This window comes from Ceratotherium simum, chromosome X (assembly GCF_057802395.1).
Source record: "Ceratotherium simum simum isolate JZ-2026a chromosome X, ASM5780239v1, whole genome shotgun sequence".
In the NCBI taxonomy this organism is placed as follows: Eukaryota; Metazoa; Chordata; class Mammalia; order Perissodactyla; family Rhinocerotidae; genus Ceratotherium; species Ceratotherium simum.
Window position 1 is genome coordinate 127,412,269 of NC_141940.1, and position 72,089 is coordinate 127,484,357.

General features: G+C 44.1%; 1 protein-coding gene across 1 annotated transcript; it reads left to right on the forward strand.

Annotated features, from left to right (window-relative positions):
- The first annotated feature begins 26,994 nt into the window (after positions 1-26,994).
- Positions 26,995-54,673, forward strand: LOC101401448 (matrix-remodeling-associated protein 5). The gene is made up of 7 exons (XM_004440753.3): positions 26,995-27,185; positions 29,397-29,612; positions 36,074-36,203; positions 36,424-36,814; positions 39,400-44,340; positions 47,118-48,018; positions 51,653-54,673. The coding sequence occupies exons 1-7, from the start codon at positions 27,139-27,141 to the stop codon at positions 53,559-53,561; spliced, it is 8,535 nt and encodes a 2,844-aa protein (XP_004440810.2). The 5' UTR covers positions 26,995-27,138; the 3' UTR covers positions 53,562-54,673.
- Positions 54,674-72,089: the final 17,416 nt, after the last annotated feature.

A 72,089-nucleotide genomic window follows, 5' to 3' on the forward strand; every position in this document is an offset into this window, starting at 1 on the left:
CAGATGGTTCGGGCCATCCACCCTGTGGTCAGTGTGTGGTCAGCAGACAGTCCTCTTGGGAGGAAAAGACACAGACAGCGTGGTCTCGGAGGGGAGGGTGAAGAGTTGGCACCCATCATCTGCCAAGGAAATCCCAGAGAAGGAGGTGAGACGCTCTTGTTTCATGAAAGACCTCAGGGAGGATGAGATTTTTGCATCGTGATCTCTTGGTGTCTCAGAGGCCTCAGGAAATGTTGCGGGCGAGAATCTGGCTGCGGCTGGAGGGAGCAAGTTTCTGGAGAGGAAACTGGCCTCCCACGCGGTGGATAAAGCACGGAAGGGAGAGATTCAGAAGCTCCGGGGATGGGCAGAGGAAACTTGAGAACTCTGGCAGCAGGAACAGAAAAGCTGTAGTCAAAGTCACTGTGTGGTTCCTCCCTGCCTTTCTCTCTCTTCCCACTCATGCTTCCTCTGCCCTGAAGCCTCTTCTTTCCCTCTCTTCCCTTCCTCTCCCTGCTTTCCACCTCCCCTGCTCTCTCCTCCCACACTCTGTGCACATCTTCCTTCTCTCTCCTTCCATTCCCCACTCACACAGAATGACTTTGCATTCAGCCAACTGACAACTCATTCTGGTTTATCCCTTTATCTCTTCCAGGGCACATTTCCTTTAAATACAAACCTGCAAACTGAGGATTCTTTCCTGGTGAAATTTCAACATGTGACAGTTGATCGGAGAGAGTGTGGTGAGCTGGAGAAACTTTCTGGGTGACATAACTGAGCCAGGAAGGCAGTCCCCAAATTCCCCCAGACCTAGGGCTGGCTCCCTGTGATGCTGATGCATATCGGACAGATTTTTACGTTAAGTGCATACATACGCTTCTGCAGGTCAATAAAGGGTTATGAAGATTAAATGATGAATCCATACAAAGCAAAACCATTGCTCAGGGAGCTTAACTGTGTGAGTAACTGATCTTAGTGCTTTAAGATGTGGCTCTGCACTCCAACTTTTATGTTTTTATTAGTTTCCAAGGGCTGCCATAACACAGCAACTCCAATTTCATCTTCTACTAACCACAGACTGGGGGCCTAAAACAACAGACATGTATTTTCTCACAGTTCTGGAGGCTGGAAGTCCAAGATCCAGGTGTGGGGAGGGCTGGTTCCTCCTGAGGCCTCTCTCCTTGGCGTGTAGACGCCATCTTCTCACTGTGTCCTCACATGGTCGTGCCTCTGTGCCTGTCTGTGTCCTCATCTCCTCTTCTTACAAGGACCTCAGTCCTATTGGATTAAGGCTCACTCAAATCACCTCGTTTTACCTTAATCACCTCTTTAAAGACCCATCTCCAAAGGATAGGTAAATAGGAGCCAGTCAAGGACAAAACCTTTGTTTGGAAGGTGTGGGGTTTGGACAACCCATTCCCAATGAGTTACCCTTTTACGGCACAGCTTCCCACAAGAGATCCCACAAGAGATGCAGGTCTGGTTGGAAGGTGGAATGCAACCTGGAACCATTCACCAGCTAGGTCAGGACTTTGCTGCCTTGCCCCTTCATGTCCTTCACCCCAACTCTGGAAGGGGTGATAACGAGCAGCCAGCAGCTGAAGAATGAAGAGAGCATCAACCCTGCGACATGGTTTCCCCAAGTCAGCAAAGCATCAATCACAGACCATGGTGGCCAGAGGGGAATTCTGAAGTGTTGTTAATAGTGCACGTAGGACACTTTTACTTTTTCCAAATTGAGACTGTATTTTGTGACGTGAGATGATTGTTGGACCATCTGTTACTTAAGAAAGAAAAAATCCAGGCGACCCACTGAGTTTTTAAATAGCAACAGGGAAAGTTTTCTTTACTTAAATAAATTGAAAAGAACTAGCAGAAGACAAAAATGGAGTTGCCTTTTACCCCATTGTTATAGGCTGAATTGTGTCCTCCAAATTCTCATGTTGAAGTCCTAACCCCCAGGACCTCAGAATGTGACTGTACTTGGAGATGGATCTTTAAAGAGGTGATGAAGGTTAAATGAAGTCATGAGGGTGGGTTCTGATCCAATAGGACTGGTGTCCTTATGAGAAGAGGAGATGAGGACACAGACACGCACAGAGGGAAGACCATGCGAGGACACAGGGAGAAGACGGCCTCTACACGCCAAGGAGAGAGGCCTCAGGAGGAACCAGCCCTGCCCACACCTGGATCTCAGACTTCCAGCCTCCAGGACTGTGAGACCATAAATGTCTGTTGTTTAAGCCGCACCATCTGTGGCCCTTTACTATGGCAGCCACAGGACACTAATGCACCCATGCAATGGTCATACCTGTACACATCATCTCCATATTTGAGCAGGAGGTTGTACCTCTTCCCAGGTCTTTACAATGTTGATGAAAACCATGACAGCTCACATCAACGTATTTGTTTCATATTTTTTTCCACTTTCAGCTTAGATTCATTATCTTTAAATCATGTAAAAGTTAACTTTAAAACAAAGATGGCTTATAGAGTTTTGAAAGTTGGGCACAGAGAGTTCATGGCAACGAACTCAGACTTCTAGAAATTAATGTACTTTGTGCATCTCCCTTCCCATTAGCAACAAAGGCTGCCATTCATAAGTAATCTGTAAGAAATAGTCATTGAACCAATTCTTAGTAATATCAACTGTCCGGTCACAGAAAGGATTCAAGAGTAAATTAGAAAAATTGAACAGGAAATGTGACTCTCTTGGTTAGGGCTATAGAAACTCATAAGTCCTGAGCCCTTTTGAAATACAAGAAAACTCAACATGAAAATGGTGGTATTTTTAGAGCAACCAATAAAGTGCAAATTCAATTGAGTTCAAGCCATGCCTAAGTTTACATTTCTGTCAAATACATCCAACCACCCATATATGAGGAAGTGCTTATTAGGGTGAATAGGACAAAACCCACACAAAAAACTCAAAGCTTGAGGAGGTATGCCGTTTTAGATTGCAAATGAAATTTCACGGCAATGGAATAACGTTCCCTGCCTCAAAAGAAGCCCTTCTAAGTCAGCTCACTGTGTGGACTGGAGGTGAGATGCGGTGAGCGTGATCTGGAGCCTTACGTTTGCAATTGGCATCCCTTCAAAGACTCCACACTTGGGTCTAATCAGCAATTATCTCCACGTCTAGACAGTGAGGTAGGCCTGGCCAGCGATCAGGCTTGCTCATGCAGATAGAGTGGGCTGGCGTAGTCCACCAGAGGTCTTTGACGACAAAACCAAGAGACAGCTCTGGTGTACAACCAGGGACATGACTTCCGTTCCATGAACTGGCTCTCTGAATTCCAACAGATGCATTGGACACATTTGACGATGAAACTGCTACACATCTTTTACCTAAAATGCTGCTGGCTGATATCATTTCTGGCAAGAGCAATGGATTATAACAAATCATGATTTCCTAGTCTTCACGTTGCTGGTAATTTTCTTTTTTGCATGTGAAATTCTCCAATTCCCTGGGGGACACGTTCACAGCCCAGTGGCCCTACCTCCTTCTACACATGGATCTTAAATTATCTCATGGCTTCAGCATCTTGTCAGGAGATAGTGTGTCTGGAATACTAAGAAGTAAAATGAAGAGCTAATTGTCCAATTGGTGAGAAATGATGAGAAACAGGGCAATGAACCCATTTCTCCATTGTACAGAAACGAAAGTATATAAAGTCATCACGATAATATCAATGAATGCTCCCTGTGTGCTAGAGCCTCTGCTAATTGCTTCACAGACTTTATCTTTCTGAAACCAGTGAGTCGGGACTATTATGATTATCCATCTGGGAGCTGGAGTCTGAACTCAGGATTTGGCTTGGTCTCTGAGACTTAACCACCGGTCTACACAACAGAGCATTTCAGGGCTCAGCATAATCATTATATGTGGGCTTTTATTTTTTCTTCTTTTCACATCAGGATCTTGGAGTTCTTTCAAGATATAAATAAATGGCGCTTTTTTGTATGAAACAGAAACTTTTTGCTAGAAATTTTTTTTTGTTTTTTTTCTATTTAATCTCTCTCCAAGTAGGAGAATCTAACTGAAGAAAAACGGTGATTCCATTCAAGTAGGGAGAGCTTATTATGGGTGAATATGCACTAAAAACTGTTGTGACTTTGTTCCATCACAAACCAGGAGTGGGGCTGGAAGAGGAACCGACTCTTAGACCCCCTCAATTTTGAATCGATGATATCTCTCGTGGTACTTTCATTGGTGGTTTCTAGAAGGTGCCGGGATAGTCCTTAGTGTAAATTTCCTCAACAAGAGAATCTGTGCAAATCTGCTTCTCATGTTCTCCTGAAGCCCTAGTAGCTGTGAAAAAGAAATTGTTTGTTTCTAGAACTACAGAGCTCTGGACGGCCCTGTATGTTCCCTGTGCTGCTCAGTTGCAAAGAGACGACGCAGGCTGAAGCTCTATGCCCTCTTCTCTTTATCCCTGGCTGTCTTACCTTTCTTGAGTGGTGAGAAATTGTCCATCTCTCTGAGCTGCCCTCACGAGGAAGAAGTGTTCAGACTGATTTCCCGGCTTGCTGATGATAGGATTTCAGACAGCATTGGCTCCCATGGCTCTTCAGGAACTTTGTTTTGGAAAAAACACAAAACATATTTGGCACTGATAATAGTGTCTTTCAGATGAAGTTGAGTGGGCGTGTCAAGGAACGCATATGGCGGGGGAAGGAATGGATGGCGTCGTCCCAATGAACATCATGACTCTGTAGGGGTGTCTCTTGTGTAGACTGGAGGCCAGTGCAGCCTGATCGAATGCTTCTGTTGTCACCTTCTGTCTGTCTGTCTTCTCTCCTCCCCCACAATCCTTATTACCACCTGCCTCACCATCATATTGCCTCCTCCTCCTTTCTTCAAGGATGAAGAATGCCCTCTTCCCACTTGGCACCAAAGGAGGAATGGAAAGACTACATTTGTGATGGAATTTCCTCCACTCGAATTTGTAGCCCTTCAGTCATTAGTTTCTGATGTTTTTTTTTTTTTTAAATCGATCAAAGATCTTCAGATCAAGGATGCTGGGATGGTGAAGAATCAGGTATGAAAACCTCGGAGTCAGGGAAGCAGGCTGCGGTTTCCATCATTCCACTCTGCTGTTATGCGAACTTGGCCAAGCCCGAAGAGCACTAGATCTTCTTCTCCATTCTCCTCTTCTGGAAAACGCAGGCGTCTGCGTAAATCTGGATTTTTCGAACCCAACTGCATATTAACATTACCTGGAGAGTTTAAGAACCAATCCAGTGCTGGATTCTGCTCCTGGAGATTCTGACTTAATGAGTCTGCTACTCCGAGTGTGGTCCACAGATCCGCATCATCGGCATTACCTGGGAGCTGTTGCAAATGCAGAATTTTGCCTCCCCACCCCCTCCAAATCTGCTGAGCCAAAATCTGCATCACAACAAGATCGTCCCTGGGTGATTCATATGAACATTAAAGCTTTAGAAGTACTGGTCTAGGAGGATTGCTCAGATCCTTGTATTATGGGCTTTTCTTCTTACAAAGCACTGCAGATGATACCATATACACCGAAATTAGAAAGTACCAATTTTATATTAAGAAGCTCTGAGCAAGCAGTCCATCTATGAAACGCATTCACAGAACGCTGTTCGCGTGCCTAGATATTACGTCTACACTTTTAATTTCTGTTTTAGATCTCTTTAATAGATGCTTGCTCTCATCACCCTTTAATTTAATGCTGGATAAAGGACGAGGCAGAAAGGAACCTTAAATCTCTTTCAAAGTAAACAGTATTGAGAAAGAGTTCTTCTATGGTTCATCATTTTTTTTTTTTCTTTTTGCTGACCGAAAGCTAAACCCCAAAACAGCATCTACTGCAATTCCAGGGCACCATGTGGAATCTTAGAAACAAATTATATGTTAACAATTTGCAACCGCAAATTCCCACATGATCAGTAATTGAGAGAGTACGCACAGCTTACAAAGAATAAAGGAAAAAAAAAAGGAGACATTCTTTCGCCTAAGGCTTTATTTTTTAATTTGGAAATTGGCTTCCTTTTTGCATTTGTCTTCCAAGATGTGGAGCAATTTAGGGTATGGCCACTTGTCATCTGCTTCATTCAATTAAAAACGTTTTTGATCCTAATATATTTTTCACCACGACTTTTTCCTTCTTTTAATCTACCTGCTTAGTGACAGTTAAAATATACATTTGCTCTAAGTGGCTGCAATTTTCAAGGTCTTTGTCAAAATTATATAAGTAGTTGCAATTGCTTGGCTCTATTGAGTTAAAAAATAAATTCTTTAGGCACTGACATGCTACAGATCACGGATCAGCCTCCTTTCCATTAATCTGTCTTCTGCTTGTGATGAATATTCAGCATTTGCATTATCCAGTTAAAATGTGTTATGTTTTGCATTTATGGTGTATCCTATTATAGTAAAATCATTGCAGATTATTTTTTTCCAGGCTGTGTTCTCTGTAAAAACAGTTTAAATAAAAATTTCTAAAAATGACATTTTTTTCCCTTTTGGATCTAGTTGAATTAAAGATCCAAAAGATTCCTTGGGTCTTTAAGCGTCAAGTAAAGACATTCAAGTCTTTTGAACTGATGCCACTTTTATTTTCCAAATGCTAGTCATGTAATAGTTCGCAAATGCAAAGAACATACTTTAAAAACATCCAGAAGCACGAGGCTGAAAATGATCAAACGAGGATAGGATGAATACTTTAGTATCACATATGGAGATGCATTTTTAAAATACATTCAGTCTGTATTGCTACTTTCAAAGAAAAGTCGCTATTTCCTCTGGGTTCAATGCTTTGTCTTTGCCTGTTAGCATCCTGACCTGGAGAAGGAAGAAGAAAGAGCAGATGAACAAGACTAGGCAACCAGGTGTGACTTTGCGTGGTTATTAGAGCAATGCCCAAACTGGTGGGATTTGAGGTAAACAGGGAAGTTCTTGCATCACAAGAAATCAATATAATAGTAATAATAATTCTATTGAGGCTAAAGAGTCAGATACTCGGTCTAATATCAACTCACTTATCTTTTACTTCTCAAAATGCAATGGCCAATGGTAGAGTTGTCACATGCAACAAACAGGGTGTCCAGCGAAAGGTGAGTTTCTGATTAACAACCGATAATTTTTTAGTCTAAGTATGACCCACAAAATATGTTGGATATTGTTATACTTAAAAAAATATTGTTCATCAGAAAATCAAATTGAACTGAAGTCTTGTTCATGGGGGCAATGCTACCATGAATATAGGGAACTCTGCATCTTCAATACCTCAGAAAGCAGGGGAGTCCAGGATTGTGCCCCCCTGGGAGGAGGCCGGGGCAGCCATCTGGAGGCATAGAGCTCCAGGAACGAGGCACTCCTGTTGGGATCAATTGTCGTGAAGAAGGAACAAGGCATTCTGGGAAACTCTGCCCAGTCCATCACTTGGCCCTGAGCCAACCTTGCTGCTGGTACCATCTCAATAGATCAGAGTACCTTCTCCCCTCACTAAAGAAACAGTGGCTGTAGAATGAGCAGATGCTAACGTCTGTTTGTTTCATGGCACCTAAGAACAAACACATATTGGTGAGTTTATTTCTGGATGTCAAAACCCTTCCTCGCCCTAACCACTCGGCACTCACGATGTCATTCAAGGCAGGTTATCTTTTCCTTCTGTCATCTGGTCTTGCCTCACCAACCCATGTTCTTCACACTCTTGGCTATTTAGTAAAATAAAGCGAAGAGAAAAGATGGCTTCTATTCTTGTGAACACTCTGGGCTTGGTTTGGCTTCTCTATACCTACGCCATCTCTTCCCTCCTCCTTTCTCTCACAGATCTATGACAATACCAACGTCATGTAGGTCCTAGCTGGTTTTAAGTGGAGATTTGGATAAATCAATGCATGAGGATTTAGTATGAAATGGGGTCACCCCTGCCCCGTTGTAGAGAATCCCTGTTTCTCATGGAGCCCAGCATTCCGACCGGGAGAAACTTCTCTCTCTCTCATGCATTGTGTGCAGTATTTGGTCAGCACGTGGCATTGTATTTTATTATTATTAATTGATAAATTATAAATTGATAAATATTTGTTTGTTAATTGATAAATAATAAATTAATTTATTATTAATGGATATCTATCTATCTGTTATCCATCTGTTTATCATCTATCTATCCATCTGTCTATCATCTATATCTATCTATCTATCTATCTATCTATCTATCTATGACCTATGTATCTATCTATCATGTATTATCTATCTATCTACCTATCTATCTATCTATCTATGTATCTTTCTATCTGTCTATCTATCTATCTATCTGTCTATCATCTATTATCTGTCTATCTATCAGCCATCCATCCATCTATGTACTTATCTATCAATCTATCATCTATCTATCATTTACCCATCAATCTGTCTATCTACCTATCTATCAATCTACCTACATATCTATCCACATAGACTGTCATGGGAATATCCACCCTACTAGATTCCAAGCTCCTTGAGACAATATTCATCTTCCTATTTATAGGGCACACATATTACTCTCCCCCAACAAAAACACCCACACAGTCCAAAACTGTCCACATATTCTGACTACTTTATTATCCAATTTTACTTTTCACATAAGCTGGTTCAAACCCTCTGTCTAGTTCAGGCAGGTGGGCCCAATATTCCTACTTCCTGTCATGTCTAAACTCAGTGCTAAGATTTCAGTTTTAGTCTAGCATTCTTGACTACAGGAATCATCACATTTATTTTTCTTCTTACTTTTTTCAACTTAAGAAATGCTCACCCCGGGATATCTTGGCCTAAGCTCCTCTGAAGCAGGATTTGTGAGCAGAAACTTTATTTGCCGAGTGGTTCCAGGTCAAAGTGGGGAAGGATTGCGAGGTGGAACCGGGAAGAAAGTAAAAGGCAAATGAGATCGTGTTGTGAAATTGGTCTTTGGTGCAGAAGACGGGACCTTCAGAAGGGTGGCCTTGAGAGATGTGCTTCAGAACTGTCCACCCAAGGGGAGGAAGCGTTAGTCGTTTCTCTAGCGGCTTGTAAATCCCACGAGGCATCATGTCCCCTGCACTTCTAGGTCTTGCTTGCCTACCCACAAAAAGAGAGGAATCCACAGAGAAGCACTGTGGCTGGAAGATAAGGTATGGCCCACACACCTGAGACTGGACTGTCAGGGGACACCCTGGGGAAAGTGGCTGAAGTTTCTGGGAACTGGCCATTGCAGCAGTAACTGGGATAAGAGATGAACCTGGGAGGATTTGATTGAAGCCCAGAAGGTGTCCTATAACAGAAGGGGCTTGTCAAGCAAATAAAGTGGAAGTCGGAATATAAAAACATTTTCATCTTCAGATATTAACTTTATGTCTCAATTTGGCTGGGCCACAGTACCCAGATATTTGATCAAACACTAGTCAAAATGTCATTGTGAAAGTAATTTTTGGATGAGATTAACATTTATATCAGTACGCTTTGAGTAAAGCAGATCATCCTCCATAACGTGGGTGGGACTTGTCCAATCAGTTGAAGGCCTTAAGAGAAAAAAGACAGAAGACTCCAAAGGAAGACGAAATTTTGCAGCAGAGGACCTTTGACCTTGAGCCTCACTATCACCTCTTTCCTGGGTCTCCAGCGTGCTGGTCTACCCTACAAGTTTTGGGCTTGCCAAGCCTCCACAATCGTGTGAACAAATTTCTTAAAAAATAAATCCCTCTCTGTCACTCTGTCTCTCTCTCTCTCATATATATATATACACACACACACACACACATATATACACACAAACACGCTCACACGCACACATCCTGTTGATTCTGTTTCTCTGGAGAACCCTAATATATTAGGCAATGAATATAATGCACATTAGTCGAGTAAATTCAGTCTTCGTTGCACTGAAACTCTTACAAATCTGGGGAAATGACACATTTCACAATTGTTGAACATACTAAATATGAAGTGGACATTAGCATCTGTTTTATAACCTCCTACAAACAGAGAGTAGGAATGGAAAAACTCAAGCCAGTTGTTGAGCTCTGAGAATCTGCCTTGTGCAAGCCTATGGGAAACTTCACACCCTCAGAGCTCAATAAAATCAGGACCATTAACCAAATGGCATGTGCCATCAGAACTGCTCCAAGTGGAGGGTAATTTGTAGTTGTAGTGATCTCTTTGTTGTTAGTCAACATATAAATCTTGCCTTGTCCTTTGAAGAGCAGGAGAGGGATGATGCAAGAGAAAAGAGAATTACACAAGATAATAAAATGCAACTGCAAATAGGATGTTATGGAATACAGATTACGAATGAAGAATAGAAAACCAGGGTGATGGAATAGATCAAAAATGAACCCACGAGGATGAACATAGATGGTAATGTACGTGTGCTTTCTGACAGTCTAAATAGAGAAGGAACATAGTCAGACACCAATTTCAATGCTTAAGAAAAGGAAATGTGACTATGTTTAAGAGGAAGCAAATCTTTTCCTCCTACTGGATTCCAGAACGGACCACTTTCTTGGGATGTTATATATGGCAGAGAGATGCATAAAGTGAACACGGCCCTTTCACAGATTCCAGTGGCTGATCCAGTCACCAATTTCACACAGGTATTTATCAGCACATCCTTCAATGTGCCTTCATGTGCAGCTGCTGGCAGCTCATGAAACCACAACGACGGAGGCATGGCAGTAATCAAATTATCTCCCAACTTTGGAAAGTGCTGATGCTGCAGCTACGTCGGAGGATAGGATCTGGAGCATGCAGAATCAGGGACAGATTATACAGAGACTGTCTTCCAAAAATAACACTTCTACTGGATGATAAAAGAGCTTCAAGGCAGAGAGCACAATGCTAGAAGCTCTGGGGAGAACTGGATGAAAGTGAATTATGTACTTTAGAAGCTGATCTGCTGCTCCTGGTGTTGAAAGTCTCATGAAATCTGGGGTACCCAGACAGGATTCTTGCCTGAATGAGAGACTAGGATAAAGATCAGAGATCCCCATAGGCAAATAAAGAGGGAAGCCAGCCACCACATTGGAGCTTCCCAATGGAGAACTCCACATGCAAGAAATGGAGGGATGCCTTTAGACAATAGCCAGTGAGGAACTGAATCCCGCCAACAGCTGTGTGAGTAAGGATGCTCCCCCAAGCCTCGAGATGAATGCAACCCCCACCAACACCTTGATTGCAACCTCCTGAGACCCTTAGCTGTAAGACCTGACTAAGCTGTGTCAACTTGTTCTCAGATCCCTATCCCACAGAAACTATGAGACGTGTGTTGCTTTAAGCCACTCAGTTTTGGGGTAATTTGTTACACAGCATTAGCTAACAAGGTTATGAATCGCCAACAAGGGTAATACATCCAACATTTCTAAAGTGTATTTGATCGTAGAATCCATGTTGAATGGACCATGTTGTGAGGATAGGGTGCTGTGGGGTAGTGGGACCCATGGGGAAATGCTGCCCCAGAATGCAGATAAGGTCATTGCATTGTGGGAAAAAAAAAGCACATAAGTAATGAGAACCCTAGAGCACCATTAATTATAAAAAAGGTAATAATGATTATTGCTGTTATTATTATTGTTTTAAATGCTACAGAAGATCTACTCTTTGGCAATCTATCAAACAACAGTTGTCCACCACGTCAAACCCTCTTAAATCCTCTTATGCCTCCAGCCACTGCTGTTTTACCAGCTTCCCAAGAATCCAGCCTGGCTGCAGTCACTCAGCTGTCATGGAAATCTTTCCAGCTCTCTGGAATGCACATTTAGAAGGGAGGGGGAGCCATCCTGGACCAATGGGAGTTGCAGAGAGATGGATAAATAACCTCCTCTTTCATCTTCTGGGAACAGAATCTTGAGATTATTTAAAATCCTCGTAAACTCTGCAAGGCCAGATTCAGTTGCCAGCATTGGTGGCTAATCCACTAACGTGTCCTCAAATTGGCCTTCCCTCCTTCTACTTTATCCCCTCTTCCTGAATTCTTGTTCCTGGCTCTCCATTCCCAAATAAATGACTTGCACAGAAGCCTTGGCCTCAGTCTCCACTGTGAGCGATCCTCTGAGGATATGGTACCTACAAAATAAATTCTTGGGTGGCTAAGAGAATCAAATGAATGCACGGAGTTCTTTGAAATGAATCAATTGCATTTTTCTAACATCTGCAAAATACCATAATTTCATTTTAAAAATAATTATAACACTGATCTTTCCGGCAATTCAGTTCTTAATTAGTCCCAGATGAAAGTGACTGAAAGAAAAGAGTGTGTCGATGTATCCTAGTTAAGTGTTTGAATTTGGGGACGAAAGAAAAATATCTTAGAAACCAGGCAGAAAAGTACCTCCCCACCCACACACACACGGTGTATCAACCTGACAAGAAATTAATATCTATAATATGCAAAGAATGCCTATTAGAACAAAAAGGAAATCTAAGAAAAAAAAGAGTCGGTGGTCAGGGAGAGATAGCTGTTAGAAGGGGAAGCCCATACAGTTTAATTGAAAGTAGTAGGCAGAATAATCCCTCCCCCAAAAGACGTCCACATCCCAATCCCCAGAAACTGTGAATACGTTACATTCCATGGCAAAGGGAAATTAAAGTAGCAGATGTAATTAAGGTTGCTTATCAGGTGATTTTCAAATAAGGAGATGATCTTGGCTTATCCAGGTGGGCCCAATGGAATCACAAGGGTTCTTATAAGTGGAAGAAGAAGGCTGAAGAGAGAGAACCACAGAGGAAGCAGCGTAAGAAGTGTTGGACCCAACATTGCTGGCCCAGAAGATGGAGGAAGGGACCACATGCCAAGGAATGTGGGTGGATCCTAGAAGCTGGAAGAAGCAAGAACACATTCTCCCTTGGAGCCTCCAGAAGGAATGAGGTCCTGCCTTGCCTAAAATACATTGATTTTAGCCCAGCAAGACCCACTTTGGAATTCTGACCTCCAAAAGGGTAAGATAATAAAGTGCATTGATTTAAGCCACTGAGTTTGTGGTCATTTGTTACAACAATCACAAGAAACTCACACAATGAATAGGAGGAGATGCCCAAATTAGAATTAAAATAATGACGTGTTACTTCATACAATCAGAAGGAGGTTAAAAGGGAGAAAATTAGGAAGAGAGAAAGAATAACATTTCCTGTTGCATTTTCCAGTCTTATTTACTTAGTGCTTTCAGTATTTTATGTGAGTGAATGTTAATATAGTAGCGTGTCATTCAACATGGGACAGACAAGACCAGTGTCAGCCTTTCAAATGGATGATGGGAAACATGGGGCAATCCTGGTTGGCTTAGCGACCAACTGTCCTCCAATTGGGCACGGGACCATTCCATTCAAAGGGTCTCCTTTTATCACATCAAATGTTCATGGACAAATCTACATCTTATGCATCTGTTTCCTTGGAACATCCAGAGAATATCTATAAATATTTTTCAAAGAGTTCTTCCCATGCAGAGGCGACATATTCTTTTCCTTCATGCTTCTCTTCTCTCCATAATCTTTCTCAGGGGAATAAACTGAAGCAACGCCTCCTTCCAATTGCAAAAGTCTCACTTGGCACATCAGAATGATTTCCTTCATGTGGTTCCACGCATGAGCTTCACATATGCCCCTCGATTTCCCCTCAGTCTTCTAGTGGTGTAGACATTGGATGCAGACACAACCCACCATTGTTTAGGGTCCCAAAGTTTTGTTTCTATTGCATCTCTTGGGACATCATGATTTTCTCGGTGGCTTCTTGGAATTAAATTACAGGCTTTCCTTAGGATGGAATTGCACGGAAAAAATATTTACCATTGTCTTTGGGAGTTAATGGGCAAATACCGGCTGCCCACTAAATGTCCCCTTCATTACTTTCCATTTCCATTCATTACAACTGTCTTGGACAACTAAAATTCTGCCTGTCCCCCTTATGTCTGAACACATAGCCAAAAAACTCAGTTGGCTTCAGATAAAAGAAAATTACTTTCTGTGAGGAACTTTGTACATGTTTTCTTTATTTCAGAAATATAAATTGATTGTATAACAACATTTAAGTCCTTAAGGCATAAATAACCATGTACACACACGCACTCACACACTTGTCTAACTCAACTTAAAAGCTGAGTTTGTTTTACTCTGTAGATGGAAAATATGAACATCTTGATACGAAAGATCTACTTTTTCAGGACTTTTCCATCTTCCCTGATCTCTTGCGTTCCCCTCTCCTGCATCTTGAGCCAATTTGACATTCACTGTAATTTGGTTTCTATCTTGGGATCTGGGTATTACCACATCCATACGTGGATTGTTGCAGTCACCTGGAGAACTTTTACCATCCCAGGGTCCAGACCACACCCAGGACCATTGAAGCTGGAATCTCTGGGCAGGACCACAGGCGTGGGCATTTCCCAAAGCACGCGGTGATGTCACTGTGCATCTGAGTCTGAGAACCATGGGTCGAAGGAGCTTCGCCCTGCGGCTCGTGTCTCAGAATCAAGGACACACATCCAGTGGGTGAGTATCTTCTGATCCTGGTTTCCAATTGTAAGAGATGTGCTTCTGCTCTTTCCCTAACAGAGCCTTCTGGCTCTCTCTGTCCTTCATTGGACCCCCTAAACTTTGGCCGTGCTCATTTCTTCATCTCATAGGTACTGATGGCTCTTGGTGCCATATTACAAACAGCAGTGAGTCAACGCTGAAAATGCCATCAAGCTCACACTTTGCTGGAAGCACTCAGGTATTGTGCAATAAATCCTGAATTTAAGTGTTAACGGCTGTTTCCAAAAGTAAATAAGGGCAAAGGGAGGGAGTTGTTTTGTAAAGAAGGGGAGCAGGAAAGCCTCTCTGAGGAGGTGTTGTCTGAATAAACCATTCAGCATTTGGAGGAAGAAGTTTCTACCAGTGAGACCAGTAGGTGCAAAGGGCCTGAGCATGATTTATCTTGTAGCCTACATTGAATGGCAGGATTCACATGCATTAGTCTCCTAGGGATGCTGTAACAGATGATCATGCACTTAGTGGCTTCAAACAACGCAAATTTATTCTCTTACCATTCTGGATATCGAAGTCCTAAAATTAAGGTGTGGGCAGGGCTGCGTTCCTTCTGGAGGCTCTATGGGAGAATCCGCTTCTTGCCTTTTCCAGCTTCTAGGGGTGCCCACATTCCTCTGCTCTCGGCCCCTTCTTCACATCACTCCCACCTCTGTTTTTCTCCTTTTTCAAGCATTCAACCTCTTGCCTCCCTTTTATGAGGACCCCTGTGATGATATCATGCCCACCTGGATAAGCCAGGTATCCTGACTCAGTCCACACCAGTATTTGCTATCTCCTCTTTATACTCGATGGGCAGAGATTACTGAACGGCTCTGAAACATTTTACAAATCCCTACCGCTGAATCAATGAGAATTGGTCATGAGAAATACCTACCCAGAGGGAATGAGGCACTATGACATCCAGCTGCATCAGCTAAGGGGCAGATACAACCCTCTGCCCTACTTGGGCCCACCTGGATACCACGGGCACCGACTGCTCTATTTTGAAAGGATGCAGAAGAGCGAAGGCAGGTGTAAGGACTGTTAACCACAACATGCATGAACACGGATTTATTCTAAAGAAAGAAAAACCCAGGAAGCACAGGGATTTGTTTTTTTTCCTAACATTTGAAGGGCTGCCATGTGGATGAAGTACCATAGACATCCCATGTGGCCCCTTGAGGTATATCTCTTTCCCAAGAAAGTTACAAAGAGATGGATTTGGGGGTATCAGAGCCGGCTGAATGTGGAATGCACATGCCTCGAAAAGAATCAGGCTCCTATCCCTGGAGGCAGTCAACTCATTTAGTCCAGCCAGGCACTTGGCAAGGATGTCATGGAATTAATTTAGCCATCGATGGGGTGATAAAATTAGACGGGAACTATATAGCCAAAGGGGAAACCGCTCCCAGTGAATTTATTTCCTTTAAAAGCACAATGATATCTGTTATCTCCATTGTTCCTTAAACAGCAGTCCTGAATAATTTCCTTCTTTTTATTGTGCTCCTAACTACCCAAGCCAGAGAAGGATCCAGATCACCTGACTCCTTCTGGATCTGCAGTTTCCCTCCATCGAGATTACATTCACGATTGCAGCAGTGTCTTTATCTACAATTAATTTAGCCACCTGGGTTACTTAGACTACTGTTTCCATATGTGGAAAGTATGTAAATTGTATCTGTACTCCTTCAGAAAAAAAAAAAGATATAATTTTCCAGGTGTTTAGAAGGTGTTTTGGCCCCAGGGTTAAGTTTATGTATGAACATGTTACTTTGTTTTTACTTACTTCACTGTCATGCAATGTTTAATCTCTCTTGGAAACTGTTACACAACATCACCACTCAGTGGGTGTCACTTAAGGATGTTCTGCTAAGGAAACAAAGTCACCTCCTCTTAGATACCTGTCCGGGACATGTGGGTGGTTCATTTAGAACACAGGTCTCATATTTTAAGATTCAAGTTCACGTACACCTACCACTTTTTTCCAGGACTGGCAGAAGCAGGGGCTGAAATTATGTTGTAAAATTCATGCACTTTGAAAAATTCAGTTATGCAATCTAATTTGCAACAAGCGGCTTAATAAGCACTTTTAAAGAAACGAAGTTTGAGGGAAAAGTGACTAACCAGAGACTATGATAATCAGATTTATGTTGTCCTGTTGACACTGTGACCTCAGCTTAAGGGGAGGGAGGGAATATCTAGGTGGCAAATCATCACCAGGGTTCATAATGTGGGGTAACAAGTTAGATGGGGAAAGGGAAGCACAGCACAGAAGCTTCACGACACTGGATTTGGCAGTGATTTCTCGGATGTGACACCAAAGGCACAGGCAACAAAAGAAAAAATAGATGAAGTGGACCTCATGAAAATTAGGAAATTTTGTGCATCCAAAGACAATATCCACAGATAAAGAGGCAACACCCAGAATAGGAGAAAATGTTTGCAAATCATAAATCTGATAAGGTATTAACATCCATTGTATATAGAGAATTTCTAAAACTCAACAACAAAAATAATGAACAACCCGATTCAAAAATGGGCAAAGGTCCTAATAGACATTTCTCCAGAGAACATACAAATGGCCAGGAAGCACATGAAAAGAGGCTCAACGTCACTAATCATCAGGGAAATGCGAATCTAAACCACAACGAGATGTCACCTTACACCTGTTAGGGTGGCTACCCACCCCCTCACCAAAAACAAAAAACAAAACAGAAAGTAACAAGCGTTGGCGAAGATGTGAAGGAATTTGAACCCTTGTGCACTGTTGATGGGAATGTAAATTGGTGCAGTCAGTACAGAAAGGAGGATGGAGGTTCCTCAAAACATTAAAAATAGAACTACCATATGAGCCAGGAATCCCACTTCTGGGTATATATCCAAAAAATTGAAAGTAGGATCTCACTTTTTTTTTTTTTTTTTTGTGAGGAGATCAGCCCTGTGCTAACATCCGCCAATCCTCCTCTTTTTTTTGCTGAGGAAGACTGGCCCTGGGCTAACATCTGTGCCCATCTTCCTCCACTTTATATGGGACGCCGCCACAGCATGGGTTGCCAAGCAGTGCGTCGGTGCGCGCCCGGGATCCGAACCAGCGAACCCCGGGCCACCGCAGCGGAGCGTGCGCACTTAACCGCTTGCGCCACCGGGCCGGCCCCAGGATCTCACTTTTTAAAGAATATGGAAATGCATTTTATTATTACTTTGTTTCAAAAGAAACCATTACACTCAAAATTTCAAGGGAACCTTTGGACAGGGTTGTTTTTTAATCAAATTAATGGAAATGAGTTGTGTTCATTTATCTTAAGTATAGGTAGGTAGATAGATAGACAGATGATAGATAGATAGGTAGGTAGATAGATAGATAGATAGATAGATAGATAGATAGATAGATAGATGATAGGTAGATGATAGATAGATTGATAGATGATGGACATATTACCCTACTGTCTTCAGAAAAAAAGTAGACTACCTTGAGAAATAATAGTATACGAAATCTTACGAAATCCCTACTCGCTGCGGTAATATTTTCTCTATGAGGTTTTCATAATAACTTGAACACTTGAGTCTGTGGGTGGTTGAATTCTATTGGGAGAACAGCAAACCAGATGATGACTCCAAATGGATGCTCCATTGGAGAGTTTCTCTGAGTCTTTTCCAGCAATGAACAATTTACACGGTAGGAGACCACACAATACAAAGCAATTTGCTTGTACACTATCTGGGCTTAACAGAGATTCCTGAACTCAGATGTCTTCTGAAAGATGCTGGAAGGAGAACCTTCCCCTGTGTTAGTACATCATTGTTGTACTTAGTTTTTGAAAGTCTGGCATGCAGACATGCATATCTATAAGAAGGTATACCTGGGCTCTTCTCTTTTGCCAACGTATATGGCAGAACAGCATGGAATTCCTTTGGATCTAAAATCAGGTCTCAGAGTCCAGAGTTGCGTCAAGGTTATGTGAGTGTGTATGCACTTCGGGACAGGACACATATTATTCTATTCAGAACTTAAAGTCAGCAAGGAGACCCAAGGCTCATTGGCGTGAACTTTGGTAGGCAAGGCATAAATAGTCATAAAATATACTTTTCCTTTAACAAATTAAATCTAACTTAAAATATTAGCAAGCAGAAGAATGGCTGTATGCTCTCATTCTCTGTTCTTTGACTTAGAAAGTGCTAAAATGGGCAGCATTCGTGCTAGGCTACAGAGAAAAGGTTTCGCACCGGACACACTTTGCCAGCTCGTCTTAATTATAGTTTTATTGATGCAAATTACAAGCTGAGATAACCATCACACCTAGACACGAAATTCAGAGTCAAATGCCTTTAATTAAGTGCTGCTAGGTACAAGTCAGCAGTACAATGTAGCTATTAGATTTCAAAAAATGATTTTCATCCGTAGTTCTATTGAATGATGCTGCACATGGGTTCCAAACAGATTTCTCATGCATTTCATCCCTGTGGAGAAGGGATAAATTGGGAGAAAGCCCACCTTTCCCTGGAGAAGTACAAGAACTGTGGATGCATGGTTGTTCTCAGACACTCTACTTCTCACAGTCGTGGGTGGCTGTTTCTTGACATGCAGAGCCCACGGCTGTTTCAGCAGGGCTAAAATAGAGGCTGATATCTTTGGCTATTTTCTAAACAGCATTACACTTAGTTTTACCCATCCATCCAAGGGTGAACAGATAGAATGTGGTCCAGCATGCAGGGGAATATTACTCCAGCATGAAAAGGAATGAAGCACTGACACACGCTGCAGTGTGGATGGACCTTGAAAACACCATGCTCAGTGAGAGAAGTCAGACACAAAAGACCACATAATGTATGATTCCATTTATACAAAATCTCCCAAATAGGTAAATCTATAGAGACAGAAAGCAGATTAGTGGTTGCCAAAGCCTGGAGGAGGGGAGAGTGTACAGTGACTATTTAATGGGTCTCCTTCAGGGATGATGAAAATATTTTGGAACTAGACAGAGGTGATGGTTGCACAACACTGTGAACACACTAAGCGCCACTGAATAGTACACTTTAAAATGGTTAAAATGGTGAATTTTATATTGAGCGAGTTTTATCTTAATAAAAGTGAAGGTCAAGGAATTACTAAACCTCAGACAGATGTTTCATTTAAACAAGAAATATTTCTTCTTAAAAGATTATTCTAAGTGAAAAGAAAAAAAAAAAAAAACCTAAAGATTAAAACCATTATATGCCCTGGATCTTTTAGAATTTTAACTAGGATAACCTCATGTTCTTCAATGGCTTTACGTTTAAATGTCAAAGCAATAAAATATTCAGCTGTTTTTTAATAAAAATCAGAAGACATTCCGAAGCCAAACAAATCACCCTTTTTGGTATAAAACTAAAAATATATATAGTAAAAAACCAGAAAAAAATAAAGAATAGAAACATTAAACTTTTCTTTCTGTCTACTCCCTCTCGTCTTCCAGTCTTAAACATTAGGAGTGACCATTAGCAATTTCTTTCAACTTCTTGCAGAATTTTTATATACAGTCAAGCATGTATATATGGATGTGTGTCAGTTAAAATATTTTGATTAATGAAAGAATAAACATTAATGCATATGCCTACCTTTACAATGATTATGCCTGAGAAATAAATGGGGAAAGACCAGTCATAAACCATTACCTTAGCAATCATTTTCAGGAAAAAATGAAACTCCTGGGTAAATGACTATGCCTCATAATAATAATGAAACATAGTGTAATAGTGAAAACGAAGCAATGTATATTTTTTCCCCTCTATTTCCCCACCAGTTTAGTACTAGTGTTGGTGACTTAGGAAATGCTGAATCTTACATTATCATTTGCCTAAATGATACAATTTTGTAAAAAAAAAAATTGGGTTTACACTTGAACCCTGATTATTATATCATAGGAAATTTCTTTTGGTTATTGCAAGTAAGAAAAACTCCAGTCAAATTAAGAAAGCCATGAAGGTGTGTATTGATTTAGTCAGTATTAAAATGGTTCCTGAATCAAACGAAACCATGAAATGCCCACTAATGATAACCTGAGACTCAAAGCCGCTGCCCACATCTGCCTGCTTCTCCTCAGGTCCACTTGCCTCTCCTTGGCTCTAGACTCTGGAAAAATGAAGAAGGAAAGGAAGTTGGAAAGTATAGCGGGATTGGTCAGGGCAGGACCTGCTGAAAGGGAACCACTGACCAAGAATGAGGAGAAGGTGCTGGAGGAAGCCAGGAGGGGAGCTGGGAGAAGAGCATTCCAGGCAGCAGACAGTCTTTGCAAAGGTCCTGAGGCAGCAGCTGGTCTGGCTGAATCAACAGTAATGAGTGTGAGAGAAAGTCTCCCATAGGCATACACACTCAGAATTTACAAAGGATGTTTTGGAGAAGAGGGTCTGCATTCTTGGACCTTCTGCCCTATATTGAGGTAGAAAAAGATATCAGAGAATGGAGAAGGCTTTAGTGAAACTATTGTTTTTAAAAGACCATGTTACTTTCTTCAGTCCAGGAGAAAGTAGGCTCTGGCAGAAGGCTCCCTTGGAGAATTGATAAGTGTTACTGGCAGTTTGGGGACTGTGGACCACCAGCACACCCAGAGTTTGTTCCAGCAAAGAATGCCGAGTGTTTCCCTTGAGGACTGGATAAGGCTGAGTTATTTGGTGTCCCAGCTCAAGACAGCAAAGGGACTCCAGTGGTAATAGTGACACATGGGGAGAGGGGAAGGCTGTCTGTCCAGTGGTACTGAGGACAATAAATTGCATCATCTCCAGGATCTGAGATGGAGGAGAAGGGTCCCAGCCACGGGTGTCCCTGGAGGACCTCCCAAAGGGCCAAGTCGGGAGATAGCTTTCCACACCAGCCAGGGCCAGAGGGAGTGCCTGTGGGATATCCCTTTACCCCGAAACCTTCTTACCCTGAGCTGCTCCTGGGAGCAGAATAGCAGCTGCCAAAACAGGAGAGATGGTGGGTGAGCTTGGAATGAAGTTACAACTCGCTGCAGTTCTGTGTTCCTCAAACATGGGCAGCAGCCAAGGAGGAGGTTATAAAATGAGGGGACCACATGAATGTGTTACCTGGGGATGAGATTCCAGGATTGGTGATTATCCAGGGCCCGACTTCTCCTAACTGCTGAACTGAGACTGTGCTTCGAGATCGAAAGTGACTGTAGACGATTGCATGAGTCTCTTATTGCTGCTGTAACAAATGACCCCCAACGTCATGGCTTAAACAACACAGGTTTATCATCCTGCAGTTCTATGGGTCAGAGTTCTGAAATAAGTCTCTTGGGGTTAAAATCAAGGTGCCACAAGGTGGTTAGAAATCAAAGTGTCTGCTAAAATCAAGGTGTCAGCGAGGCTGGTTCCTTTTGGAGACTCTAGAGAAGAGCCCGTTTCCTTGCCTTTTCCAGCTCCTGGAGCCCACCCACATTCCTTGGCTCGTGGCCCCTTCCTCCATCTTTACAACCAGCAACAGCCAGTCCAGTCCTTCCTACATGTCATCCTTCTGACTTCCTCTCCTGCCTCAGTCTTCCACTCTTGAGGATCCCCGTGATTACATGGGGCCCACCCAGATCATCTCTGCATCTCAAGCTCGGCTGATCATCAACTTTAATTCCATCTGCAACCTTCATTCCCACCTGCCACGTAAGGGAACTTCTTCACAGGCTCTGGGGATTAAGATGTGGCCATCTTTGGGGGAGCCATTCATGATTCCACCTGCCACCCGCCTATTACATGAAACTGAGTGAAAAGTCAGGAGGTTGCGCCCAGGTCCCGTGGAAAATCATCTCTTCTAGATACATTTTGTCAGTGAGGAGACATAGGTTTGATATTGATGCCATCCAGGAAACTTGTGTCCAGTGCACAGATGACTCATGCTTTCTTTGTTAAGCAAAGAACTACGCCTTTGTCTGCTGGTGTGTGCTTCTGAGATCTCACATCGTGCATCCGTCTTTGGAGTTGCCAGTGCTACCGTGGGATATGGAGGGGAGACGGAGGAAAAATTCCATTGCCTCATCTCCCTACAGTTGGTTTTCCACCAAGCAGAATTTGGAGATCCAGAATGGAGAAGCACATACCTATGACTTTCACTGTTCTAGATGCTTCTGGCTCAGATAAGGGGGCAGTGATGGACCATAGCTTCCATTTTGCCCAGAAATCCCCTGCAGCATATCTCCCACCACGGGTCAGACTGAGTTCTCATCTACACACGGTCCTTTTTCCGCGGGTTGCTGCCCTCCTGGCCAAGCAGACTCTCCTCCAGCCTATTTTTTAGAAATAATTCAACAGTGTTTGACAGATCTGGGGAGTCCCTCTGATGTGTACCTCTTATTTTTTATTCACACTCTTCCATTTTAAAATATGCTGCTGACAAAATCTGCAAGCATTTTAGTCAAGACGACAGGACAGAAGATTCTACTGACCATGGAACATAGGAATGAATCAAAACAAAAATACCCTCTCAATTTCAGCAAGATTGCCAGTAGCCTGGATTATCATTCAGGGTTTACCCTAGACAGACCGGGAGCAAGCTTCACATGGAACATTCCTGAAAGTCTGTTTCTGCTCAAATCAAGATACACCCCCACTAGCTATCAGTCCCCCCTGGGATTTCCCAGCTATTCAAATAGATATTTCCTGTGTAGACTTTTTTTTTTTTCCTTCTCTCCAGTCATCCTAGAATATTTAGGGTCAGCCCTTCCCCTGATTATGGAGGCTGAGCGGCAGCAGGAGGGCAGCCCTGGACTCAGGAGTTCCTTTTATAATCCCTGTTAAGAAAAGAACCACATAATTCCACACTAATCCACAGCCTCCCTTAGAATATTAAACTCTCCCATTGAAGCGTCAGAGACCTTAGGAACTTTAGCCTGTACAAGAAACAGCCAATACATCCCCAGAGATCCTGCCTTGGGGTAAAATTGGACAACGAGATGAAAGGCACAAGAATAGAGTAAAAATAAAAGACTGTAGGTTGGCCGGATCCTATGTATTAACTACAGATACAGTGCAGGTACCGTGTTCAATTCTCTGCATTCGGGATTGCAACCTGTCGTTAGGTGGGCATCATTATCCTTACTTCATGTTGATTTGAGGAAGGGCGAATAGTGTGTTCTAGGCTACCCAGTCAAGAAATAGTAGGCAGGAGGATGGCATGGCTCGATCCCAGCTGTCTGACTCAATTACCAATTGCTCTGCTGTTAAGAGGGGTCACACACTCCTCAGAAGGAGAGTGGATTGGAGGGTTCTTACGATCACGCAGAATGATGACCGGTCGCCCACAGCAGAGGCCTGTAGGGACTTCTGAGCTTTGAGTTTTTGCCATCCCCATGTCCCTAAAAGGAAGTCTGGTCCAGGGCATCAGTTAGAGACTGGGGACTGACCTGGCAAACCTGTCAGGATTTCCTTCTGAATGCACGAGTCTAGGGAGATGAATTTAAAGAGCAGACACATCTCGGTTATGCCTTTTCCAAGGATCATCTTTAAAAAGCTGCATGCTATCAGCCTGCTGCAGGGCCATCTTGGCAGGGAGGAGTTCTTGCACAATTAAATGATACCACTGGGCTTGTAAGAAATATGTTTCTGTACTAACAGATGTCTTTGGTAGATCAAAGACCACAATAGGCAAGAATTGACCAGGAAGTACATTGTGTTCTCTTGGGCTACTGTCACAAAATACCATAGATCGGGGACTTAGACAACAGACATTTATTACTCACAGTTCTGGAGGCTGGAAGTCTGAGATCAAGGTGCTGGCAGATTTGGTTCTTGGAGAAGGCCCTCTTCCTGGCTTGCAGATGGCCACCTTCTCACTGTGTCCTCACCTGGTGGAGAGAGAGAGAGCTCTGGTCTCTTCCTCTTCTTATAAGGACACCAATCCCATCATGGGGGCCCCACTCTCATGACCTCATCTAACCCTAATCGTCTCCCAAAGACCCCACCTCCTACTATCGCCACCTAAAGGGCTAGGGCGTCCACATATGAATTTTGAGGGCACATAATTCAGTCCAGAGCATGCATATTGTCAAAAGTCTGGTTCAAGAAAAGAGATGCTGCCAAAAATAAGAACACAGAAAAAACATAGCTGATGAAATCACCAGGTGCACCATACAATGAGCTGTGATCCAACAGATTGCATGGTGTTTGGTGACTAGGAGGACTCCAACCTCGTCAGAGCCCTTAGGAACTTCAGCCTGTACAAGAAACAGCCATTGAGGTCAACATAGCTCATTTGCTCAAAGCACATAATTAGGTAGCTACAATCTGTCCTGCCTTGTTGGCCTGTCCTCCATCCTTTCATTCCTCCTCAATGTCCTCATACTGGAATTCTGAGCAAACAGGTGAATTTAATTCAACCAACATGTATTTAAAACCTTCCATATCCAAGGCATCTTGTTGATTCTGGAGATTCAACAGTAAGTAAAACACGGTTCCTACCCCTGGAAATAACCACTGAGGAAGCTGACAGTGCTGGCAGGACAAATGACAAAACAAAAGGCTTAAAGACACCAAAATATTGATTTTTTTAAAAAAAATACTGAATCATTGAGAATCCGTAATGCTATATTCATGGATTTGTCATACAAGTCATGTGCTGTTACTTCTTTAATCTACACATTTCTTAATAGAATTGAACTTCATTCATTGATTCATTCGTGCATTCATTTGAGTGCCTAGTGTGTGCTAACCTCCGTGCTTCAAAAAGTTACCATATAATTAGACAAGGGTATGGAATTGGCCATAATGCAAGCCAACGGCCATACGGATGGGCAGGAATGTTGGGAAATGCCTTGAGATGGAGGTTGAGGAAGACATTATCAAGCAACAGTAGGGGAAGGGCAAAGAATTGACTACAACAAGAACCTCAAGATGAAAACATGCATGGACATTAAAAGAAGAAGAAGACTCTGGGATCTGGTACCATTTCTTCAAAGCCTGGAATGTCAACAGATGCAAGATTCCTGGGACAGGCTGGGAAGACCCTGGCATCTCATGTGCCCCCCATGGACAACTTCAGAACTTGTTTTGAGGATGATGGCAGCCCTCCAAGTTTTGGTGACCCCCTGGAGGCTGAGGAAAGAAGGAATTAGTGGAGGAAAAGCCTGGCAGATGCTAAGACCTGAGGACCCATATCATGGCAGGGAGAGAGGGGGAGGGAAGAGGCCATGGGGCCCAACATTCTTACAAGTCAGAATCCGCTAGACTTGGCCACCAGTTGACTGCGAGGTCATACAGGAGAGGCACATGGGGAGGTTGACGTGAGTTTTCAGTTTCTCTGAGTAGGTGGGTGGCAATGCCCTTAACACAGATAAGGAGATGTTCTCAGGACAAGTTTTTATACATTTAATCAATAGGTTTGGGCATTTCAAGAATGTGGATATCTAGTCTCTAGAAACATGTCAACACACTTTATTGAAAAGTAAAGCTGTAGGAGTCAATCCATTCATGAACCAGCACCCATTGATGATCCACCAGGTGGACGCCACCCTGGGAGAGGGGTAGTGAGGAATTCCTGGACACTTCTTAGGAGACACTAAGGCAATCCATCCATACTCCGTGCATCAGAAGCAACTCATCTCAAGGCTCATTTCTGGCCACCTCCTAACAGCCGTTGGCGGAGTCCTGGGCATGCAGCAGGCTCAATCAGGACTCCTGGAATGTTCCATTCCTGGCTGCTCGTCGTGGTGCTAGGATGCCCCCATTTTCTCTCTTCTCACAGTGGCTCTGTCCTTTTGTCCCAGGAGGGCTCTGCTGATGACTGTACTCACTTCACCCCTTCCCACCTGTCTCAGGTCTGATTCCTCCTGGAAACCAGGCGACCTTCTTCTGTTCTCTCCCCTTCTGGCTTAGGGACGCACCATCCTCTCCAGCCTCTGTTTCTTGCCCTCTCCTGAGGTCGTCCCCACTTCCCCCAACTAGTGCCACCAGGCTCCCCAAAGTTTCCCATTCTGGCCCTGCCTCTGCAGACTCCCCCAGCCGGAGGAGAGCAGTTCCAAGTTTTTGGCTGGAGGACTCTGGCTGCGGGAGGGAGGCGGGAGGCCAGGAGCCACCGGAGAGGCGGGAGGGCGTGGCCGCGGCTCTCACGTTGCAGCCGGGCCTGCCGCTCCGGGGATGCCGGCGGGGCGCTGCCAGCTCCTGCCTGCACACGGGTTCCGAGGCGCTGCCAGAGAAAATTCCGTCCCGTCTGGAGGAGTACAAACCCTGCTCCTTCTTTCTTTCTCCAAAGGAAAGAAACCGCCTCCACCGCTGCAGGGAAGAGCGCTCTGTGTGCGGACTCCGGCAGCAGCTCGCACCGAGCTCCCTGCTTCTCCCCCTCCCCTCGGGTCCCTGGACTTCCTCTCGGACCGCGAATACTGCTTCCCAAAGCCCTGTGCGTTTGGCTCCTGAATTCTCCCAGCCGGAGCAGGCGAGGCGTGCCCACCCGGGACGAGGCGCGATGAAGATGCGAGAGGAGGGCTGAGCGCAGAGCGGCGCGGCCAGGGTCCCTCAGCTCGGGGGCGCGCCCCGTCTCCCCGGGGTGGGGCAGGGTGGGGGTGGGCCGAGGCGTGGACTCGGGGAAGTCTCTCGGCGACCGGAATAAAAGGGCGCCGGCTCGCCGTGCCGCGCTGGGAAGCCGTGCTGCCGCGCCCCCGGCCCCGGGAAGGGCATGGCCCCGGCGGACCCCCGGCGGTGACTCGCGCGCCCCGGCCCCGTGGATGCTCCGGGCGCACCGCTCCCGTGTGTCGCGGCTTCCGAAGGACAGGTGAGGACCGAGGGCAGCCTGTGTGCTCGGGAGTGGGGAGGGAGTGGCCGGGGGAGGCATTGGTCTGTCTGCAAGGGGTGAAGGGAGTTGGGGGACGGCCAAGAGAAAGACTGGGGGGCGAGGGCGTAGAGGCATCTCGAACTGTTTCCTGGCACTCTTTGAAGGAGCGGAGGGGCCAGTTTCCATTCAACAGGGAAGCCGATGCACTCTTGCGGGAGGATGCTTTGAATAGATCTAATCAGCGAACGCCCGACCCTTTCTCCCTTCATCCTTCCTCCCTCTCCCTAATCCTCCCCTGGTTTCTGGGGATCCCCAAGTGAAAGCGGTCCCGCTCTTGGCGTTGGTGGGGAAGGCACGGTGCAGAGCCTCCTGCCCATTCCTCGGGCTCCGAGTACTGAGTCTCCCCCACGCCCCTCCTCCTACCCCGGAGAGCGGGAGACCCAAGGCCTCGCCAGGGCTGAGCCGCGCAGAAGCTGGAGAAGTCATCATCTGGGAGAGACGGCTTTTGGTGTGCGGGTCGCGGCAGCCGGGACCCGCGGGGCAACCCGAGCCGCGTTCCGGGAAAGCCTGTAATTCACCGCTCCGCCGGCGGGGCACGTCGGAGCGGGCGCTGGAAGCCGGCCAGGGGCGCAGGGCTGCGCGCCCGGCCGCCCCACATTGTCCGCCCCCGGCAGGGGGAACGCGGACTGCCTCGTGCCCGCGGCAGCCCCGGAGGCCAAGGGCGGTTTCCCTTGCGGCCCCAGGACTAGGGTTCCCTGGGGCGCGTTCCTTCTGTCTCCGGGAAGGACCTGGGTGGGAGGCAGGACCGAGAGCGAAGGCTGGAGAGGAGGCGTGGGGACGCTGGGGCCAGGTCCGCCTGCGGGCACGGGGCATGGGCCGGGATGCCCTTGGCAGAAGCCCAGAGCCGAGGTCGGGCGCGCAGGCGACAGGGGGAGGCCTGGGCTCCGGCGAGCGACGAAACTCCTCTCTGCAGAGCTTCAGAAGCCTGTTCCAGAGCGCGGAGGGGAAGCCTGAACTTGTTTTCTGCAAAGCTGCCTACACGGTCAGCTCTTTATGGGCAGCTGAAAGGCGAGACGCACGCGGGCTTAAGAGAGTATCTATTTCGAGGTCATGGAAAGGATGGAAAAGCTACGGATTTGGGATCTCTCTACGCTGTATGAACGGATGTGGAGTTTATTAGTGAGCGCTTGCCCAGAGCAGGGACGGAGGGACAGACGCGTTTCTCTATTGTGCGTTCTCCTGTCCACGTGGACTCCTATTTGTAAAGAAACTTCACCCAAGACAACACAAAAATATGAGATGATGAAGGCATGGCCAACGCCTGAAAAAGATAATCACTGACGTTCTAAAGGAGGTAGCCGATGCAAACTAATATTTGAAATATCTCAGCATTCCCGTTTTTCTTTTCTTTTCTTTCTTTTTATTTATTTAGCGTTTTTGGTAACCTCCTTGATCGTTTTTGTTTGCGTGAACATATTTCATCAGGCAGTTCCTTTCCTTTTTATCAAATGGCAGATTTTACCGAGGTTTCCGCAAACTTCCTCGTGATAAACAAGGATGCTGCACCATCGCAACCCTTTTTGTCCCTTCCCAGAAAAAATTAGGGCTGGTAAACAGACTCACAAATAATGGAATAAATTTCGCTTTAGTGAATGCTCTTGAAGCACTTTAAGAAGATATAATTAAAACTTAAGAAATGTCATTAAAAGAACGAAATAGTCCTAGTAATAATGACCTTCTTGAGAAGTTTTTTATTCAAATATATACAATATATGAAGGCTCGGAATTAACACTGGAGGCGGACACACAATTATTTTTTATTATTTACTTTATTATTATAGAAACAGAAATGTACCTTTCCTTCTCTATGTATATATGTGTATTTACAAATATATATGTAAATATATATATATATCTGTGTGTTATGTGTGTGCATTTTCCATATCCTCGCTCATAACATAGTGAAACTTCCAAACCGTAGTATCCAAGTCAGGAATTAAGGCTCTGTTCTATACTAACGATTAAAGTTAACGGCAAAAGATTGAAAAAAAAATGTTTCGTGTTTCTTGACTCAAACATTCTGTGTCACGAAGATAAATCATGTGAAGTCTTGGGAAGCTTAAAACCAGTATGCACAACTCAAATAAAATTTGCTGAAAATGAGAAAGTTCGACCTGACTAAGCGCATCCCGTTTTGTGGTTCCGCTACAGGTGTCCAAGGATGAGGCATCCGGACAAGATGCCCACGCGGGTGCACTGGCGAGTACTCTCCGTGGTGCTGATTCTGGTCTGGGGCCATCCTCCAGCCTCGCTCGCCTGCCCTCACCCTTGCACCTGCTATGTTCCCAGCGAGGTGCACTGCACGTTTCGCTCCCTGGTTTCTGTGCCAGCTGGGATTTCTAAACATGTGGAAAGAATCAATTTGGGGTTTGTACCACATTCTTACTGAACAATTTTGGCCTCTTTGCATGCATGTTTACTTGCTTTTGCATATATGTGTGTGTATCTACATAATGCAAATGGATATTCCTTTATGTGTCATTCTACCTAGCGTTATGTACTTCTATATGGGCAGAATCGAGGTGACAGTTTTTAACTATACTAAACGCAGTCCTTTTGGACGATTTTCTGAATTCAGCCATCAGCTGCAACCACTATCATAAGGTTTAGTAATGAAGCATCGTGAACACCTTCAGTTTGTCAAGAAATTTCCCTCGATATATTGTAGATACGAACGCATATGACACATATGTAAATATGTGAATATTATTTAAATAGACTTCAGAAACTATTTAAAACAGCACAAAGAATAAATGGGACATCTCTGACATTTTGCAAGTTATCTGGATGATGTAATTGTGACTTTGACAAAATAAAAGAGTTCTTTCAGATTTTGCCTATTTAAAGTATTAATATCTTTTTAAGAGATGAATTTCTGCAGCATCCCAGATAGAATTTTTATATTTTTAAATTTCATTTTATACACATAAATGTTTTATGTGCATAAATATTAGTTGCTATGGATCACTCATGTACAATTTTAATAGTAGACAATCCTTTAGACTTCTTCAAAAAAATATGTTAGCTATTTTCTACCATCTAGAAAACAGCAAAGTAATTTAGAGTTTGATGAATACTCACTAAGGGAACATTGTAATAAAATGGAGTGGCCAAACTTCGGTCAATGAACAAAGAACTGTATGTGTGCAGAGTTAAAAAATATTCTTGCATTTATTGACTATAAAGCCCAGTAGCAGAATAGGAGAATGTGAAATTCAAACAATAAGATAGAAACTTAGCTAATCCAAGGCAATAAGCCATTAGATAGTCTTCTCAATTAAATCTTGGGAAACCGTATGACTTGACTAACTAAATCCAACCACAATGATGATAATTCCATCGGGAAAACAATTTGGCTTTGCCAAAAGAGGGAACATTAATCATTAAACCTGTTTCCTTTTTACAATCTAGAATTTAAAATTTATTAGGACACATCACTTGTCTAATGGGAGAAAGAGATAAGGAAGAGGAACTCGAGCCCATTGGAATCAGGGTTGGGTGAGCTACGCCAAGTTTGTAGAGAGGGAAATGGTGCTTGTCTATGATTTCCCTTCTTTCTTGCACATCCTTCAGACAGGGTTTAGTGGACCCCCCTAGAAAGTGTGGGAATGGGAGTGGTCCAAGAGAACTGTTTTCTGCCACACTTCCTGCCTTGGAGGTGTGAGTGTACTGCCTGTTGTGTGTTGGGGGTCTGGGCTGTCAGTTGGACATGAGTGGAGAAGATACTACATGCATCCCGCCAAAAGGTTAACTGTGTGATGGCTTTAGACTGGCGACACCAATAGACTATTTCCTCTCAAGCTGTTTGCATCTCATTGACAGTTTCTGGGATATTTTTCTTCGATCCATTTTTAAATTGAAGCATTTTGTAAGTGTGAAACTTAACTAACCTCTCAATTAGAACATAACTTCTGGCGGTTTCATTTTAAACAACTAATGATAAAGACAACGAATTATGGTGTCCTAAAGGCTTTGCCACTAGAATAAAGCAAAGATATCAAGATGCTCCCTTTTCCTGCTGATGCTAATAATCTTTTGTGATGGGTTTGTGTAATATTAAAGATAAAAGAAAAAACAACTGAGGAATAGTTTCACTGTGCCAACATATATTACTTCCATCTGGCTTAATTTGTAACATGAATCCATGTGCCACATTTCTAAATTACGCCTATAATATCACAGCACTGTCTCTGAAAACCAATCTCAAAGTAGATAAGGAGACTGGCAATGTGCATTTTGTTGGAAAAAAAGAAACAAGAGCCATGTCTAGTACAGATAGAACTCAGGGTTGGATTTGTCTTTTTGCAATCTGGAGACTGTATAAAACTCTCAAGGAATGAGGGATTTTTGGCAGAGCACGAAGGACATTTTTCATTCCCACACAGATGTTTTTAGGGTTCTCAGTCACCATTGAAAGAGAAAGCTGCTGTTTCCTGTTGGGCCAGCCCCAAAGCTTTTTAAAAAATTGCTTTCCAGATATTTTTGAGTAAACCAAAAATATCATCCACTTAGCATCTGATTTATAGACCTTTAAAGATTTTTTTACCCTTGATTAAAAGATTGGTTTTGATGACATCTTTCTGGAATTTCCCGAATGCCCATACTCCTTTATTTTATCTTAAATTTTGCTTTGGGATACTAATTGTTATTCATGAAGCAGTTTTACATATATTTCTTTTTTTATTGAGATATAATTGACATAGAACATTATATCAGTTTCAGGTGTACAACATAATGACTCGGCATTTGCATATATTGCAAAATTATCATATATTTCTGATATTGAAAAATCATTTCTTTAGGTGGTTATGTAGTCAGTTATTGTCAATCAACAGGTGAGGAAGACACTGGAGAGGAGGGTAAGCTGGCTCTGTCCAGGGTCATTTCAGTGTCCCATCAGGTTCTCTTCCTTGAGTACCACGCCAATTCCCCCATCTCTCTGCTGGTGTTTAGACAGATGCAAAGAGGATTCATCCACACCCATTGGGTGCTGCAAGGGAAGAAACTGCCTCCTCTACTTTGCATTTAGGCAATTCTCTTGGCTTTGTCCCAGAAAAGTCTCCCCTTTCTTAGCTCTGCCACCAACAACACCTTCATCTGTAGCTTTTGATGACCCTTAAAAATGAGTACCAAGAAGACGGTACAGTAAGACAGGTTCCTGAGCTGATACATCCCCATCCAGGACTTTAAGCTATTTATTCAGGTGTGGAGGGAGCTCAAACAATGGTGTTCCTCTCTCCCCAGCCATCTTCCTTCCTTTCACCTTCTCCACCTTGGAATCCACCATTATAGTTGAATGCCAAGTTGGAAGTGAGAATTTTGGGCAACAAAGAGAGGAGAGGAAGCCTTGATGAGCATCCCACATCCCTGGACTAAAATGCTGAGGAACATCAAACTGTTTCTGATCCATTTTTGAGGTTGAGCCTCTGACCCCCACCTCCTCCATCTCAAGCCCTGCCTCCTCCTTCTGGCTTCTCTACTCTTCTTTACCTTTAGGGGTCTTCTCAGGTGATCTTGTTTACTCCCAGGGCTTCACTCCATTAGTCAGTTGGCCAAGGTCTCCTGAATGTGCACACCTTGGGTCTCTGTCTTGGTCCTGAGTGCCACCCTCACCTTGGATTCTCCCAAACATCTTCAACATCACATGACGAATATAACTTGGAATGGTTTCCCCCACACCCTCCGCTCCCTATCTCAGCAAAAGGCACAATCCACTCATTGGCTCACACCCAGGCAGAAGTCATTCCTCTGATCTTTTCCTTATTTGCAGTTCCGTCACTCAGCAATGCCTGTTGGCTCTTCCTCTAAGCACCTCTGGAAACTCCCCATTTAGCTTTATCTCCACTGCCTTTACCTTAACCAGGGACACCAGCATCCCTCCCCGGGATTCACCCCATCTCCTGCTTCCTCTCTTATCCATCTCTGACCCGTTCTCCATGTAGTGGCCAGCATTGTTGTTTTAGCACATAACTTGGTTCCCATCACTCTCCTCCTTAAAACCCTCCAATGGCTTCCCTCTGAACCTGGAACAAAAGGAACGCACTCCTTTCCGTGTCCTCCCAGCTCCTAGATTACCTGGTGCCTGCAAATCACACCTACCTGACCTGAGACCATTCTCCACCTTACTTCCTGTTTGCAGACAAACCTCAGGCTCCAGAAAATGGAAAAGAGTTCAAACGTTGACGTTGATTCCCATTTCCCAGGCAGATTTAATTGTAGGATCCTAAATAATGATAGACTAATGAGGCAGTGCATTTGCCCATAGACTATCCCATCTTTGGGTAGAACACAGTTTCTGACCTTCAGCACAATTGACATTTGGAGCACTATTTCCATTTTGGATAGGATGACTCCTTGTTGTGGGGGCTGTCCTGGCCATTGCAGGATGTGGAGCAGCGTTCTTGACCTTTTCCCACTAGATGCCGGTAATACCCTCCCGCTTAGTTGTGATCACCCAAAATGACCTCAGGTATTACCAAATGTCCCCTGGGGGCAAAGTCACCCTAGTTCAAAACAACTACCATAGATAGATAAATGATAGATAGATAGATAGATAGATAGATAGATAGATAGATAGATAATAGATAGATGACAGATAGATTATAGATAGATGATAGATAGGTGATAGATAAAAAGAGGATAGATAGATAGATAATAGGTAGATAGATCAATAGATAATAGATAGATACATAGATAGGTAATGACAGACAGATAATAAGATATATAGACTGATAATAGATAGGTTGATAGATAGACAAACCAACAGACAGAGTCTCTCACCACTTTTCCAAATCTCACCACTTTTGATATTTGGGGCTGGATAATTCTTTGTGGTGAGGGACGTCCTGTGCACTGTAGAATGTTAGCAGCATCCCTGGTCTCCAACCATTAGATGCTAGCAACATACTCCCACCCAGTCGTGACACCCAGAAATGTCTGCAGACATAGTGGAATACCCATGGTGGACTATCTGTTAACTCTCTAAGTTGTTTGCTATTTGCCTTAGAGTTAGGGATCATCTGCCATCTTTCTGTCCCTTGGACTTGCCCAGGAAGAAGTCCTGCTTGTTTCCCCTGCTTTAGGGCACTTTCACTTGATTTGTTCTCTGCTGAGTCTTCTAATCAGGGTTTCCTAACTGGGCCCATTCCTGTTAATATTTTACCTCTCACCACTGTTAAATAGAGCAGAGTCAGCTGACGAGACGCTGGGACAAAGCACTAAAGAGGGAATGCCATGTCATCCAGAAGAGGGACACGCTATATAATCGTCCAATGACTACAAGTCAAATGACAAACAAGACCGGGGATTACCTTTTGCTATATTTTCCCCATGCACCATTTTGAATCTCTAGCGTTATCCTAATAAGGTGGGCTGCATTTCATTCCATCTGATGCTTTCTTTGGATAAACTGGTCTTATAAAACAATGCGATGATTAAAATATTTCTTTGAAGAGTGTGAAGCAACCCAGGTGAGTGGTTTTGGTTCTGGAGGTTACACTTCCTGCACTCAAGAGTTTGTAGCTGAAAGGTGCTTCCTCAGGATGACTCTTAGAGGAGGAACTACCCAGCTATTGACTGCGAAATTGGGGTCTGGATTTAGGCCCATATGTATTTATAAGAAAGTTGTAAAATTGGGGTCCTGGTTTAAGCTAGTGTTGGGGCAGGCCACCCCAAAATATCCCACAATAGCAGATTGATTATTTTGAATTGAAGTTACTTGACTGACAAAAAGGGCATTCAGACCCTCCTGTCTCTCTTCCCCTGAAAGCAGGAAATCAATCTTCCATTTGAAAGGTACTCTCCATGCATCCTTATCACCAGAGCTGGGGAATTCAGGGCTGAGAAGCCTGAATAAACAAATCTTGCTAATTTACCACCTCAAGCCTAAACTCTGCTTAAATTCCTCACTAATTACCTACCCCAAACCTAAGTTTCTTTGTCCTGTCAATTCTTCACAAATTTATTATTTCCTTCGGTAAAAGATACATATACTGCCTGCTTTGTTCACTGTCTGAGCATCATTTCTTTGTGATCTCCAACACATACGTATTAAACTGAGTTTTTCTCCTGTTAATCTAGTCTGGTGTCAATTTTACTATCAGTCCAGCCAGAGGAACACAAGAAGGGGAGAAAGGGATTTTCCCCTCCCTGACACTAGCATTGGCTGCATTGAGCTGTGAGCTCTTCACCTGCATTCTCTACAGATCTAGTTCCTTCTATTTAGGTGATAAGGAGAAGCGATAGTGTCAGGCTAGATACCAATGTATTTGCAAAAACAAAAACACACTAGAATGTTTAGAGATAACTTAGACAATCCATCTGAAATGACAACTTGTCCCTGGGAAATAAGAATCCGTGTTTGGCTATCAGCGTTTTAATTTCTTCCTTTAGACGGGAGCCCTCTCCCTCTCTTATTATATGCAAATCCTCTTCTGAGGCTGCCTGTTTCTTTTCATTCATGCCTGCCATGTGTCTTTCATTATTGCAGTTCCAGAGTAGAATTTCCAATGAGGGGCCATTTGGACGAGCTTCCTTTAGAATTCTAACTCCTATTTGTTTCCCTAAAGTACCGTCTAACTGCATTAGCATATTCAAAGTCAAAAGGCCCAGCCAACATTCCTTAATTGATTGAAGGCTAATAAAAATAGGTCGGTTTCCTTGTGACCCCAGAAATGGACAAGGATGCAAAGAGACAGTGAGACTGGCATCAATCCGACCTCAAAATCAACATTTTGCTAACTTGCTTGCTCCTGGGCAGACTGGGGAAACTTTCCCATATGGGATTTAAGTATTCACTGTTTCTTTTTCTAATTACTTATTTTTTTTAGGTTTAATAGTATACAGGCTTTGTCAGAAACCTCATTTGCAGGACTGGCCAAGTTGGAACTACTTATGCTTCATGGCAACAACATCCCCAGCATCCCCGACGGGGCTTTAAGAGACCTCAGCTCTCTACAGGTAAACCCCGGCATTTATGAGCATCACTAATTGCAGCCTGTACGACCAGTCATGAATAGTGGAAACGATATAATGCTCCCTAATGATTAATAAAATTGCCATTTTCTGACGTTGAAAACAAGCTTAACGTCATTACTTTCCTGCCCTTTGTTCTGGTCTCTGTTTCTGGTTGTGGCTTTTTAAATCATAAACAGGATTTTCCAACCCCCTGTCTTTGTAGGTTTTCAAGTTCAGCTACAACAAGCTACGAGTGATCACAGGACAGACACTGCAGGGGCTCTGGAGCCTAATGAGGCTGCACATTGACCATAACAAGATTGAGTTTATCCACCCACAGGCTTTCAATGGCTTAACGTCCCTAAGGCTACTCCATTTAGAAGGAAACCTGCTCCACCAGCTACACCCTGGCACATTCTCCACATTCACGTTTCTGGATTACTTCAGACTCTCCACCATAAGACACCTCTACTTAGCAGACAACATGATTAGAACTCTTCCCACGGGCATGCTCCAGAATATGCCACTTCTGGAGAATCTTTACCTTCAGGGGAATCCGTGGTCCTGTGATTGTGACATGAGATGGTTTCTGGAATGGGACGCAAAATCCAAAGGTAAGATGAGAGGAGAGTCCAGTATCTCCTAGCTGCACATTCCTTACCTCCATAATTCAAATACATTTTTATATTTTAGTAAAATGTAAAGTAACAGTCATTTAGTCAGTTGTGTACAGTGGACTATGCTGGTCATGGAATGGATATCTGGAGTCTTGTGTTCAGTCTTGGGCTGCAGCTAAAGGTGGAATTTCCTGTGCATCCATGTCCTCTGAGGAAGTATTCAAGGCTGCTTGGAAAAAAGAAGGCTGGACGTGGCTATGAGATTATTCTCATGGATGGAGGAGAGCGATGTTCTGTATTGACCCAGAGCATTAAAAAACAGGACCAATGTGCACAAGTTGTAAGAAAGCAGATTTTGATTCAAAATAAGGAACACTTTTTCTTTCTTTACCACCTTCTCCAAGCCCCACCTTGGAACCCATTCTCAGATCCCATTGGGTTTACCATACCCTGGGTCTTTTTGCACATCACCATCTTCAGAGCCATCAGCCTGGGTCAAGCTCCATTATTCTCTCTCTGGAAGGAGAGTGGAGCATCCTAAGCAGGTCCTCCTGTGGCCTTGATTGCCCCACTTCAATCAACCCTCCACAGAGTGGTTTTCAGAAAAAATTTTCAGAGTGAGCATCTGGCCATGCCACACCCCTGCATAAATGCTCCCCTGGCAGCCCATTGTTCTTCAGACAAAACACACACTCTTGACCAGGAGTTCCTACACTATGGTGTTTCCCCCTACTGCCCACCCTCCCATAATGGGCTGGCCCCACAGTTCCCCTCATTCACTCAGTTCCAGCCACGCTGCTCTCCTTTGTGTTCCTTGTACCTTCCAAACTTATTTCCAGCTCAATGGCGTCAGACTTGCTCAACCTCCAGCCAAGAAAACTTTCCTGCTAGATGTTCACGGGGCTGGCTTCTTCTCAGCGTTCAGGTCTTTGCTAAAAGTTCACGTCTTCTGAGAGGTCTTGCTGTCCTCAATTTCTACGTAGCATCTTCAGCCTGTGCCTATCTAGGAACTTCCAGCACACCCAACTTTTATCACAATTTGATGTGAGTTCTTTCAGCTGCCAGGCAGCTTTCCTCCATGGATTGATTGAGGGATCCAGCTGCTTCGATCTGTGGCTCCGCCTTAAATCTGGCGTCAGATTTGATTAATCAGGCAATGGATGGCGAAAGACAGATGTAGACTCACTCCTTAATAGTCTTAACTAGAAAAGATACATGCCACCTCCATTCATATTTCATTGATGGAAACTAGATCCCAAACCCCACTGGGTACAAGAGGGGCTGAAAATCCATTTGGATAGTCATTTCCCAAGAGCGATGCTACACACCACAGAGATGAAACCATGAAGCTTGGGCAGAGAGCCATCTTGGACATTCTGGATATACGTGTGTGTGCCTTTGTGTGTGCATGTCCGTGCCTGTATGCTTGTATGTATGTGTGGTGTATGTGTATATTTGTCTGCATGTGTTGGAGGATGTATGTGAAACAAGCATATTTGCATTTTGAGATGTTTATTCTTAAAGTCACATAGAGAACTGTCTTCAGAGAAGCAAAAGGAATTATAGTGAAACCAGTTAGCAGGTTTATAATATTCCAAGTCATAGATGATGGCGCTTTGACTGGTGTAGTCCCAGTGGGAATGGGAAGAAGTGGGCAGATACCAAGAGGACTGTCAAAAAGCATTCCTAGTCTTCCAGTTTTGCCAATGGGAGAGATTATGGCACCAATTAATGATATAGAAAAGGCATGAAAAGTGTAGGTTTGGAGCAGGGAGAAAACATAATTTGGTTCTGTAGATGTAAGTTTGAGGAGACTTTGTGACCTCCAAATAGACATGTCAAGTAGGGAATTGAGTGTGGACCTCATAAGGATGTACTTGGACTGCAGAAGCCCATATGGGAGTCATCATTGGCTAATGCAGGGTAATGGAAACCACGCCTGTGGGCAAGGGCTATGACGGGGCAGAACAAGAAGGAAAAAGACTCAGACCAAGTCAAAGAATGCTCCATCACTAATGAGTTGGGCAGAGGAGGAGGAAACAGTGAAAGAGACTGAGTGGTGGCCAGAAAGGGAGAAAATTCTGGAGGATTTGATGTCCAGGAAGCCAAGAGTAGAATGTGAATCCAAAAAGTAAACACCGCCTGAAATGAAAAATTACAGCAAGACAAAAAAAATGGTGAAGGGTGATGTGATGTGATTTATCTCAAAAGATGATCCTTTTATCCAGAAATATTTTCATGAGTTGCGATTATTTATGTAGCCTCTTCTGGACCTTCATAGAACACAAATCATAGAGTGTATATGAATAGAGTTTTTTCAACTTAAAAATATTTTTTAGAGTACTTATTATCCATTGGCAAGTAGCTATAAAACTCTGGTTAGTTAACCACACACTGTGCAGAACTAATTTCAGGTCGTAAGTGATGTCACAGAGGCAAAGCCAGTGAGGTATTCAAATCGTTATGGAAATGCACCCAGGTGATAAAGATGCAAACAAAGCCTTTATCCTCTGTCCAGGTGCAAGGCTTGCTGTTCTTTGGTTCTTTAACTTACATCATGTTTCTTTGATTATTTGTTTCAGGGATACTGAAGTGTAAGAAAGACAAAGCTTATGAAGGTGGGCAGTTATGTGCCATGTGCTCCAGTCCCAAGAAGATGCACAAACAAGAGATTCACAAGTTGAAGGACGTTACTTGTCAGAAGCCTTCCATAGAGTCCCCTCTGAGACAGAACAGGAGTCTTGAGGAGGAGCAGGACCAAGAGGAAGACAGCGACAGCCAGCTCTCCCTGGAGAGGTTCCAATTCCCCCCGTGGAACATCTCTTTGAACATGACTGACGAGCACCAGAACACAGTGAACTTGGTCTGTGACATCAGGAAGCCAATGGATGCGTACAAAATTCACCTGAACCAAACGGATTCTCAAGAGATTGAGATAAATGCCACAGTCACCTTGGACTTTGAATGTCCGATGACCCGGGAAAACTATGAAAAGCTGTGGAAACTGATCGCCTATTACAGTGAGGTCCCCGTTAAGCTGCACCGAGAACTCCCTCTCAGCAAAGACCCCAAAGTTAGCTACCAGTACAGGCAAGATGCTGACGACGATGCTCTTTACTACACAGGCGTCAAAGCCCATATTCTTGCAGAACCAGAATGGGTCATGCAGCCGTCCATAGATATCCAACTGAACCGACGTCAGAGTACAGCCAAAAAAGTGTTGCTCTCCTATTCTTCCCACTACGCTTTAACAATGCCCGCCAAAGATGCAAGGCAGTCTCGGAGCAGAAGCTGGGTCATGATCGAGCCAAGTGGAGCGGTGCAAAGAGCTCAGACTGTCTTGGAAGGGAGTCCGTGCCAGCTGAGCTGCAATGTGAAGGCTTCTGAGAGTCCATCCATCTTCTGGGTGCTCCCGGATGGCTCTGTCCTGAAAGCACCCATGGAGGACCAGGATGGCAAGTTCTCCATCCTCACCAGTGGCTGGCTGAAGATCAAGTCAACAGACCAGCTGGACTCTGGTTTGTACCAGTGCATTGCTCAGGTGAAGGATGAAATGGACCGGATGGTGTACAGGGTTCTTGTTCAGCCACCTGCCACTCAGCCACCTAATAGCCATACAGTGACTATTCAGAAGAACCCAGGGGAGCCAGTGATGTTGCCTTGTAATGCATTGGCAATCCCTGAAGCCGAGCTTAGCTGGATTCTTCCAAACAAAAGGATAATTAACAATTTGGCTAACACATCACACACCTACATGTTGGCAAATGGAACTCTTTCCATCCCAAAGGTCCAAGTCAGCGACAGTGGTTACTACAGATGCGTAGCTGTCAACCAGCAAGGGGCAGATCATTTCACCGTGGAGGTCACAGTGAGCAAGAAAGGATCTGGCAGGTCAGCCAAAAGAGGCAGACGCCCAGGTGGGAAGGCTCTTTCCAGAAGGAGAGGAGATGTTGTGGAGGATGAAGGGGGCTCAGGCGTGGGAGATGAAGATAACACTTCGAGGAGAGTTCTACATCCAAAGGACCAAGAGATGCTCATCAAAACCAAGGACGATGCCACTCCCGGGGGTAAGAAAACCAAGAAAGGGAGAAGAAAACTGAACCTCAAAGAACCAGAGACAAACATCGCAGAGGGTCGCAGAGTGTTCGAGTCCAGACGAAGGATAAATATGGCAAACAAACAGATTAACCCAGAGCGCTGGGCAGATATTTTAGCCAGAGTACGCGGGAAAAATCTCCCTAAGGGAACAGAAGGACCCCAGGTCATTAAAACCACCACTCCTTCATCAGTGAGTCTCCAAGAGACACCCCTTATGCCTGCTGTTCCTCCCCCCTCAATATGGCCTGTGCAGACCACAACCAGTGCCGAAGAATCCTCAGCAGATGTGTCTTTATTTGATGAGGAAGAACAGGTTTCCAGTACTGTTTCCTCAACCAGGATGGCACCAGAACATGGCCACGATGGAGTAATCCTTGCTGAACCCAAAGTGACAAGCACCCACCTGGAGGAATTTACTGATGATCAGTTATTTGACAAGACAGAGGACACGCATCCTACTGATGTTGGCTCAAAGTGGGCTACAGCCACTATACTGATCTCTGTGCCTTATGAATCTTCTCCTACTCCACAGACCCTGGACAGAGTCTACAAAGAGCCCACCAATGAAAATATAGCCACAGACGGCTGGTCTACTGCAGATGTTGGATCCATGCCAGAGCCTACATCAAATGAGTATGAGTCTCCATTGGATATCATCTCTTTGGCTGAGTCTGGGACTGTGCCATATGTTTACCCAGATTTGGAGACTAATTCGCAACCCAGTGAAGATAAGATGAACGAACTGACCTCCACACACTTTACTCCAACCCCCACCTGGTGGGTTGCTGACTCTAGGACAACTGAGCCATTTGAAGATCTCCCTTTAGAGGCGCCAGGTGTCCCCACACTAGTGCATCTACAGGAACAAACAGACAACCTCCAGCTTGCACAAGATGGTTTAAGCACTCAGGGCAACACATTGATTAAAAAGGGCACAGAAGAGACTTCTCAGACACTACAGGAAGGAGATATGCTAGAGAGAGACCCCACAAACTCCAGAAGTCCTGGGAGTAAGAGACAGGGCATCGAATCCACCACTCTGCATGACTCTCTACTGAGAGTGATGAACAGCAAACATTCCTTCAAGCATCCCCAGGAAACCACACCGGGCACCATGTTTGACAAGGACATCTCCACAGTAGCGATGATGATGCCAACTCGAAAGGCCACTTCACCATCGGCGCTCACCACTCACCCTTCTCGAAAGAGACAGAAGGGAAGGAAGAAATCACGCCACCAGAGACTCCAACACTGGCATAAACAAACTCCACCCACGACTCCTGCCCCAACAAGTTTCTCGACTCGACCAACGGAAGTACCTGAAGTGAAAATTCTAAACCAAGTGGAGAGTTCACTGGTTCCTACATCTTGGGTTGATAGCACAGTTGGTATCCCCAAACAGTTGGAGAAGCATGCAGAACCAGTATCCAAAGGAACATCACGAAGGAAACATGGAAAGAGGCCAAATAAACATCGGTCTTCTATTTCTACAGCAAGCCCTAGACCTTCTGTGTCCACACCCAGCCCTTCCATAGAAAATCAACAAAAAAATGTGATTACCTTTAGTACAGAAACTGTACTTTTGTCTACAACGGCTTCTCTGGGAACTGGGGACCCACATGAGATAACTAGAATGGAAGATTATGTGACAAGCACCGCAAAAATACATTTATCTCATGATAAACTCCAAGAGACAATTCCAGTCACATACAAACCTGCATTAGATGAAAAGGAAAGTAAGAATGATGATGTCACAAACATCAATGACTATACAACTGACAGTTTAGTCTCTGGTAAGTCCATCACTAATGTTGTATCACCTTCTGGCTCCGAGGTCTCCACCGTGGGAGAATTTCAGGAAGAATCCTCCCCTTCTGCCTCTCCCGGAACTGCAAGCTGGAATCCCCCAAAGGCAGTCCAGCCTGGGGGACTGCAGATAGACACACCTGTTACCAGCTCTTGGGAAATCCTTACAGACTCATCCTTTGTTAAAGAGTCGGAGGATCTGGATTTTCCTTCTGAGTTTTCACCTTCTGTTGCAGTCTTGACACTATTTCAACAGGAAAAGGTGGTTGCATCAACTACTCTCTCTAGTACGAAAGCAGAGTCGTCTTCAAGTCAAGCAGAAACCACCATCAGTGGTCGGGATCATCAAGAAACCACTCCAGCTGAAATTAGACCACAGCCTCTCATCCCAACTCCCGCCCCAATGGAGGAGCCAACATCCTCATTCCCACCCACAACCCTTGTGTCTTTAGCACAAACCACCACGAAGTCCAGGCCTCTTACTTCGAAAACATCTCCAACTTCAAGAGGTTCCAAGGAAAACGTTTCCTTGAATTATGTGGGAATCCCCAAAACTGAAACACCCCCAGTGAATAATGAGGGAACTCAACATTTATTCAGGCCAAGTGAATTATCCACCCTGTCTTCCAACCAGGATACATTTAACTTAAGTCCAAAGCAGGAGTTAGGAAAGGAAGCATTTGATGGTAGGACCAAAAACATTCTTCCACGTGGCCCAGAGAGTCACCATCAGGATAGAAGAGTCCAAATTTTCCATCAACCAACCAAACCTATCCCACCAAGAGGGACCGTTAGGCCACCTCACGTGGCCACACAAAGTCCCTCTAGATACTTTGTAACTTTCCAGCCCCCTCGTCACTTGACCAGCAAACCGGAAATAACTGCGTATCCTACAAGGGTTTTGCCAGAGATTAAGCACTTTACGACTCCAAAATTATCAAGCACAACAACTCCTATTGTTCCGTTGCATGGGTCCAAACCTGGCATTCCTAGTAAATTTACTGACCAAGGAACTGACCAATTCAACGGCCACTCCAAAGTCTTTGGAAATAACAACATCCCTGATCTCAGAGACCCTGTTGGCAAGCTTCCAACTCCAAGAGTTCCTTACTATCCCCATGGAAGATTCCCTTTCTTTTTCAACAAGACTGTCTCTTTCCCACAATTGGGAGTTACACTGAAACCCCGGACACCCACTTCTCCCGCCCCAGTGATGAGAGAGAGACAAGTCAACCCAGGTGCCTACAATAGGATACATTCTCAGAGCATCATCCACGTGGATTTTGGACCCCCCGCACCTCCATTACTGCATCCTCCTCGAACCACGGCGTTACCATCAACGAACTTAAAGAACATCCCTCTGGTCTACTCCACTCGGAGCTCCATCCCCATCGTGACATCTTCTGGCCAGCCCTCCAGAAGCTTCGATCAGAGCGGCTCAAAGCTCTTCTCTCCCGTAGGACCGCCTGCATCCAAATTCTGGACGCTTGGGGAAAAGCCCCAAATTATCACCAAATCCCCTCAGTCCATGTCCATCACTGTGGACACTGATGCTATGATCCCATGTGAAGCAACAGGGAAGCCCAAGCCCTTCATTACCTGGACAAAGGTTTCCACAGGTAGGGTATTTAAGCATCTGTATTTTAACTACAGCTTGTGTAGGAGGAGGTTACTTGAGTCTGTGGCCCTGGGCAGAACTAGAGGATCTGGGAAAAGACAAGTTGATGGGATGGGAGGGAGCTTCTGAAAACCTAGATAGAAGCATGTTCCTTTAGAGGGACAAGAAATAAGGACCTAGAATGGATGTGAGATTTTAACGGGCTATGGAAACAAGTAATAGGTTCCTTGGATAGGGAACAATCTAAGCTTAGGAATATTTCACAAAAGAGCCTCTTATCTTCTCCCACTGAGGTCCAATGCAAAAGTCTTCCACACCCATGTCAGGGGGCAAGATTGGGGGGAAGGGTAAGAGTGCAAATTCCCCTTGTCCTTTCACTGGCTTGAAAGATAAATACAGCTTGGTCTGAGCCCATCACGGATTGCTTTGACTTCAACCTAGAGATATTGTTATATTGGTTTGCTGCGGCTGCCATAACAAAGTTCCACAGTGGCTTAAACAGCAGACATTTATGGTCTCACAGTTCTGGAGGCTGGAAGTCTTAGATCAAGGTGTCAACAAGGCTGGTTCCCCCTAAGGCTTCTCTCTTTGGCATGTACACTGTCTTCTCTGTGTCCTCTGTCTCTGCAGACCTGTGTCCTCACATGGTCGTCCCTCTGTGGGTGTCTGTGTCCTCGTCTCCTCTTCTTATAAGGACACCAGTCCTATTGGATCAGATTGCACCCCAATGACCTCATTTAACCTTCATCACCTCTTTAAAGACCCATCTCCAAATACAGCCACATTCTGAGGTCCTGGGAGTCAGGATTTCAATCCCAGGATTTTAGTATGTGAATTTTGGGGGGAACACAATTTGACCCATACGATGGTCTATATTTGGAATCCTGGCATGCCCAGAGAGCACTCCACCTCATAAAAATGACCATCTCCTTTGTCTGAATGGCAAAACAATTTCTAGGTGGCAGAAGAAAGTAAGATCTGAGAAGCTACAGCCTCTCCGTGAAAGAAAGGCTCTCCCTGTTCCTCCTTCTCTTTTCTTCTCTCTCAACATGGCTGTATCCTCCAGGCCTGGACTCTGATCTGAGGGGCTTTTTTTCATTTGGTCTCCATTTTGATAACACAGGAATGATTTATGCTGATAGCGCTTGGGAAATCTATGTATTCCTCATTCAAGTTTATCTCACGAATGTTGGAAGTGTTCCAAAGGTTAGCAGAGGCTCTGAGCATGGGGAAATGATTGACTTCTTTGATCAGCTCAGCATTTGATGTTGGATGTTTTCCTAATGGTTTAATAAGGGATTTTGCTTGAAGCAGCAAGTGAAGAACACCATGGGCTTTTCAGTCTAAAAGGATTATGCCTTTGAAGAAAGGAACCTGTCTCTACTGGGAAATCCCATTTATATTCATCCTTAGGGTTTTTCATACCTTATGCCCTTTCTGAGCATCCCTGGACAATGCCCCCTCACTAGACGTTCTTGCACGTTCTTCGACATGGTCAGGAATCAGCTTCTACTGCCGGCAGCTTGTCAGAACTAAATGAGTAGCCCACGGTGGAAGCATGGACCCAGGAACCCAGCAGTGTGGGAATGGAAGGGAGAACTAAAAATCAGGGTTTTCCAGTTTTTAAGTATGAGATTTATTATTGAGGTGCGGTGAGGCCCACAAATCAGGAGATGACTGCCACTGAAAATCTAGTTTGCTCCTCACAGGTCTTAAGAGGAGGGGGCATGCCATGCCATGCAGGGCCACGCAAGAGAGCACCAGGTTGGTTAAGAGGCAGAGGGAGAGATGGGAAAATGTGGGTGAGAGCCTTTATTGTGGTTTCCACAGGAAGGAATGGGCAAGGCAGGGTGAGCAGCTTTAGGACTGCCTGGCTTGATAGTATCAGTGAGCAGTGAGGCATAGGGACTGTCCCTAGTTGTCTGGTACCTGGTCCTGGGGAGATTAGGGCAGGCGGATGGTGGCCTGGAGTGTGAGAGCCCCATAGTGGAGGTGGTTGGAAGTCTAGGCTCTGGGTTGGTTAGTTTACATTCGAAAGGTACATCCTTTGCTCTCTCTAGGAATTGGCTAGCCCTGGGAGGGCCATCCCTTTAGAGTCAGCAAGACCCCAGATGTCCAAGCATCAGAAACACTTGGTTAATACAGACTCTGACTGTGGCAGAGCCTCTAGAAGGCAGGATATAAAACATCGGAAGTATAGAGAGTGGGGAGAAAGATGGGCAGGTGCCCCCGACTATAGTGGTGGGGATGTCCTCCATCCCCATCTGGAAACAAGAGTTAGTGCTCAGCTCATCCAGGCCGTGCAGAGAATGACCTGCTCAATCTAGCTGTCTTGTTGGACTCAGGAGCCTGGCTGGGCAGAGGTGGATGGTGGCTGTAAGTTTGGGGTGTCCCTGCAGCCAACCTGGGGACCTCAAGAGGACAACCTACCCCAATGAGGCATGGGCTGAGCAAATGGGGGCTGTGTCTCCAGTAACTGAAGTGAATGAGGAGGCCAAATTGGGGGGGCCTGGGGCTCATGAGGGCTTCCAGAACCGTCTGTGAAACCCATGTTGGCTGCCCTTTGCTTGAAGGTGGCATATGCCCTGATTCTGGGATTTGTTAAAAGTCAAGAAGGGTGAAAACAAGGTTCTCTCTTCCCCACATTGGAGTTGCAGGGTGCGTCTTTGCTTTTCATGATTTGCATGCAAAGAGAATTGATTAATCAGCTGATTGTTTGGTCCTCATGGAAAGGGCACGTTTAGGTAGAATCTGATGGTACGTATTTCTCCTTTCCAGGAGCTATCATGACCCCAAACACCAGAGTGCAACGATTCGAAGTCCTCAAGAACGGCACCTTCGTCATCCGAAACGTCCAGGTGCAGGACCGTGGCCAGTACATGTGCACGGCCAAAAACTTGCACGGCGTGGACAGGATGGTTGTCCTGCTGTCTGTCACGGTGCAGCAGCCCCAAATCCTAGCTTCCCACTACCAGGATGTCACCGTCTACCTGGGAGACACGATTGCCATGGAGTGTCTGGCCAAGGGGACCCCAGCCCCCCAGATCTCCTGGATTTTCCCGGACAGGAGGGTGTGGCAGACCGTGTCCCCCGTGGAGGGCAGGGTCACCCTGCACGAAAACCGCACCCTTTCCATCAAAGAGGCAACCTTCTCCGACAGAGGTGTCTACAAGTGCGTGGCCAGCAATGCAGCCGGCGCCGACAGCCTGGCCATCCGCCTCCACGTGGCGGCCTTGCCCCCGGTCATCCACCAGGAGAAGATGGAGAACATCTCGCTGCCCCCAGGACTCAGCATCCACATCCACTGCACCGCCAAGGCCGCGCCCCTGCCCAGCGTGCGCTGGGTGCTCTGGGATGGGACCCAGATCCGCCCCTCGCAGTTCATCAACGGGAACCTGTTCGTCTTCCCCAACGGGACGCTCTACATCCGCAACCTGGCGCCCAAGGATAGCGGGCGCTACGAGTGCGTGGCCGCCAACCTGGTGGGCTCCGCGCGCAGGACGGTGCAGCTGACCGTTCAGCGCGCGGCGGCCAATGCGCGCATCACCGGCACCTCCCCGCAGAGGACCGACGTCCGCTACGGTGGGACCCTCCGGCTGGACTGCAGCGCCTCGGGGGACCCCTGGCCGCGCATCCTCTGGAGGCTCCCATCCAAGAGGATGATCGACGCGCTCTTCAGGTACGTGGTGTTCCTTTTTCTCCATCAACCACTGGGCTCCTGGGCCCCCTCCCCTTCCGACGCTGAGACACCTGTTTATGGAGCGTCCTTGTCCGGGACGAAGACGCACAGACATGCTCCTTGTGTGCAGCGGGCGGGAGACACTTTTTCACCCAATGAAATCTTGTCTTTATAAACTAGGATCCAGAACGAACACCTGTCCTTTCCCCTTCTCCTTCCCCCTCTCCCCCTAAAAAGAAAAATGAACTAAATAACTTTTGTTTTAATCGTTATCTGTGTAACTGTTTTAAATGATAATATTAGGTAAAGCAATTTAGGCTGCTTTCTATTTGTGTTATCTGAGATCAAAAAATTATAGAGAAGCTTCAGAACTTGTTTTTAAATGGCATTAGTGATAGAAGGAAAGGACGTAAAACAAAACATTTCAAGGCATTATTATAGCCCCGGGGTAGCACATTTGGAATTCTAAAAATGCATTTTGGCTAGGAAGAAAGCCACCCGCCATTCCAGTGTCTTCGATTCCCAGATACATGGATTTAGAGCACTGGTTCTCAACACAGAGGTGTGGGGTGGGGTACGATTTTGCCCCCAGGGGACATTTGGCAATGTCTGGAGACATTTTTTGTTGATGTGACTCGGGGAATGGTGGTTGCTAGTGGCATCTAGTGGATGGAGACCAGAGATGCTCCTCAACATCCTACAATGAACAGGACGGCCCACCACAGAGATAATCTTGTCCCAAATGTCAGTAGTGTGAGATTGAGAAGCCCTGTCTTACCCTGAAAGACTATCATTTATCTATCTATCTATCATCTGTCTCTCTATCTATCTATCTATCTATCATCTGTCTATCTATCATCATCATCTATGTATTATCTATCTATCCATCTATTTTTCTATCTATAATCTATTATCTTTATCTATCCATGTCTATTTATCTATCATCTACCTATCTATCTATCTATGTATGTCTATCTATCATCTACCTTTCTATCTGTCTATCTATCTATCTATCTAATCTATCTATCTGTCTATTTATCTATCTATCAACTGTCTATCTATCTATCCAGTTATCTATCATCTGTCTATGTATAGCAGTGGTTCTCAACTAGACGATTATGCCCCCAGGGGACACTCATCAACATCTGGAGACATTTTTGGTTGTCACAACTAGGGGTGCAGGAGGTGCTACTGCCAATGAATGTAGACCAAGGATGCTGCTCAACATCCCACAATGCACAGGGTGCTCCCACCACTGAGAATCATCCATCCCTACTAGTGCCCAGGCTGAGAAACCGTAGGCTAGATCCAAAAAAGATATCCAAAATATCTCTTTAATAAGCATTTCAAGATATAGAGGAAAGAGACAATGATTGGCAAAGCGGAATCAAAGACACGTCAATGGTGCTGTGGTGGAGAAACCCTGGCTTTGGGTGTGATCCTGGCAGCTCAGAGAAGAATCCCTCTCAGCGTGGGTTCTACTCCAAGACATGAGCAAAGCCAGCGTTCAAGGGCTCTGCACAGCTGTGCCTGGTCTCCCCCGTCTCTTTCTTTCTTTTTTTTTTTTTTTTGTGAGGAAGATTAGCCCTGAGCTAATATCCATGCCAATCCTCCTCTTTTTGCTGAGGAAGACCTGCCCTGAGCTAACATCTATTGCCAATCTTCCTCCTTTTTTTCCCTTTTTCTCCCCAAAGCCCCAGTAGATAGTTGTATGTCATAGTTGCAAATCCTTCTAGTTGCTGTATGTGGGACGCGGCCTCAGCATGGCCGGAGAAGCGGTGCGTCGGTGCGCGCCCGGGATCCGAACCCGGGCCACTAGTAGCAGAGCACTCGCACTTAACCGCTAAGCCACGGGGCCAGCCCCTCCCCCATCTCTTTCTAATGTAGGAATAGGTTGAAGGCACTTTCCCCACTGTGTATTTAACGTTAGACAGCTGTGTGGTGCCTGGTCAACCTTGCACAATGCATCCAGAATACCACGTACCCAATTTTCCCCGGAATATCTTCCAGCTGAGCAGATGTACTGCCATGTGGAGAACTGTTTTCAGTCGATTTTGGCACGGCTGAGACAGGGTTGAATGAACGACAGTAAAAGAATGTCATTCCAGCATGAATTTGAGCCATTCTGTTCATATCTCGCTATAAATCATTGTCTCTGTAGCTTCAGTATTACTAAATTCTGAATAGTAATATTCTTAGTAAATCGTAACTGAACAGCCCATGTGAGTTTTATAAAAGAGCGGGCTCTTTGCCCTGCCTACACATTGGGACTATTTAAAAATACAGATATTGGAGTTTCACTTCTTGAAGCCAAATCCCCAGCGATGCATAGGCATGTATATTTTTCAGAGTTGCTCAGTTGATTCTGATTACAACTGGGACCAGGAATCACTGCTCTAGAAGTTTCAAAATATTTACAAACATGTGCTACTGTAGGAATTTTTGGATTCAAACTCCGAGACACATTAAAATATCTTTATCTGCTCCACTCCTATCAAATGACCTACCAATTTATGTTGACTTGATTGTCACTCATGGAAAACAAAACAGTTTATTTGGTCATTGTTCATAGTAGCTTTTATTAACAATAATCAGGTCGAATTCAATCACAGGCAGATTTTTTTTTTTTTTTTAGATCTACGACGTAATTCCAGACACGCTGTCAGAATAACACAGTATTTAGGAAATATTTAGGGATTAAAATTCAAGCCCCCTCTCCCCGCAATGCCACATTTATAAATGATGTGCAACTGAGATTTCCAATCTGAACAGTTTTAAAGTCAGAACTTCCAAAATCTTTTCACCATGTTATTCGAAACATCAGTTCTGAATTGCTCAAGGGCACCCCTATGTTGGTAAAAATGTCACATGCATAGTGAAGATCCTTTAAACATTTCCATGTTGTCCCTTTAAACTGAAAGCCTTTTTAAATATTAACTCAGAGGTACGTGGGCTTAGGTCCAACAGTTATCATTTCATATGGAGGAATGGAATGCCAGCATTGGGGTGCCAGCTGGTGAATGCCGTTCAGCTTTAGTTGCAGATTCTAGGGAAGAAGGCTTTACACCGACATTGCCCAGTTTTGAAGAATCCAACTTGAGCATTGAAACTCTGGGTGTAGCCATAATTACAATATCCATCTTATAGCTACTTTGCTGCCCATTGCCTCGTAGTGGGATACAACATCGTAAAACATCATCAAGAGTAAAAATAGCGTCTGGCGCATTTTCTTCGAGAAGAGCTTTGTCTCTGTAAGGTTAACTCAGATTCATTCTCTCCATGGCTGTAGCATATTACCTGATTTTCTCATTACAATAAGTTGTGCATTGACCGCCATGCAAATACTCAATCTACACACAGAGCTCAAGTCTGTAACTGCTTTTCACATCCTTGAGTGAGTGGCCAGGCCAGCCAAAGGTCAGACTCAACCCGAGAGTTCTTATTTGCTGTAAATAAACCCTTTCCGCACTTGGACTCGGTCCCCCCAGGCTGCAAAAACCATCTGACATTTTGCAATAACAGTCGCCTGCCCTGATCGTTCTCAGCACATGTTTTTGTTTCATTCTGATGACCTACAGCGCGGGTAGAGCACTGGGGAGACTGACATCTTACTCCTTTTATTTTCCTCCACCAGCTTTGATACCAGAATCAAGGCGTTTGCCAACGGGACCCTGGTGGTGAAATCCGTCACAGACAAAGACGCGGGAGACTACCTGTGTGTCGCCCGGAACAAGGTCGGGGATGACTTTGTCGTGCTCAAAGTGAACGTGGTCATGAAACCAGCCAAGATCGAGCACAAAGAAGAGAATGACCACAGGGTCTTCTATGGGGGAGACCTGAAGGTCGACTGCGTGGCCACTGGGCTTCCCAACCCGGAGATCTCCTGGAGCCTCCCGGATGGAAGCCTGGTCAACTCCTTCATGCAGGCCGACGACAGTGGCGGGCGTGCCAAGCGCTACGTGGTCTTCAACAATGGGACCCTCTATTTCAACGAAGTGGGCATGCGGGAGGAAGGCGACTACACCTGCTTTGCGGAAAACCAGGTGGGGAAGGATGAGATGCGAGTGCGCGTCAAGGTGGTGACAGAGCCCGCTGCCATCCGGAACAAGACGTACTCCGTGGTCCAGGTCCCCTATGGGGATGTGGTCACCGTGGCGTGCGAGGCCAAGGGGGAGCCCACGCCCAGAGTGACGTGGCTCTCTCCAACCAACAGGCTGATCCCCACCTCCTCCGAAAAGTATCAGATATATCAGGACGGCACTCTCCTGATTCAGAAAGCCCAGCGCTCGGACAGCGGGAACTACACTTGCGTGGTCAGAAACAGCGCCGGGGAGGACAGGAAGACAGTCTGGATCCATGTCAACGTCCAGTCACCCAAGATCAACGGGCACCCCAATGCCATCACCACGGTGCGCGAGATCGCCCCTGGGGGCAGCCGGAAACTCATTGACTGCCAAGCGGAAGGCATCCCCACCCCCAGGGTGCTGTGGGCCTTTCCCGAGGGCGTGGTTCTGCCGGCCCCCTACTATGGGAACCGGATCACCATCCATCGCAATGGCACCCTGGACATCAGGAGTCTGAGGAAGAGCGACTCCGTCCAGCTGGCGTGCATTGGCCGTAACGAGGGGGGTGAGGCCAAGCTGATCGTCCAGCTCACCGTCTTGGAGCCGGTGGAGAAGCCCATCTTCCACGACCCGGTCAGTGAGAAGATTACCGCCATGGCGGGCCACACCATCAGCCTCAACTGCTCAGCTGGGGGGACCCCCACACCCACCCTGCTGTGGGTCCTTCCCAACGGGACGGAGCTCCAGAGTGGCCAGCAGCTGCAGAGGTTCTTCCATAAAGGCGATGGCATGTTGCACATCAGCGGCCTCTCCTCCGTGGACGCGGGGGCCTACCGCTGCGTGGCGCGCAACTCCGCGGGCTACACGGAGAGGCTGGTCTCTCTGAAGGTGGGGCTGAAGCCGGCACCGAACAACCAGTACCACAATCTGGTGAGCATCATCAACGGCGAGACCCTACAGCTTCACTGCGTCGCTCCAGGGGGCCGGCAGGCACGCTTCTCTTGGACGCTGCCCAACGGCATGTTCTTGGAGAGCCCTCAAGCACGAGGGCGCTTCTCCCTTGGGGAAAATGGCACCCTCACCGTCCGCGATGCCTCAGTGTTTGACAGGGGCACCTACGTGTGCAAGGCGGAGACGGAGTATGGCTCTTCCGTCACGAACTTCCCCGTTATTGTGATAGCCTATCCACCTCGGATCACCAGCGAACCGACGCCCGTCATCTACACCCGGCCCGGGAACACCGTCAAGATGAACTGCATGGCCATGGGAGTCCCCAAAGCTGAGATCACGTGGGAGCTACCGGATAGATCACATCTGACTGCTGGGGCACAGGCCCGTCTGTACGGGAACAGGTTCCTTCACCCACAAGGATCCTTAACCATCCAGCAGGCCACACAGAGAGACGCCGGCTTCTACAAGTGTACGGCGAAGAACATCCTGGGCAGTGACTCCAAAACAACTTACATTCATGTCTACTGAAACACCTGCGGGAGAACGTGCCCTCCACAGTCATTGCTTACGATGTCAGCACAAAGTCTCATTTGCAAGGAAAGCCGGGGCCGGAGGGTCAGAACCCTAAAAGGATTTGTCACGGGCACAGTGGTGCCCACTTGGCATTCAGGTTCATGTTGACTTTGACCTATGCTTATTGGCGAAAGGAAGCAGTCAGACGTGGGAAAGAGGGGTCCACCTGTCTGGGGACTTTCTTCCACATTTCCAGGATGCCGTGTGCTCATGGGTGCAAATTTACAATGTCTGTGTTGCAAACGACATTCTGATGCTTTAACAACCATCTGTAGCATCCCTAAGGAGCATTCACTGAAAATAAACCATAGAGATTAACAGTGCCTTGCCACCCCATTGAACATGCACCACTTAGTTAACCCACTGCCATTTTTACATGATAGAACATTCTAGAATGAGTACCCATCTTTCACTTATTGCCTCTGTCACTTCAAAACTCCAATGTGCCCAGTAAGGGCTTAGAACAAGAGTGATTGATTTTTTTTTTTTTTTTGTAATATACAAATTACATACAATACAGCTACCATTTTATATGAAAGAACTCTTTCTCCCTGGAACTCACTTTTTATATAGTTTATATATATATATATATATATACACATATATATATATATTTCTAATCAGACGATGAGACTAGAAAGAGAAAGAAATACTTTCTGTCTCATTAAAAATAATAAATTATTGGTCTTTACAAGACTTGGGTACATTAGAGCAGTCATGGAAATGCAATTAAAAAAAATTCCTCCCCAACTTCCTTCAAATTCAGTAACTGCTGTTATATTACTGTTCCCAGGAACCCCACAGGGAGGGAGGCTGAGATCTTGGATTTCCTTCTTTATGAAGTTTATCTTAAGAGCTGTGGTGCGGGGAGAGGAGAGGAAGGAGAGAGCTAAGTCGTGACCCCGCAGAATGAACCCAGAGCCTTCCGGAAAAATCCGGAAACATCTCTCCCCCTGTCAGTTTGTGCCCACAGAAAGTAGGAGGTCTGTCATTTCCATGACTGCTTTACTGTATTTTTAAGGTCAATATAATGTACATTTGATAATAAAATACTATTTTCCAAATAACTGGGCAACGATGACAGTGATATTTTCAAGCACAAAAGCAAATTTGGGTCTAAATAACAGTGGTTGAAATCTGTTTTTATCCACCACCTTTGAATTATTCTATTCCTTACAAGTTTTTAACAGGCAGGGAAACAGTCCGAGGCAGTGGCTCCAACGACGTATTTGACAGACAGGAAGGCAGGGTGAGACCCCTCGCGCCCCTATGGTGACAGTTCTACGGTGAAGCAGGATGATTTGGGGAGTAAGACGTGAGGCCATAGCCATCCAGGAGATGTTCTTTAGGAAGAGCCATCCAGGGTACATATACTAGCATTCCTCAAAGAGTCAAAACTGTCATTCTTTTGCCTCCTCTGAGAGGAAGAAATGAAGCAAACTCAAGATAAATATTTGGGAAGAACTTGAGTGTCAGCATTGAGAGAAATACAGTGCTGTCAATCTTTAAAGAATGTCGGTCATTGAAACAGAAGAGTGCTTCGCTTTTCACAACTCTGTGAGAAGCACAGAGCCTCTCTCGTTCATTAATCTGTTTATTTGCTTAAGTAGATCCTCACAGCCCTTACTGTGTGCCAGGTACCAGGAGGGGCACTGGGAATACCCAGATAGGTAGGATACACATCCTGCTTGAGGAGTTCACGTTCCATAGACACGCCCTTCAGCTAGATCAGGGTTTCCCAACATTAGCACTAGTGACATTTGGGGTTGGATGATTCTCTGTGGTGGAGACTGTCTTGTGCATTGTAGGATGTTGACCAGTATCTCTGGGCTATACCCACTAGACGCCAGTAGCATCCTCTCCTCCAGCTGTGAGGACCAAAAAATGGCTCTAGATATTGCCAAGTATCCCCCTTGGGAGGGGTGTGCAGAATTGTCCCTAGTTGAGAACCACTACCATAGAAGATAGATAGATAGATAGATAGACAGACAGACAGACAGGCAGATAGATAGACGAGATAGATGAGAGATAGATAGATAGATGATAGATAGATAGATAGATAGATAGATAGATAGATAGATAGATGATAGATAGATAGATAGATAGATAGATAGATAGATAGATAGATAGATAGATGAGATTAGACAGATAAATGAGATTAAATAGGTAGATGATAGATGAGATAAATGATAGATAGATATAGACAGAGTCTCTCGTGCTAGGTCTGGGTTTCTCAACCTTGACACTGACATTTGGGGCTGGATGACTCTGTGATGAGGTGGTCTGTGCACTGTAGGGTGTTGAGCAGCGTCCCTGGTCTCCATCTGCTACATACCAGTATCCCTTTCCACCCTCCTCTCCCCCAATTTGATGAGTGAAAATGTCTCCAGATGTTGTGACATGCCCCCTGGGGTACAGAATCCTCCCTGTTTGGAAATCATTGTGCTACATAAATAAACACAGCAAGGAATTTTAGAAACATGTTCATTTGGACTGCCTGCCTCAGTATATCGATGCAGAAACTGAAATCAGGGAGGTAAAGTAACCTAGGTGTATAGAAATCCTCTGCTAGATACACCTCGGTGCAATTTCACCTGGGCAAAATGGTAAACCATCCACTGACCTATCGTTCTGGGTTGATGTAAGGTTAAAGATTAATAATAAGTGTTTGTGGGTGGACTCAACGTACATTCATGAAGACTTGCCCTGTCCTGTTGTAGGCAAGGTAGGATGACGTGAAGAGGCATATGGTGGTCTGCACACACCATATTCCTAAAGGACGTAAAACAAGTGTACAAGTCAGGTTAATTCAAGGCTAAGACATTCAGAAGCACTAAAGGTGGTTCAAGGAGTGTTTTAAGTTCCAGGAGACTCAAAGCCCACATCGGATGGGAAGGTAAGGGATGTTTTTATGACTGAGAAGGCATTTTACTAGGCTAAGAAAGAGGGATGGTTGGGCAGAATGAGATGAGTAAGAGGGAAAAACTGCTCCCTCAGCAGCAAAACATTGCAAGGAAAGTTACAGACAGAAGCAAGGAGACCTGGGGCATATTTGGACTAGATTCTAAGTGTTTCATTTTTGGTTGAAAATGGTAAGATATTGTAGTTGGTTGAATGTCCTGCAGAACTTCGTGTCCAACTGAAACCTTAGAATGGGACCCTGTTTGGAAATAGGGTCTTTGCAGATGTGATTAAGTGAAGGATGGAGATGAGGTCGTCCTGGATGAGGGTGGCCCTAAATCCAATGACAGTGTCCTCATCAGAGACAGAAGAGGAGAGACACAGACACAGAGGAAAAGCCACGTGGACATGGAGGCAGAGACGGGAGGGAGGTGGCCACCAGCCCAGGGATGCCTGGAGCCCCAGAAGCTGGAAGAGGCAGGAAGGACCCTCCCCTGGAGCCTCTGGAGGGAGCGCGGCCCTGCAACAAGTTCATCTTACACTTCCGGTCTCCAGAACTGGGGGAGGATGAATTCCTGCTATTGTAAGCCCCACAGTTTGTGGTAACTGGCTATAGCAGCCCTGATAAATGAATACAAAGATTTAAAATTTTGTAGTAAACAACAGTCCTGAGGCGAAGCGCTTAAGTACTTTGTGACTTAGTGACACCGAGTGGCATTTAAACCAATTTGCCCATAATAAGGGCATGTGTGATTTAAGAAGATCATTAATTGGAATCACATATGGTTCTATTAGGATTTGTAAACAATATACTAACTAAAAGATAGCTCCCCGCCCCCCAGATGGCCAACTTCTAACATCTGGTATATGTGCTTGTAAATCTTTGTGCACAAGCAAAATTTTTAGCTAGCAGTCAATTGTCACTCTTTGATGGTTCCCAGGTCCTTACAGAAAAACAAAACCCACGCCAAGCTATTCTCTTTAAGATTTGGTTTGTAATTGCAAATGCAGCTTTTATTCCAATGAAACTGGACTGTTATAGCCTCAAGACTCTAGAGCTGGTGAGGGATGCTTCTACTATGCTACTGAATTCAAGACGCAAGATGCCGAGAACTGCAGAAGCTTTTTCTGCACTTTTCATCATGTAAAACCAAACTACAGACAGGCAGTGTGGTGTACAGTGCCTGGAGGCCGGGAGGACCTGAGGCTGCATGGGGAGGAGGAGGGGGTCCCCGAAGGTCGTTCAACTCCATCCTGAGTGTCTGGCTGTCGTCTTTACTTTAACCTTATTATGACATAATAACCAGTGATTCTCCTCCTTGGCTTCATGTCGCAATTCCCTGGGGAGAATAAAAATTTGTCATGTCCTGGTGTGGTGGTTTCCTGGGGCTGCCAAAACAAAGTACTACAAACTGGGGGGCTTAAAACAACTGAAATGTATGCTCCCCTAGTCCTGGAGACCAGAAGTCTGAGATGAAGATGTGGCAGGGCCGGGCTCCCTCCCGAGGCTCCAGGGGAGGGTCTTTCCTGCCTCTTCCAGCTTCCGGGGCTCCAGGCGTCCCTGGGCTGGTGGCCGCCTCCCTCCCATCTCTGCCTCCGTTTTCACGTGGCTTCTCCTCTGTGTCTGTGTCTCTCCTCTTCTGTCTCTGATGAGGACACTGTCATTGGATTTAGGGCCACCCTCATCCAGGATGCCCTCCTCTCCATCCTTCACTTAATCACATCTGCAAAGACCCTATTTCCTAATAAGGCCCCACTCCAAGGTCCCAGAGGTTAGAATGTGGACATAGATTTTCGGGGTCACCATTCAACCCACTAAACCAACCCATATCTCTGAGTAACTAAACCAGAATCTCTGAAAGAGAAGCTCCAATGATTGTAACCTACGTTGTGATCGAGATGCACAAGTGTAGGGGTTTGTGCTGGGGTCCCTCAGGTAGTATGGTGAATCTATACCGTGATCCACTGTGCTTTTCTTTATGGTTTAATGCTCTGTGGAGCAAACTAACGTCCTAATTTCCACCATGTTGTAGGGCACCGCCCTTTACAGACATCAGAACCTTGGTATGAGTTGTTTAAGCTCTCTATGCCTCATCTTTCAGACTTGTGAGAAAGAGGAAACTTATTGCACACCCACCTCATGGGGTCATTGTGAAGACAGAGAATAAAGTGCCTAGAACAGAGCCTGGCCCACTCCATTAGTACGCATTGCTATTTCCATACTTATTATTGCTATTATTCTCCCACCTTTTAAAATAGCTATGGTTTCCCAAGCACTTTCACACACTGTATTCCATTTAAGCTTCACAATTACTCCTGGAAGAGTTGAATTCTGGAGAAGCGTTATTACAGATGACGTGATCCGATCCTACACCATCCAACTTCAGCTGTGACTTGCCCATCCAAAGCCATGTAGCAGAATCAGAACCATCCTGTGTGCCTGGCTGGGCTCTGCTCAACCATGAGCCTTATTAGAATATGGCAGAGCAAATAAGGCTTTGAATAGATGAGACGTGGGCTTGAATTGAGGTCCTGCCCCTTCACAGTTGTGGGAAGCTGGATGTCATGTACATGAGCTTCCATTTCCTTGTGTACAAGATGGCAACAATGCCACTCACTTTAAGCGATTATTGGGAAAACCACTGAGATAACATGTGGATTATGGGGCTATTAAAAGTCCTATTAAAAAAAATCCTGCAGCTGTGCCCACCACTTATTAGGGTGGCATAAATCACCTGAAAGATAAAGATATATTTTTGTTTTAGAAAACCCTCTGACACTTTTTGATTATGTTAAAAAGTAAAATCTTCCTGGGCTGGACTTTCAGAAAGATGTTGAGATAAGAGAGCAAAGCAGTGAAGGTGCAAACAGGAAAACAGAGTAGAGACAGATAGATAATAGATATGTAGATTGATGGATAGATAGGTAGATAATAGATTGATACATGATAGATAATGATAGATTATAGATAGATTGATAGATATAGATGATATAGATGAAAGATAGATATAGAGATACACAGAGGTAGAGTATATAATATATAAATATATGAAATATATACAAATCAATACATAATTATATATATATGAATATATATTGGAATTCAAGATTCAAGGACTCATATTTGAGCATACTATTAAACCAATTTTAAATTACCTACTGAATCCTTTACTATACAAAGTATTCACATAAATCTCACACTCTGCTTACTACTGCCTTGCTGGACCCGGCCCATACACCATCAAAGTGTTATACTGGGCCATTTCAGGTGCATTTTCCCCAGTTATAGCATCTCACCTGAACATATAACTCTGTTAATAAAAAACTTTCCATCCATAAAAGAGAATGCCACAATCCTGACTAGTACTCAGCTCCTTTCACACCTCTTCATGCCGTCTTAACAGTTATTTCCCACTGTAGAAGTCTTTTCTCTTTCTCTTTGGAGGTTATGTAATAACAGATGGAGAAATGAACAGATAGGATTCCAAGTGTAGAGTTGCATAATCCAAAAAGTCATACAAGGGAGGGAAAATATAACTTGGGGGACATTTTCAACCCCCAAACAATGATTTTTTTAAAATCTTGGTAATGATATTTTGTTTAGCACATCACTCCCATTTTAGTACACAGAAAACATATATTGAAAAAGCAATCTTGCCACATGGTAGCCTGGATCTAAATCTGGCTCCCGGTTACTGAGTCTCTCCATTCTTTCACCTGCTACAATGTTGACAGTAATGGAATTTCCCTGAGGCAGAGGTCATTAGCCATCTCCCAAGCCTCACCCACCTGCCGCCATATTGCAGAATGTTGGCGAGGCACAGCTTCCCAGGTGGAAACTACACTTCCCAGGCTCCTTTGCCTCGAGATGGGGTCACGTGACCAATTCTCACCAATGACGTGTGTACCTTCCAGGCTAAGATGGTGAAGAGCAGGATGCTTTTTCCAGCTCTCTTTTCCCATCCCCCACTGAATAGAGAGATTATAAAGCACGAGGATGGGGGAGCCAGAAGATGGGAGGAATCACCCACGGATTCCCGAATCACCACGGATCCAGAACACATGGCATGGGCTGCCCTGTGGGCTGTTTATTATGCTACCATCTCTGACTTCTTTCTTACAGCCTCCATTACTCTGGGAAACAACCTTACTCTTGAAAATAGAAAGCCATGCTTATTGTGTCATGCCTCTGCAAGTCTGAGGCTTGTTTTACCCACAGCAAAGTCCCACATAAGACATTAAGCCATAAAAACATTGCGATGTTTCAGTGAGGCAATACTTCTGCAGGCCTTCCCGTGAAAATGTAAGAAAAAACAATTATTATTATTATCTTGATGGAATGATAGTGTAAAATTTGTCAAATTTGTACGAGTTGTAATTTTCCAAGTCTCTCGTATAGCCTGCGATTTAAAATATACAACAGGACTCTAAGTATCAATTCTTTGTTCTAAATCAAGGAAGTACAGCTCATGCGATTTCGTGGCCACCTCTAATTCTCCCATCTGTGAGTGGCAGAGAAAGACTGCAGGAAGTCCAGGCCAATATTTCAGTTGGATTATTAAACACGGCATACATTAACATTTTCTACCATGCTCCCGTCGAGACGCCCAGACTCCGAGGCCCTCTTGATCATGTAAGAGATAGAATAAAGTATATTTTAATTTTAAAAAAATCATAAAACAGTTTGGGAGTCGTGTTGCATTGTTAGTGAAAACTGAATTCAACTGTCTCTTATGAAAAAGAAAAAGACGTCGCTTGAAGGAAAAGAAAAATGTTATTTTTCATTAATGTTCAGCAACATGAATTTAAAAGCAGTAATAAAAAACAAACAAAACCTAGGAGATTTCATGTATAACATGAAGGTTCACACAGTCCCTTCTTAGTATTTTATGTTCTATAAGATTTTGTGCAATATGTCAAAATACCTTAAGGATATATTTTCTGGGCCCAGATTCGAGATGTTGGAGTTTATAGTCTGTTCTAGGATTTGGCTCCAAATGATTATAAAAATAGATCACATGTAAAAGCTCTTTTCTATTTTTCTTTCTAGATGACAGTAGGAGATGAAGGTCTATTTTAAATAAATAGTCAAAGGAAGAGATTAAAAACACAATTTTCAGAGAACTGGATTAGTATCTACTGCAGTTTCATTTTCTCGTTGTTGATTCTGGAAAACGAGGTTTTTGTCAAGCCAAACTAATAATAATAAAAAGAAAAAAACCACTGAGATTTTTTTCCTACAGAAAATACTGCATTTAGGACATTTCAAAATGGGGAAAAATAATCTTTCTTGACATCCTTCCAGCAGAAACCAGAAAAGGGCAGAAAAGGCCACCCACCAAGAGGCAGGTTGCTGGAGTGACAGAAGGATTTGGCCGAAGGAAGGCAGATCAGGGGCCATTTGGGAAAGAAAGATCAAGTTTCTAGTGTTTTCACACACAAAATTTGTATTATACTGAGTTTTCATAAAAGCCATTATCTCGTATTATAAACATCATAAATAACAAGATATAGAAATATAGGAAAAAAGTGAATACATGAAAATTATTCCCAATCTCATTACTCAGAGATAAATACTCTGAACATGCTCGGATTTTGGTAAGTGTGTGTGCAAATATATACATATATATAACTTCAGTCCTATTTATACGCCAAACCACATGCTTTAAAGTCCCTTTACGTTCCACATAACAACATATGATTTGCATATTTCAATGTCATTAGTCAGACTAAGACACCATTAAATGGATGAGCCATAAAGTGTTTAATCCTATCTTCGTGGACATCTAGATGGTTTCACATTTTTGGCCATCTCTGCAAAGAATCGCCCATAAATTTCTGAAGTTCTGAGATGCATTACTGCAACAGTGAAGGGTGGGAACATATTTAAGGCTCTTGCCAAACATTTTGGAAGTGCCCTCCAAAAAGAGTTTCAATTTCTATTGCCACCATACTGGCATATGACAATACTAAACCCCCACACTTTCTGCCCAAGAATTGCTATCATTTTAACAACTCCCAATTTGATACCCCAAGAGGGGTATGCTCTTTCTATCTTTTATATGTTTTAATTAATAGTCAAACTTCATCACTTGGCTGTTTCATGAAGGAATTTTATTTATTAGCTTTTTTCCATGTTTCTCTTGAGCTGTTTAGACTTTGTTATTTGGATAATAACAATAATTTACGTAACAAAGCATTAACACATTCTAAAAACAGCCAATGCACAATAAGGCATTAATACTTGTCCAAAATATAGCCCACACTTTTTTTTTTAACAGTCATCATTTTTCTTTCAATTATGTTTATAGAACTGCACTTTTTGGAAGTACAGATGTTTTAAAATTGTTTGTAGCTGTGTCTCTCCTTTTTTTTCACCCTTTTCATACATGTAGAAAGTGTTTCTTCATTCCGAGATTACATATTCCCCTACTAGCTCTTATAATACTTTTCATTTTTAAATACTCGAACTCAAAATATTTGGAAGTCACTTGACTCTATGGTATGAGGCAAAAATCTCACCTTCTTGACCTGAATATTAAAACAATTAATCTAATACCATCTGTTAATTTGTCATTTCCTCAATAACAGAAGTTCCACTTACATTAAACACCTGTGTGGTCTTCTGTTTGATTCTTCTGTTCGAAACAGTGCAAGTTTTTTAATATATTCCGTATTGTCATATGTATTCTAACACTTTTTTGCCTTGAGATGAATTTCATTTACTAAAATTTCACAACAAAAGTCATTGGCATTTCAATTGGAATTTTTTAAGTGTATGAATTAGTTTTGCAGTATTTGTGTTTTATAAGATTGTGTCTTCCCATGCAAGGACATCAGCTGTGCCTCCATGTTTATAAGCAACTTTCTACATCTATCAGAGATGCCCTGATGTTTTCTTCATAGAGGTCAGACCTCTGACCTTCATGGAGGTCTCGAACACTTTTGCTAAGTCTTCTCATGGAAGTCTTTTTTATCTACATCATTTTTAGCTGAGCTATTTAATTGGTCATGTTGTCTGTGGAAAATGATGGCTTATTCTCTTCTCCAATAGTTATATCTCTTATTTACTTCTCTTGTCCTATTCTACTGGCTGTAGGCTCCAAAGCAACAATTGGCAGCATTTCTGATTCTTACAGAAGGAAAATGTGTCTGGACCAGCATTTATTAAGTAACTGTCAGAACTCTGGTCCTGGCAGATGCTCTAAGAAGAAACAAGGGCTTTTCTACTCAAGAAAATCTGCAGCAGTCAACATAAAGCCAATGTTCACGATGTTTACTAAGAGTGTTCTTAGTTTGTTGAGAGGGGGTGTTGATAAAGGCCTTTCCCACACAAGTCTGTATGAGCCGTAAACCAGAGTGGCTCATCTTGGCTCTGAGGAGCCAACTGCAAAACATCCAGGAATTCTTTGAGCCACCTGTTCAACCATGGGTAGCTTGAAATCAACCATGGTGGAATATTTACACCGTGGAAACTGGCAGACACTACAAATCAGAGAGTTGTTTTTCTGAGTTGGTTTGCTTTGCACATCATTTATTATATATATTATCTCATTCATGCCTTCATTCAATAAATATTTTTTGAGCATACTCTATGCAACAAACAATGTGAAAGGAGCATAATAAAAATGTCAATAATAGAGGCAAAGATTAAATAAATAACTATACACTAATCAGTTAATGAACAGAGTTATGATAAGTTTTATAAAGAAGAACGAGATAGCATCAGAGTTTCTAAAACAGATGTGTAGCCAAACCTGAAATTCCAAGATTTCCCTGGGGAATGATACGTCAGCTTTGACCTTGTCACTTTCCAGGACTCTCAAGCTACTCCATGAGATTATAAACAATTGTTTCCTAACTGGGTTACCTACATGAAATAGAGAGAGGCCACTTTTTTTCCAACAGCTTCTGACAATAAACAGAACCCACTTCAGTAAGCACATCCATGCCTCAGAATTGAATAATAAAGATTCACTCATATGGAAGAGCTCTGAGATCAAAAGAACAAGATACAGAATTTATAGTGGAACATACAGGAGATCCTTAGAACCCAGCAAGTCTTCTGAAAGTCTCTACTTGTGGAGGTTTCCCAGGTTCGCTTTCTCACAAGTCAAGCGACCACCAATTCTGGTCTTTTTGATTTCCAGATAAATCATTCTTTCTGTGTAGCAGATTGCTCCATGGAAAAGAAGACTAACGAGTTCCGCATGGTTGGAAAAGAAACAAAATAAAAGCATAACTGGGAATAATTCATATTCTCTCACTTCCCACCCAGATTCTGCACGGGTGTGTGTTGAGGTAGCAACAGGTTTTACTCTGTCAAGTGTTGCTTATGTTAGCTTTATGGGACAGAAGTGCCCTTTTTATTGGGTTTGCTGTTAAAATAGCTGATGAAATATTAGGCCAACCTGTTTATGAATTGAGACCCAACTTTTATTCTTGGCTGCAGATTTCCAAGGAAAGTCAATCTTGTATGGAGTTCTTAACACAGAGAGATAGACTAAATCAATGTTGTTATGTGTATATCAGTTTCATTCATTCACATCATCCCATATTTAGTGAAGACCTACTATTGAAAATGATTCACAGTGGAAGAAATAAGACAGACACCTCAAAGACCCCAATGACACAGTAGACCACCTACTAAACACTCATTAGCAGAGGTTGTTAAGAGAGTTGTAAAGAGGTAATAAAGTTGGGTGAGAAAGGGTTCTTAGAAGAAGGACCACTTAAGGATAGTGACGTTTGGTCAACCAAGATGGCAGCCCATTTTGCTATGTGGTGAGGTATGTTCCATATTGGTATAAATTGGGTCATTCATATGGAATGATTGTAGGGTTTTTTGTTTGTTTCTTTGTTTTTAACCATATACCATAGAGTATTTGATCAGTAAGGAATTTCTTGAAAATTAATTGCAGCAAGGAGAGTTGGGAAAAATTAATTGGGCTCCAGTTAGTTTAGAGGCAATTGTCATAATTTATAGAAGGATTAATGAAGGTTGGACTTATGGGGTCTGAGTGAAAATAGAAAGGAGGAAAGATAGTTGGAAAATTTAAGAAAAAAAGATTCTCTAGGATTTGGTTATTGTTTGTGAGTAAAAGAGGAATTATCAATATCAAAAAATACTTGGATCCGAGTGACTGAGTAATGCACCTCCTTCAACGAGTAAGGAAGTTGCAATGTCATGCTGTTTTCTAGATGGTGAATGGAAGGTATCAGGCAAATAGTTAGAAACAACTAGATGTCCATTCAGTATCCCCAGATTCGGAAACAATTACATTTTTAAAATTTAAAAATTGTACCTATCCCATTATTTTAAAGTTCAAATTTTTTTGACCATTAGCTATTTATTAACATGCTCTAAGCAAAAGAGACGAAAAGAAGGAATTGGTGGTAGGTTGACTTGTGAGAAAGTGGAAATATCAGAGCAAAAATCAAACTGTAGTCGGCACAAAATTGAAGTGGAGAGTCTGGGTGATGTGTCAAAGGAGGTAAACTGGGAATTTTGATTTTGATTTAAAGAGCCCATCATCGCCATCCCAAGGATGTGCTGGCTGCAGATGGGTGGAAGGTTTATTAGCCTCCCATAAAACCTCTGTTCCTCGGCCCAAGTGGAGGCAATAAAGCACGCTTGGGAAATAAAGCGCTAACCAAGACAACCTGCCTGTTGTAACGAGATCCATAAAATCCACCCAGAATTGTGGGCCAGAGGCAAGGTCCCAGCTGGCCTGCAAAGCTGCGTGCTGGAATGTTGAGGACCCAGGGAGACTTGTTGCACATGTGGCTTCCTGGTGGAACCTGAGAGCATCACTGCCCTCCACAAGGACACCCAGAAGCAGAGCCTTGCCCCCAGGAGTCAGCAAGAAAGAATCACAGAGGTATAAATTCAACTTAGGGACACAGACTTCCCTCCTCAGCACGCGGCCTTGATTCAGACGCTCGACTGCCGCAGCTCTCAACCACAGAAACCAGCCAGATAAAATACACAGGGGAGGGAAAAAAAAAAATCATGTTTCTTTTGCAAAACCAGGGACCCAGGCAAGAAAGTGAAGACCCAGTATGGACAGCTTTAATAACCGCAAATGGTTGATGGTCAATGGGGTGAATGGACTTCTCATTAGTTTAAAAAGTTTAATTCATCTCAGTATAGTCTTCCAGCCAACCTAACGACGGCTGACTGCCATCCAATTTGCTAGGATAAATAAAGAAAGCTGGGCCCATCCAGGCTTGGTGAACAGCTTTGGTGCTAAGGGTGGAGCACAGGAAATCTTGCACTTCTACCGAAAGCTCACTAAAGCTCTCTCCACATGCCTCTAGGATGAATCACACTGGAGCCGAAATGGCAGTAAACGCACCAGCAAAATCAGGAGCAGGATGAATTATGTATGTAGGCGTTTGCAGTCTGTCGGATCTCTATTTTATTTTTCCGTGGCTGTCACCATGGCAGCACGAAGGAAGGGTCAGGCAGAACGAGAAGTGCTGCCATCAGTTTTGGAAAACCCTCCATTATAATTTTCTTATTTTACCATGAGAGTAAAACGATGTGTAATAACGCAAGCCACAAGCCCCAGGGATACAGAAACATTTAAACAAAAGTCGTGCAACAGAGCGTGAACAGATTAACACAGGATAAAGGAGACGTTCAGAGTGACAGAAGGGAAGCCTGTGATTCGAGTGATAGACCAGCATCATTAAGACAAAAAAGTCGTCAAAATAATAGAGAAGCGCTTACAAATACCTGTCTTAATGAAATTAAGATTGCAATGTACATTGTCAACTTTAAGAGACATTTGAAACCTAGATGGGTGCTGTAACATAGCAAATCAAATAATAGATTTATTCTTTGCGCAATGTAGAAATACACTTTTTGTTCATTTGTCAATTGTATTCTTTATAAGAGGCGTTAACCAGAAAAGATCGGGCCACAGGATGTATTGCTTTTGGGTCAGAGGTCGTTGAAAAACAACTAAGAATGATTAGCGAGAAGAGCAGAATTAGCAAATTAAGGAAATGGAGAGGTAATCAGACGCTGACCGAACGCCAAGCTAGTGCTTGATCTAGAATCCCAGGAAAGCCTGGTCAAAGGGGTATTATTTGCCTATTTTCCAGGTGGAGGTTGGGACCCTCAGAGGCCAGGTGATATTTATAGTTTTCAAAAGCTGAACATCTGGAGTCAGACCTGGTACACCTCAGCTCTGCCACTACCCACGTTGGGGACGTTGCTTCATTGCCATCCAAGTTGCACAGCTGCGAGCTGCAGATCTTGAATCGGAACTGAGGTCTCAGCAACTGCAGACGCTCTGCTCTGTTCATTGCTTCATGATGTCCTTGGAGAGGATCTGAAACGAAAACAGGAGAGTTAAGACACATACCTCGGCATTTTACTGGCATCTAACATCAACTCGCACCAGGTTTTCCCACAGTGAACGCAGAGAGAAGTCTTCTAAACACGTCGTGCATCTGTCAGATTGAATAGAATGGGCACCTTCTGGAATAGCTCCCCCTCATCTGACTTGTGGAAGGATAAGGATGCACACCCACTGGCGGGATTCTGACGCCTGCCTATCTAACCGACATTTTCACGTGCTAGGCGTGGATTTTACATGCTCTTCAAATTGGCTCCAGAGCCACGGATGCAAAGCTTGAAGACAGCTTAACAGCACTTTGCAAATCTGGCTCGGATGCACACAACAGGGTTGATGGGTCTTTAACGACAACCAGAGAGAGGAGGGGAATCTTCTGCACACCAGATGAGAACAGACTTCCTCTCTCAATCATTTGTTTGGATGAAGCAGCTCAAGCAGATCATGCAACTGAATGACTTGACCTGCAGACGCCCAGTCAGTCTGAATTCCTCGTGAGCACAGGCCGTCTCTCTCCCCTTCTGGCAGGCTTTCAATGCCACTGGACAATAGGATCCTAGGACGCTTGTCGAGACAGCTCATCTGACCTAGGGATTCGACACTTGGCATCACCAAGGGATAGAAATCTTTCCCAACTTTCAAATGCATGCAAAGGAAAGGGGCAGAATTTGGCCATATGCCCAGGAAAGAAAATCCTACCATCCCACCAATGGGACTGCTTTATGGGCAAAACTTGGCTTTACTGGGTATAGAAAATCTTCTATCTTTGAATGACATTTTGTAACTTCAAGTCATTGAAGAGTCCTCAGCCTAAACAGCCCCTGTTGCTTAGCTAAGAGAGTCGGCTGTGGTTCATGGGGTCAAAATGCAACAGTATCTATCTGCCTTGAATGAGGAAGGAGTAGGCGGTGTACGAACTGAGTCTTTATGAAGGTATTTGCTTAGAATGCACAAGAGGACACGGAGAAAACCACAAATCATTCTGCTTTGGTTTCTTCAGCTATTAACTCTTTTCAAGAGAGGTGGCACCATTCTCTCTCTCTCTCTGTGTTTGTATGTGTGTGTTTGTATACTCTCATTAAGAACGTACAGTCCTAGAACGTTTTTCTAACCTCTCGCAGCGACTCTGCTTCCTGCCCGCACATACTGTCATTAATTGTGGAAAACGTTCCTGTAACTAAAATATTTACTGGCAGTCCTGGAGAGCCACACAGTCGTTTCTTATAAATACTCAAGCCTCTGCATACTTGCCCTGGGGTTAACTTTTCTCTAAGTGGAAAGGTGAGTGCCCATGATTCCCTGACTGTACAAGTCCCCACATGCACAGCTACTCCATGATAATTATTTGCTGCATCCAATTTAACCTCTTTTTCCGCCCCAACTATAAACACCAGGTACTTCAGACACAGGGTGGAGATTGCAGGCTTTGACATGCAGGATGCTGTCAAGCCAGTTCAGAGGCTGATCCTGTGCAAGGCAACTTATGACAGTGCGATGATTCAGGGCAGCAGCTGGAAGGCGGAAAGCCACCTTGGAACGAAAGTCCCTTCAGGGATTAGCTGGGTGACTGCAAATTAGGAAGGGGAACCAGCAGAGGGAGGGAATCACATCAGTCAAGCATCCGCTTGGCATGGTGTTAGCATCGTGCTACCTGGCAGAACTCAGTGGTCCCCTAGCAAAGCCAAAGGACAACAAATTAAAGATGTTGCCACAAACGTTGGAAAGAGCCACAAGAAGAAGTAAATCTATCAATGAGAGGGATGCCTGTAGGCGAGATTCTGACACTGTCAGCCTTCCCCGTGCATCAACCAAGCTGGGGCAAGAAGAGTAGTCTTCTTATTGGATCTGTGATTCATCTCTGTGTTTTACTGTGTTACTCAAGCAGACTCTACATGACAGGGACAATTTCCTTTCCAACACAAACAGTCTAATTACAAGGCAATCACACTGAGCTCCTGCTGTAAGTCCATGGTGAAGAAGTTGTGCCCAAAGACCTTGTTAAACACAGTAGAATAGTGAAAAGCTTGAGTCGTCCGACACCCGCTTTCCCAGTTGACGTTGAAAGAAACGATGCTCTATCTTCTTGTTTCAGCTCTCATACTAAAAACGTGTCCTTTTCAAGGTCTATTTAGTGAATGTTTTTGGCATTTTGTCCTTTGTGTTGATGATTTCTCTGTTTAAAATGACCCCCAAGCATAGCACTGAAGAGCTGTCTGGTGTTCCTAAGCACAAGAAGGCTGCAATGTGCCTTATGGAGAAAATACATGTGTTAGATGAGCTTCGTTCAGGCAGGAGTTATAGTGGTGTGGCTGTGAGTTCAATATTGATGCATCAACAATACAGATTCAATAAGATGTCTTTAAACAGAAACAAACAAAACAAGGTTAAGTATTGATTGGTTGATGGAAATGTGGTGACCGGAGGCTCACAGGAACCTAACTTTATATTTCCTCTGGGAGCAATGGTTCAGGATTCAGTAATTCAGAGTTTGCAGGGACTTCATAGAACATAACTACTGTGAATAATGAGAATACAGTCATGCACCACATCATGGTGTTTCAGTCAATAACTGACTGCATAGATAATGGTGGTCCCACAAGATTAGTACCACATAGCTTAGGTGTGTAGTAGGCTATACAATCTTGGTTTGTGGAAGTACACTCTATGATGTTCACATGATGATGAAATCTCCTAATGATGCATTTCTCAGAATGTATCCCTGTCATCAAGCAACGCATGACTATATGTATATTTTTTCTCATACTTTTTCATATATATGCTCATGTATATTTTCATATATATTTTTTCTCATATGTAATTCTTATATACATATTTTCTCATATATATATTCTCATATATACATTTTCATATAGATATTTTCATACATATTCTCATATAAATATTTTCATATATATTCTCATATATGTATTTTCTCACATATATTTATTTTCTCGTATATATTTTCTCATATATATTCTCATATATATTTTCTCATATATATATTCTCATATATGTATGTCCACTTATATATTGTTCCATATATAGGTGAATGGCTCAGAAGGCCACCACCGTGGTCTTCAAAAGATGTCTCTCCTTACATCTTTTTTGACTCTGCAACATGACGTTAAAATTTCTGGTTGACTCCCTGTTGACAAAGGATAACTTCCCAAGCCCCTAACTCCAGGGGGTCCTTCATGCCCTCGACCCCAGAGTATATCTTCCCGCTCACCCTGAGCTGCCTCCCTGCTCCCTTACTTCCCTAAGCACGCTGAAATTCTCACCATGTTCTGAATAATTCACGCACATCCCCAATTGCAGGTCTCACATATTCCTCTGCCTGGAACGTTCTTGCCCAATTTCTCCATCTTGTAAATTCCAATTCATTCTCTGAGGTCCGCTAGGAGCATCACCTCTTCTATTGACCCCATATAACACTCACCCTGCTGGATTTCCTCTTACCAATTTCCCTCTCTATCTGAGTGAACTACTCATGGGTTCATGTTTTCATTCATCGCTGTGATCCCAACACTTATGGAGTTCCAGTAGCATGGCACTGTACGTATTTTAGGCAACATTGATCCTAGGCATGTTTCTTGTTTTGTCTCATCAGGTCAGGCATGAAGGACATGTCACAGATGTTGCTTTTAAGGGTCTGAGAACCAAGAAGAACCCAGAATATGGTACAAACAATTCCAGAAATGTGTGCCTCCTTGTTATGGGACCACATCACCCTTTTATCATAATCAAAGAAGACAAGGTCTTTGGAAAAAGTATAAAATGCTAAAGACGCGTAAGGTAAAACCAGAAAAAAAGACATAGCATCCTAAAATGTATCACTTCAAATTTAACGTATAAGATCTGGAATCTAAGAAAGTCAGGATGTTAAGGAACTGGGAAGGCATCAAGTTTATTTTATGTTAGTCTTTGGTGAGACCCAGTAGGATTGCAAGTGCTAAATATTCCTTACCTGGTAAAGGAATGGCTACAGCAGTCTTGGGATTTATATCTGTTAGAAATGCAGAGAAGCCAACAAAAGCAGACAAGTTGGTGGTTTGTCATTTTCAGGCTCCAAAATGACCGCCGGTGGCTGCTCTAACCCAAAACATCTTCACTAACTAGCGAAAAGAGTGCTAACTAGCTTAGTAGGTGACAGCAGATCAGATTCTTTACTCATGGTGGTTTTATAGCAAACAGGAACACACCCATTTCAAACGAT

Bases quoted from the DNA above. Each gene is read 5' to 3' on its own strand.
- LOC101401448 (XM_004440753.3), top strand. From the start codon at position 27,139: ATGCTCCGGGCGCACCGCTCCCGTGTGTCGCGGCTTCCGAAGGACAG. The intron at 29,613-36,073 runs GTTTGTACCACA...TATTTTTTTTAG, and splicing joins GTGGAAAGAATCAATTTGGG to GTTTAATAGTATACAGGCTT. The intron at 48,019-51,652 runs GTACGTGGTGTT...TTCCTCCACCAG, and splicing joins ATGATCGACGCGCTCTTCAG to CTTTGATACCAGAATCAAGG.